This window comes from Bubalus kerabau, chromosome 4 (genome assembly GCF_029407905.1).
Source record: "Bubalus kerabau isolate K-KA32 ecotype Philippines breed swamp buffalo chromosome 4, PCC_UOA_SB_1v2, whole genome shotgun sequence".
In the NCBI taxonomy this organism is placed as follows: domain Eukaryota; kingdom Metazoa; phylum Chordata; class Mammalia; order Artiodactyla; family Bovidae; genus Bubalus; species Bubalus kerabau.
The window spans coordinates 19,763,219-19,835,053 of record NC_073627.1 but is presented as its reverse complement, the minus strand read 5'-3'; the positions used below and the strand labels follow the sequence as shown (position 1 = coordinate 19,835,053).

General features: G+C 41.2%; 2 protein-coding genes across 6 annotated transcripts; one reads left to right on the top strand and one right to left on the bottom strand.

The window, feature by feature from the left end:
• Nucleotides 1-39,499: 39,499 nt before the first annotated feature.
• MEIOC (meiosis specific with coiled-coil domain) lies at nt 39,500-53,334 on the top strand. 2 transcript variants are annotated; one of them, XM_055575693.1, is made up of 8 exons: nt 39,500-39,947; nt 40,499-40,633; nt 43,989-44,146; nt 46,102-46,206; nt 47,100-48,972; nt 49,465-49,599; nt 52,439-52,619; nt 53,105-53,334. In XM_055575693.1, exons 1-8 carry the CDS (start codon nt 39,882-39,884, stop codon nt 53,332-53,334), a joined length of 2,883 nt encoding a protein of 960 aa, XP_055431668.1. In that variant the 5' UTR covers nt 39,500-39,881. The 2 variants fall into 2 exon arrangements, with proteins under 2 accessions (XP_055431668.1, XP_055431669.1); XM_055575694.1 differs by having other exon boundaries at nt 39,502-39,887.
• Nucleotides 53,335-56,161: 2,827 nt separating this feature from the next.
• Nucleotides 56,162-66,221, bottom strand: CCDC43 (coiled-coil domain containing 43). 4 transcript variants are annotated; one of them, XM_055575698.1, is made up of 6 exons: nt 66,141-66,221; nt 65,248-65,304; nt 61,895-61,982; nt 60,603-60,738; nt 59,116-59,174; nt 56,162-57,874 (listed from the first exon to the last, which is right to left on the bottom strand). In XM_055575698.1, exons 1-6 carry the CDS (start codon nt 66,204-66,206, stop codon nt 57,687-57,689), a joined length of 594 nt encoding a protein of 197 aa, XP_055431673.1. In that variant the 5' UTR covers nt 66,207-66,221; the 3' UTR covers nt 56,162-57,686. The 4 variants fall into 4 exon arrangements, with proteins under 4 accessions (XP_055431673.1, XP_055431674.1, XP_055431672.1 ...); XM_055575699.1 differs by lacking the exon at nt 66,141-66,221 and adding an exon at nt 65,490-65,543; XM_055575697.1 differs by lacking the exon at nt 66,141-66,221 and having other exon boundaries at nt 59,063-59,174; nt 65,248-65,483.
• Between the last annotated feature and the right edge of the window lie 5,614 nt (nt 66,222-71,835).

The window sequence follows — 71,835 nt, the reverse complement described above, 5'->3', positions numbered from 1 at the left end:
CCCTGTAAGAGAGTGGCTCAAAATGGAATTCCGCGCCCCCACCCCAGTCAGAAGACCAGCTCCTTAGGACATTAAAGACACTGGTTTGGGGATGGGGCGCCTATCTCCAGACATTCTGTATTACCACATCTTGGGGGAACCACAAATTAGGCTCCCTGTGGGAGAGTCCACAGGGCAGGGCGTTCACCTGTGGTCAGCCAAGTTCTTAACTGGGGCCCCTGTAAAGACCTAGCTCTTGGCTCACAAGTGTGTGCAGAATGCAGGAGATTCAGACCCAGAGACTTTGCCGTTGTCCAGCAGCAGCAGCAGCAGCAGCAGCATGACGGGGATCCTAGTCCACTCCTAGTCTTACCTCCACCCCTCCCAGACTGGGATCCCATTTTTAGCATGTGATTGTGATGGTAAAGAATTTGTCCAATGTGGGGGTGAGGGGGTGGGGGGTGGGGGGGCGGGGGATCGTGTGTGAGGGTGGGGTGGTGGTGGTGGTGGTGGCTAAAGGTGACCATTGGTGCACTCAAGATAGATCCTTTTGAGACAGCAGAGAGGAAGTTAAGAAGGCAAGAAAGGCATAGCCTGGGTTGATGAAAGGAGAAAAAAACAGAAGTCAATGAGGTGGTGGAGGGAGAGTAGACAGGTTAAGGAGGGTATGGAGATGCCTCTGGCTCTTTGGAACTCCCTAGGAAGAAGATATTTGACTCAGAGAGGGCTGTCCTTGTAGCTCATGGTTTTAAATTCTTTTTAATAGAGGTAGTTTTTTTATTTTTTTTTTTTTGCTACGAAAACATCTTACTTCTCTCTCTCTTTTTCCTGTGGGATGTGGGATCTTAGGTCCCCAACTGAGGATTGATCCCAAGCCCTCCAAAGTGAGAGCTCAGAACCCTAACCATTGGACCTGCCAGGGAATGCCCCTGGTTGGAAACTTTTATGTTCAACAACTGCTTACCAAACACCGGCCCTCTTACCATCTGTCCTCTTCTCTTCCTCTCTCTCTCTCTTCTTTGTTCATACTCTAGCGAACAGCTAAGGCCTGGAGTTGGCTTCCTCTTCACTCGGTGCAGATTTTCTCGCAGGGCAAGTCCTTGGAGTTCTACCTCTCTCCCAGCCACCAGCCTTGCATCCTTTGCTATCAGCTTCCCTGAAGGCAGCGCCTCCATCCACCACCCAGACAGAGCATCCCTCTTCTCTGTGTGCACACACCATGCCAGGCACTGGAGAATGGACCCCAGGAAGGAGGGGTCCTACAGAAGTAAGGAAGGTGCAGATTCCAGAGCCAAATGGAGCCAAGAGTCAGTCAAAATGCTGAGCACATGTTCAACCAATCAGATTAAAAGAAAAATCAGAGAGATTCTTTAGAAGATGGCAAGGAGGTGTACAGGGAGCTGGGGTCCAGGCCCAGGCCCAGAAGGACTAAGACGGGGAGGCGCAGGGTGGAGAACCACTGGCTTGGAGAGAGTCTGGGTCCTGAGGTGAGGGCAGGGCTGGGATGGGGGTTGTGGGAGGTGGCATAGACTTGACCCCTAGAAGGCCAGACTCAAATGTCTGACATAAATTTGAAGGGAATGGAGGCTTCTCTGTGGGGCCCTAGGCAGGTGAGAAGGCAGCTTGCCTTTGTGCTCTCCCCAGGCAGGGGCAGGCAGGCGTACAGGGGGATAGCGTCTGGGGAACAGTTGTCGTGAACACTGTCCAGTAGCCCTCCACCCAGGCCAACCTGCTGTCTCTATAATCAAGAGCCCCAGCAACCCCTCCTGTGCCACCCCACACAGCCAGTAACAGAAGAACCATCTCTGAAATAAACACCATATAAGAACAACAACCCCCAGAAACTCCAAAGGGGCTTTGATGTTGGGGCCAAGGGTTTTGACTAAACAAACTGGAAGCGATTTAGGCCAGAGAATGCTGGGCAGCTCTGAGGCAGCACTAGGGTATTGAGTCAGGTCGCCAGGAGCTAGTAGAGGACTCTACCCTCCCCACCCCCAACCAGCCACCCTGGAACCTCAGAGACCAGTGCAGAAAGGCGAGGGTGTGTGCTGTCTCCCATCTTCCCTACTTCCTACTGCCTGAGGGGCTGGACCTTTTAAGAACATCATCTCCACCCAGCGAATGCTGCGCTGTGAAGCTGACCCTGTGAAGTCCTCCCCTCCTCCCCCTCCAGCCCCAGCACACACAGTCACTGCCCTCCACTTCCCCGGTATCCTCTCCTCCTCAGCCAGTCCTTATCTTAAATGTCTTTATAAGGAACAACTGATTCCAGGAACAAATCTTGTCCCAGTCTGAAAAGTCCCTGATTCCATAACAGCCACGTGGCTCTGGCACTGAGGGGGGTCAAATCCCAAAGAGTTGGCAGTTCAATCCTTGGACAATCAGCAATCCCCTGGAGGGCATAAACTGCATCTGGTTCATCTCTGTGTCCCCCATGCCTAAGAAAAGAGAGGGGTTCAGTCCCTGTTTGTTGAATGAACAAATGAACAATCCCTTGGGGGAACCACAGAGGGTTAAAGTCCTGGTTCTATCATACGCTTCAGCGTCCTCTGCCAAGAGGTATTACCCAGCTCATAAGTGGTTTTATGAAACCATACATGCACACACACACATCCATATACATACATACAGACATACTACTGATACAAGAACTATGTAGAATGTGCAGCCCAGAGTCCAACATGCAGCAGGTACACAATGGCGGGGTGTAAACGGTTCATGATTTAGGTTACTTCCCTACCGGTCTGTGTCTCATTTGTAGCCAAAAGAACCTACGTTTGTGAATCTGCGCAGAAGGGCTCAGAAGACTGGGGCTGAAAATCTTTCCAGGGTGGTGATTCCAGCAGGAAGGCAATGGTAGTTCCCTCCCCTCCCCAACCGTGGAGAAAGCTGAACCTTTCTGGACTTGTGTGGTGACTTTCTCTATTAGAGACGTGAGGGGGAGGGGCTGGGGTTTCATCTGTGCCCCTTAAATGAGACCCTCTGCTCTGTAAGATGGTCTCCCTCTGGTCTCCTCTCTGACTCTACTCTGGCTGTTTCTCTCCCTCATATCCTCTCCCTGAAGGCCATCTGCCTTCCTGCCTTTTTTTTTTTTTTAAATCTTAATTATTGTTTTACATTTAATCACGAAGTCTTGAGTAATAGGATCCTAAAGAGCCAGTGAGATATCCCCAGGCTGGATTGACTCTCACAAAGGAACATAACAAAACAAGGGAGCCACTCACAGAGAGCCAGACACGTGCTTACACACTTTCTCTCTCTCTCACACACATACACAGAGTCCTATACACGAAAACAAAAAAGTACAGGGAACATGAGCATGCCACACAAATACACAGACACACACACTTAGATATGTACACACAGTGTCTCAAGCACACGCCTACACACATACATTCACTACTAACAAAGAATCTCCAAAAAGCAGCGCATACACATGCACACACACACACACACACACACACAGACTTACAGGAGGCCCGATGACTGTACTTCAAGCTTCACCTCCCAACCCAAGCCCAAAAATCTGTCTCCAATTATCTGGCCCGTGTTGGGAGCAACAGGAAATCCAGAGCTGCCTCTGTCTTCTGGGGGAGATGCCGGGATTTCAGCCATTTCTCCATCTTTGGAAAACAAAAGCCTTCTGGTCTTGCCTCCTTCTCCCTGCTTCCAAGGCAGCTGGGGCTAGAAGGGTGTGCATGTGGGTGGGAGGGAGGGTGTAAAACTGAGACTAAGAACCTCTTGGGAAAGAACAGCCTGGGAGAGTGGCCAGGGATCTCTGAGCTCTGAACATGACCCTTTCCAACTTCCCCCGAAACACTGAACAGGAAAGTTGCTTGGGTCAAGGATAAGGGTCTACAGTGAGGATCTCCGAATCAGCAATGACCCCAGGCACTAGCCTCATGGAGTGACCAGCACAAGAGTGCAACAACCAGCAGACTTCCAATCAGAAGACCTGGGCTCGAGTCCCAGATCTGCAGCGAGCCAGCTGCCAGTGACTTCACGCCTCAGAATCTCACTTAGAAAATGGGGGTAAGACAGCGGCATGCCTTACGGGGTGGTTGTGAACAATCAGTGAGCTGGTCCAAGTGCTTGTGTAGCTGTTGGCTATGAGATGATGCCCCAACCTATGTGAGTGGCATCTCCTCCCCAAATAGAAAGCTGTCCATAGAAAGCTGTCCTTGTCTCCTCCAGATACATTTGGCTATTCCCACAGAAGAGAAAATATGGTTTCAAGAAACCAAAGATTGAGACTTCCCTGGTGGTCCAGTGGCTAAGACTCTGTGCTCCCAATGCAGGGGCCCAAGTTCTATCCCTGTTGGGGGAACTAGATCCCACATGCTGCAACTAAGAGTTTGCATGCTGCAGCGAAAGATCCCGAATGCTACAACAAAAATCTAAGATCCCACTTGCTGTAGTCAAATAGATAAGATCAAATATTAAAAAAAAACCTGGATCAGCTTCTTTATCTCTCTTCCCTTATTAGTCTCCCCATCTTGCAACTTTCTTACTTGACTGCACAGCCCACCCCACTGGATTTGGATATCTTGTTTTTAAAGACACCTAATCTAGGGGCCCATGGAGGAGGGCATGGCAACCCACTCCAGTGTTCTTACCTGGAGAATCCCCATGGACAGAGGAGGTTGGCAGGCTACAGTCCATGGAGTTGCAAAGATTTGGACAAGACTGAGCACAATCCAGCAGTGCCTTCGCCTATTTCAGCCCAGGGTTAATTTCCTCAAATAATGGACACTCTACCTGGCTTTGCTTAGGGGAGGGTTAGAAATCATGACTACATAAAGGTAATAGCTCCCTCAATGGCTTTAAGGAAGGAACTTCTGAAAGTATTTGTTTATCTGGTTGTGCCAGGTCTTAGTTGCAGTGTACGGGATCTTTTGTTTTGGCATGCAAACTCTTAGTTTCAGCATGTGGGATCTAGTTGCCTGCCCAGGGATCGAACCCAGGCCCCCCGCATAGAGAGCACAGAGTCTTAACCACTGGACCACCAGGGAAGTCCCAGTAAGGAACTTTTGAAGGACTCTTGCCACCATCCAACCCACTCTCTGGAACTTCAGGGCTTTGTTGGATTTATACTGCTTTGTAGGATTTAAACATGCAATGGCACCCCGCTCCAGTACTCTTGCCTGGAAAATCCCATGGACGGAGGGGCCTGGTAGGCTGCAGTCCATGGGGTTGCTAAGAGTTGGACACGACTGAGTGACTTTACTTTCACTTTTCACTTTCATGCATTAGAGAAGGAAATGGCAACCCACTCCAGTGTTCTTGCCTGGAGAATCCCAGGGACGAGGGGGCCTGGTAGGCTGCCATCTATGGGGTCGCAGAGTTCAACGTGACTGAAATGACTTAGCAGCAGCAGCAGCTCTGGGAAATACGATTTCATTGTTTTCATCTAAGTTTCTCCACCAGGCAGGGAGTTCTGGGTCACCTTCTCAACACTCCAAGCATGCCAGGATAGTGGATGTGTGATATGCTAGACTTGCAGAGGGAAATGTTTCCTCGGCCCCTCCCCGGGCCCCTGGGATGGGACAATCTTGTTAGAGAGCCAGACTCCAACGGGTGCTCAAATAGAGGGAATTGAAACCAATAGAGTAAAGTATAGAAGGAAGACTTTTCTCACCTCTCTTCTTTATATCGTGAACAATCTTCCCTGGTAGCTCAGCTGGTAAAGAATCCACCTGAAATGTAGGAGACCCTGGTTTGATACCTGGGTTGGGAAGATCCCTTGGCAAAAGGATAGGCTACCCACCCACTCCAGTATTCTTGGGCTTCCCTTGTGGCTCAGCAGTTAAAGAATCTGCCCACAGTGTGGGAGACCTGAGTTTGATCTCTGGGTTGGGAAGATCCCCTGGAGGAGGGCATGGCAACCCACTCCAGTATTCTTACCTGAAGAATCTCATGGACAGAGGAGCCTGGTGGGCTACAGTCCACGGGGTCACAAAGAGTCAGACATGACTGAGTGACTTTCACTTTCTTTCTCCTCTCTCTTCTGTATATCGTGAACAATCTAATGGGCTGATTTAGTGTTTAAGAAACAGTCGGATGATGGGAAAGAGAATGTGGGGGGAAAAGAGAGGAGTGAGAAGAAAGGTATGTGAGCACCACAAGGTCAAGGAACAGTCTTGAACATGGAGAAGAAAATGATGAGAGCGTCCCTGGGGGGTTGGGGCGGAGCTGCTTGATTCTCACTAACTCCAGAGCTGGGGTTTGGGTCCCCCGAGCCAGGCAACAGAGCCCAAATCTTTGGGGGAGGAGGGGTCGGGAGCTCAGATACTTCCCCCTCCGCTCCTGAAAAGCACAGAGAGGACACCTTTCCTCGCCTCCTGCAGGCTCCCAGCAAGTGACCTTTGAACATGTAGGGTCAAGGGGCATGAAATAGTCCAGCTCAGGAATGAGGAGATCCCAACCCTGCCGGCCCAGCCTGGCCCTCCGAGGCTGGCTCAGGGGGTCCACCCACAGTCCGAGCGGCCCTCCTTTGAAGGCTGGGCCGAGAGGTTCAGCTTTCCAGACTCTGGCGGCGGGAGTGAGTCACGGTCTAACAATGTGATCTGTCAAGTGCTGCAGCTCCCTGGGCTGCTTGTACCCACAGCCTCCCACCGCCCGGATCCTCCCTGGGCGTTCCTCAGTCTGAAAAACTCAGAGATCGTGCCTTGGCTTTTCTGTGCCCCCCACCCTCCCCCATCCCAGCTCCAGTTATTACTTTCCAGAGAGCCCATCTGACGGGGACACCAGCCAAAGAGATGGGTCAGAGGTGGAAAATGCTGGAAATATGGGGCAACTTTTCCAGAATTTGAGTCCAGACTCTTAGGGAGTTAAGAATTAGGATGATGGACCTAGAGTCTGTCATGCAGAGTGAAGTAAGTCAGAAAGAGAAAAATCAACATCATAGATTAATGCCTATATATGGAATCTAGAAAAATGGTGCCTGCCCATGAACCTGTTTGAAGGGCAGGAATAGAGATGCAGATGTAGACAATGGACTTGGGGACACAGAGGGGCGCGCGGAGGGTGGGGCAAATTGGGAGACTGGAATTGACGTATACACTACCATGTGTGAAATGATACACATTTTCTCTTAAGGCTAGAGGGAAGCTGCTGTATAGCACAGGGAGCTCAGCCCAGTGCGGGTGGGATGCAGTGAGGAGGCCGGTCTAAGAGCGAGGGGATCAATGTGTACGTATAGCTGATTCACATTGCTGGGTAGCAGAAACTGACAACATTGTAGAGCAATCATACTCAAAAAAAAACAAAAGAAGAAGAATAAGGGTGAGGGGAGTGCAAAGGAAAAGGAACGGAGTTAGTCTGGGTGGCAAAGAAGGCCCAATGAGAGGTTGAGTGTTTTGTATACCAAAGCCCACTGAACGTACACTTGAAAAGGGTGAGCTCATGGTATGTATCAATATATTACATACATCAACAAAGCTGGTTTGTTGTTGTTTCCGGAGTGTCTGAGTGGGAGGCAGGTGAGTCTGTCTCCAGAAGGAGGTAATTCTGTCTGTGCAGGGTAGGTGGTGGTGGGGGAAATGGACAAGAAGGTTAGGAGGACGTGGCTGCCTCCAGCTTCAAGTGGATCTGGGCTGGACGGAAACAGTAGCATCTATGCCGAGGGGATAGTTGGGACCAGTCCCTGCCCACAGGGATCCAGGGCCCATGCAGAATGTGTCAGCCCTGCTATGGGCCTTCAGTCTTCATGCCAAACACCCTGAAACACCACCACCTCAGGGACCCCTTCCACAGACTCAGATAACACTTTATTTTCCCAGCAAACCTTGAGATCCACCTGTAGCAAACAAGGGGTGCCTTTTACCTTGTTTGGGGCTCATTATGTTATTACTTTTTTTCCTTCTGCTTTATTCTCACTTTTAATTGATGCTAGCTTACATCTTCTGTATCATTAAAAAAAATTATTTATTTTTGACAGCACCGCATGCTGGTGGGAGTTTTAGTTCCCTGACCAGGTATGGAACCCAGGCCCTGAGAGCACAGAGTTCCAAGCACTAGGCCACCAGGGAAGTCCCCTCTGTATCTCTTAAGCCTCTTGGAAATCCATTACCCCCACAAGGCAGAGCATACATAACATTTTTAAAAGTACAATTTGCAAAATACCCTCAGGTACATTTTCTGCTTTAGGGTTGAGAATAGCCTAGGTGGAAGGCATTAATAGAGAAAGTGAAGCTATTTCTATTTTTAGGTTGAGAGAAACAAAGAGACTTGGTCAGGGGCATCTGGCTATTGGATGTGGAGTGAAAGCTAAAACTGGGGTCTTGGACCTCCAAGGTACCACTCTTTCTTCTGTGGAAGGTACCAGAAGCAAGCCCAGGAGAAGACCCAGGTTGTCTTCCTCCAGCCGGGCCAAGGCACGCACCTCCTCCCAGGCACGCTGACAGGACTTTTAACAGAAAAGTGCCCCAGCCCATCTGCTCGGTAGGGGAGGCCAGGGCTGAAGGGAAAGGGGAAGATGACTTTCCAGTTCCTTTTCCTGGCCTCATCCCTTCCACGGACTTGAAGTGAATAGATGCTCCTCCTTTCGGTCACTTACACATGTAACCACGGTACGTCCCTCAGGACAAGGGCAGACAGGACAGTTTTTTCCCCAAGTCCCAGGCATAGGTGCCCACTGTTCTGTCTGGAGTTCATTTCAGAAGATATAGTATGACATTATCTCCTGACACCAGTGAGGCAACTCTGAGCCAAGAGGAGACCACTCCTATTGAAAAAAAATTTTTTTTTTATTTTTGACATAGCAGCCTTTATTTATTATTCATTTATTTATTTAAATATTTATTTGGCTGTGGTGTGTCTTTGTTTGGAGGGGAAGCTTGCATATTAAAATACTGACTTATTTACTTTTCACTGTGCTGGGTCTCCCTGTGGCACATGGGATTTCTCCAGCTGGTGCACTGGCTTAGTTGCCTCAGGGCATGTGGGATCTCAGTTCCCAGACTTGGGCTTGAACCCTTGACCCTCACATTAGCAGGCAGATTCTTAATCCACTGGGCCACCAGGGAAGTCTTGAGTGGAGTCTTTTAGTTTAGACATGCTGGATCTCCCATCCTTGGGGCATCCTAGATCTTTAGATGTGGCATGTGGGATCTAGTTTCCTGACCAGGGGTTGAACCCAGGCACCCTGCATTGGGAGCACAGAATCTTAGCCATTGGACCACCAGGGAAGTCCTGAGACCCCTTTTAGAGGAGGGGCTGAAGGAATGACTGTGAAGATCACCGGGACAGGAGCCAAACTCTTCCCATACTCAAAAGTGGAAAAGAGAACCCGCAGCCTCAAGAAGGGACTCCTCCTATTTCAGCGAGACTCAACATACTTGGTGGTTCACAAAAGGGCCACACCCAGCTCTGCTTTCCAGCACTTGCTCTGAGGTGGGGTGGGAATGAGGGTGCAAGATAGAGCATCATCAGAGACACATAATCAGTCTGACTGGGGAGCTAAGGGAAGGAGCGAGTAGCTTATTATGGATTTGAACAGGCGTCTTTGTGGGCAATTACATCTGAGAGGGAACTGGGTGGTTATGTAAGCTTTATTTTCTTTCAGCTTTTTAAAACTTGATAACTCCTACTTTTTGTTTGTTCATTTAAGTTTTAAAATATTCTTTCTTTTTATTTTATCGAGGTAAAATTGACATGTAACCTTATACAAGCTTCAGGTGTGAAAGTGAAAGTTGCTCAGTTGTGTCCAACTCTTTGTGACCCCATGGACTGTAATCCACCAAGTTCCTCTGTAGGCAAGAATATTGGAGTGGGTTGCCATTCCCTTCTCCAGGGGATCCTCCCAATGCAAGGAGCAAACACACTGGTTTTCCTCATTGCAGGCAGATTCTTTACTGTCTGAGCCACCAGGGAAGCCCCATTCAGGTGTGCAGCACACGCAATTTGCCATCAGTATGTACTACAAAGCAATCAAGGCCAAAGGTCCAGCTATCCCTCCCCACATCGCCATCATACAGTTGATCTGCTTCACTCATTTCATCCTCCCCCAGCTCCATTCCCCTTGGGCAACTACCAATCTACTTTTGTATCTCTGAGTTTGATGTTTTTGTTTTTTTGTGCATTTGGGTTTTTGTTTGTTTGGTTTTTGGGTTTTGCTTTGGCCACACTGCAGCACATGGGATCTTAGTTCCCCAACCAATGATTGAACACCTGCCCTTTGGGTTGGAAGAGTGGAGTCCTAACCTCTGGACCACCAGAGAATTTCCTGTTCATTTGTTTTGTTTTTTCAGATTCCTTGTAGGAGTGAAATCATATTGAATTTGTCTCTCTTCGTCTGACATGCCTCACTTAACATAATACCCTCAAGGTCCATCCATGTTTTCACAAGTGGCAGGATTTTGTTCTTTTTTATGGCCAAGTAGTATTCCATTGTGTGTGTATATGTGTGACAACCTCTTTATCTATTCATCCATCCATAGACACTTTGGTTGTTTCCATATCTTGGCTATTGTAAATAGTGCTACAATGGACATAGGGGTACATATGTCTTTTCAAATTAGTGTTTTTGTGCTCTTTGGATGAATACCCAGAAGTGGAATACTAGATCATATAGTAGTTCTATCTCTAATTATAATTTTTTAAGGAATCTCCATTGGAGAAGGCAATGGCACCCCACTCCAGTATTCTTGCCTGGAAAATCCCATGGACGGAGGGGCCTGGTGGGCTGCAGCCCATGGGGTTGCTAGGAGTCGGACACGACTGAGCGACTTCACTTTCACTTCTCTCTTTCATGCATTGGAGAAGAAAACGGCAACCCACTCCAGTGTTCTTGCCTGGAGAATCCCAGGGACGGGGGAGCCTGGTGGGCTTCCGTCTATGGGGTCGCACAGAGTTGGACACGACTGAAGCGACTTAGCAGCAGCAGTAGCAGCAAGGAATCTCCATGCTGTTTTCCATAGTTGCTGCACCAATTTATAATTCAACCAACAGTGCCTAAAGGTTCTCTTTTCTCTACATCCTCGCAAAAACATGTCATTTCTTGTCTTTTTAAAATAACAGTCATTCTGACAAGTGTGAGGTGATATCTCACTATGGTTTTGATTTGCATTTCTCTAATAATTAATAATTAAGGATGTTTTCATGCATTTTGTTGGCTATCTATATTTCTTCTTTGGAAAAATGTTTATTCAGATCCTCTGCCCATTTTTTAAATCAGGTTGTTTGGGTTTCTTTCCTTTTTTTTGCTATTGTTGAGATGTATGAGTTCTTTATATATTTTGAATAGTAATCCTTTATCAGATATATGATTTGCAAATATATTCTACCATTCAGTAGGCTTCCTTCTGTTTTTTTGATGATTTCCTTTACTGCACAGTTTTTTTTTTTTTAAACTTTACATAATTGTATTAGTTTTGCCAAATATCAAAATGAATCCACCACAGGTATACATGTGTTCCCCATCCTGAACCCTCCTCCCTCCTCCCTCCCCATTCCATCCCTCTGGGTCGTCCCAGTGCACTAGCCCCAAGTATCCAGTATTGTGCATCGAACCTGGACTGGCAACTCGTTTCATACATAATATTTTACCTCAATGTAGTCCAGTTATTTAACTTCGTTTGTTTTCCCTTGCCTTGGTAGTCAGATCCATGAATATATTGCTAAGGTCAACATCAAGAAGCTCCACTTCTGTTTTCTTCTAGGAATTTTATGGTTTCAGGTCTTACATTCAAGTTTTTAATCCATGTTGAGTTGATTTTTGTGTATGGTGTAAGATAGTGGTCTAGTTTTATTCTTTTGCATATGTCTGTCCAGTTTCCCCAACAACATTAATTAAAGAGACTGTCCTTTCTCAATAGTACAGTCTTCGCTCTTTCATTATAAATTCATTGATCATATATGCATGGGTTTCCTTCTGGGCTCTCTGTTCATTTCCATTGATCTATATGTCTATTTTTAATGCCAGTACTATACTATTTTGATGACTATAGCTTTGTAGTATAGTTTGAAATCAGGGAGTGATACCTCCAGCTTTCTTCTTCTTTCTCAAGATTACCATGGCCATTTGGGATCCTTTGTGGTTCCATACAAATCTGAGAATTATTTGTTCTAGTTCTGTAAAAAATGCCATTGGAATTTTGATAATGATGACTTATAATTTTTAAACAAAGGGTGGAGTGCGAAGAGAGAGAGAGAAGAGGGCATCAGTGATGGAAGGAAAACAAAGAGGAGAGTGTTCCAGGCAGAGGAAGACTGCCAAGGGCACAGGCAATGCTGTGGAATGTGGGCACACTTGAGAAACATTGAGTAATTCCGCTTGATTGGAGCATGAGGTAGTGGAAAAAAGGACTGGAAAGGTAGACTGGAGCCGTATCAAAACAGAGGCCCTTAAATTCCAAGCTAAGGAATTTGCATTTCATTTAGTAGGCCATAGGGAACTGCTGGAAGTGACTGGCTTAGAGAATGGTTTGGGAGGAAAACTCTGGCAGCTGAACGTCTCTGGAGGTCTCTCTCGTTAAGTTACTAGAGAATGATTCAGGTTTTTGTGAGGTTGTTGTTCTTGGGAACTGGAAGGCCAGAAGATATTCATTTTAAATGCCTATGTGATGATTCTGCCTTTATTCTAATGAGAGATACAAAGATGAACAAAGACACAGACTCTAGTTGATTCCTAGCCTTGTGGAGAAAGCCAGCAAAGGAGCAGTTACCCTGCGATGAGGTCAAGTGTGCTGGGACCCCAATAGAAGAAGGATGTGGGAAACAGTTCAGAGGTTTCTCTCCAAGAAGAGAACAGTGATCCTAATGTCTTATCTTCCCACTTTAATCTAAATAGTCCTATTCCTGGGCTTCCCTGGTGACTCAATGGTAAAGAATCCGCTTGTCAGTACAGGAGACACGGGTTCTGTCCTTGGTCCAAGAAGATCTCACATGCTGTGGAGCAACTCAGCCTGTGAGACACAACCACTGAGCCTGTGCTCTGGACCCCGGAAGCCCAACTACTAAGCCCATGTGCCGAAACTATTGAAGCCCACGGGCTCTAGAGCCCGAGCTCGGCAACAAGAGAAGCCACCACAATGAGAAGCCTGTGCACTACAACTAGAGAGTAGCCCCGCTTGCCACAACAAGAGAAACCCATGTGCAGCAATAAAGACCCAGCATGGCCAAAAATAAATAAATAAAATTATAAAAATAAGTAACTAAATGGTCCTGCTCCTAAACATATTTTACATTTAAGGGGCACCTAGTCTGAGTCTGGAGAAGGCAATGGCATCCTCTCCAGTACTCTTGCCTGGAAAATCCCATGGACGGAGGAGCCTGGTATGCTGCAGTCCATGGGGTCGCTAAGAGTCGGACACGACTGAGCGACTTCACTTTCACTTTTCACTTTTATGCACTGGGGAAGGAAATGGCAACCCACTCCAGTGTTCTTGCCTGGAGAATCCCAGGGACGGGGGAGCCTGGTGTGCTGCCATCTATGGGGTCGCACAGAGTTGGACACGACTAAAGCGACTTAGCAGCAGCAGCTGTAGTCTGAGTCATGAAGCAAATAACATCTGCTGAACGAACACAGACAAGTGTCCAGAACACAGACAAGTGTCCAGGTACCTGCTCTCTGTCTTCCTTTCTAACACCCCAAAGTGTTAGGCATTGACTAACCCCCTAGACTGGGTGGGTCTGAGAAGCCCAAGGACTCAGGGTTAACTTTGACCTCAAGACACATGTCCCCCACCTCTCAGCTTTGCTTAATTGGGTTACAGGAATTAGTCTTGAGAAACAGAGAAACTACATTCTCCTCACTCCTAAGCCTCTAAAGAAGAGGTCAAGTGAGGTCGCCCCTGCTTGACCTGGTGAGGATGGCCAAGCAAGGAAAATAGCTTCTTGGAGGATATGGTAAGGCAGGCCAGTGCAGGGCAGGCAGGAGAATACAGTGGAAGTCGGACCAGGGAGAGCTGGAGGAGGATGCTCCAACCTCGGTACCTACCACACAGGAGGCTGATTATTTATGGATTGCATGAACAAATCTCAGAAGTCAGAAGGCACTCATTTTCAGAGAAATGCAATTAAATTGCAGTGAGAAACCATCTTTCACCTATGGGACAGGCAAAGATCAGAAAGCTTGAGAAGATCCTGTGTTAGTAAGAGTGTAGGAAACAGACCTTCGCATGGCCCGCCCATGCAGCTGTAAATGGGTAGTTACTGTGCGGGGTGAGCTAACAATATAGATCAACATCACAAATGTGTGTAATTTGCAAGCAAGCAATTTCACTTCTGGAGATTTATCCTGCAGACATACAAAGTGTACAAAGTGATCTGTGTACAGTTGCTTCTAATTGCAGAAGATAAAAAATAATAAAGAGCTGATAAAACTGATGATGGCTTACCTATCCAATTAAATACTGTGACTTATGATATGGACTGATTTGCAAGATAAATTACTGCAGAAAACTAGAGGATGAATAGCAGATGTAGTAGGGTAACATTTGTGTGAACAATAAAAAAACAATGTGTGTATATTTGTATGCTCTCATTTGTGTGGAAAGAAAAATACATATTTGGTTATATAAATATAGAATACTTTGAAAAAGGAACAGGAGAAAACTTCCTGGGTTTGCCTCCAGCCTGGTGATCTGGGTAGCAGGGGAGCAGATACATCGTACACATACTCATTTGTACCTTTAAAATTTTATTCTATGTGCAAGTAGTACTTACGAAACCATTTTTAATACAAACAAATTAAAAAGAAGAGAGGGAGGCTTGTGGCTGTTTCCTTCAACAGGGTCTCCCCGGGCAGCACCGTCCCTGTGAGTTGGTCTACAGCGCCCCCTGCTGCTGTTTGTAAATAATGCAAAGTGGGTGTGGGGATGCCCCGCAGGGAATTCTGAGGGAACATTGAGACCTCTTTCAGTCAGTCAGTCAGTTAGTTCAGTCGCTCAGTCGTGTCCGACTCATTGCGATCCCGTGAATCGCAGCACGCCAGGCCTCCCTGTCTATCACCAACTCCCGGAGTTTACTCAAACTCATGTCCATCGAGTCGGTGATACCATCCAGCCATCTCACCCTCTGTCGTCCCCTTCTCCTCCTGCCCCCAATCCCTCCCAGCATCAGGGTCTTTTCCAATGAGTCAACTCTTCGCATCACGTGGCCAAAGTATTGGAGTTTCAGCTTTTAGCATCAGGCCTTCCAATGAACACCCAGGACTGATCTCCTTTAGGACAGACTGGTTGGACCTCCTTGCAGTCCAAGGGACTCTCAAGAGTCTTCTCCAACACCACAGTTCAAAAGCATCAATTCTTCGGCGCTCAGCTTTCTTCACAGTCCAACTCTCACATCCATACATGACCACCGGAAAAACCATTAGCTTTGACTAGACGAACCTTTGTTGGCAAAGTAATGTCTCTGTGTTTTAATATGCTATCTAGGTTGGTCATAACTTTCCTTCCAAGGAGCAAATGTCTTTTAATTTCATGGCTGCAATCACCATCTGCAGTGATTTTGGAGCCCAAAAACATAAAGTCTGACACTGTTTCCACTGTTTCCCCATCTATTTGCCATGAAGTGATGGAACCAGATGCCATGAACTTAGTCTTCTGAATGTTGAGCTTTAAGCCAACTTTTTCACTCTCCTCTTTCACTTTCATCAAGAGGCTTTTTATTTCCTCTTCACTTTCTGCCGTAAGAGTGGTGTCATCTGCATATCTGAGGTTATTGATATTTCCCGTGGCAATCTTGATTCCAGCTTGTGCTTCTTTCAGCCCAGCATTTCTCATGATGTACTCTGCATATAAGTTAAATAAGCAGGGTGACAATATATAGCCTTGATGTACTCCTTTTCCTATTTGGAACAAGTCTGTTGTTCCATGTCCAATTCTAACTGTTGCTTCCTGACCTGCATACAGGTTTCTCAAGAGACCTCTTTAGAGAAACACAAAGAAGAAAGAATCGAGTACGATGTTGAAGCTGCAGGAGGTGAGAAAGGACAGGCTATGCCCTTTGGCATCTGATGTATAATAGGAGGAGCAGTGGGAATGAGCAATACTGGGATCTAGTCCTGAATCTGCCCTCGCTGGCTGTGTGCCCTGGGACACGCGACCTTTTTAAGAAGTCTTAGCTCTTGCCCCATAAATTGGGCTAATAATGTCTACCCCTAGGGTCATTGTGAAGATCAAATAGGTACGGAATGTGAGCAGAGGTTTAGAATTGGAGAAGTGCTATAAAAATGCTAAGGGATTATATTTAATTAGCCCTATTCGTTTTATGAGAAAATAGAGGCAGTTTAGGCCAGTGGTCAAGACAAAGGACTCTGGAGCTAGAACTGCCTGAGTTGTAAGCCCAGCTCCAGCATCCCCCAACTGGGATGATGTAGGATAAATTACTAACTTTGAAGACCTCCTGTTTTTCCATCTGTGAAATAGTGTTAAAATAACATTTTCGGATGGTTATTGTGACAATTAAGTGAACAGGTGTTTCATTTGGTATCTTGCCTGGCACACAGCAAGTGCTAGTTAAGCATCCGCTGTTACTGATTTCTCATAATATATACAGTGCTTATATGCTTTCAGTTGTTGTTTATAGTCGCTAAGTTGTGTTCGACTCCTTTGTGACCCCATGGACTCTAGCCCACCAGTATCCTCTGTCCATGACATTTTCAGGCAAGAATACTGGAGTGGGTTGCCATTTCCTCCTCCAGGGGAATCTTCCCCACCCAGGAATCGAGCCTGTGTCTCCTGCATTGGCAGGCAGATTCTTTACCATTGAGCCACCAGGGAAGCCCATGTACTTTATGTAGGTGCTTTATAAATGTTAGCTAGTCTTACCATTTCTTTTGCGAAGAGCCTGAGGCTTGGAGAGGGGACGTGACTTGCCCAAGCCGCTCAACTAATGAATAGTAATGATTCCAGAACCTTCCAGCCATAAGTACTCTAGTTTAGAGGGCATTTTTAGGTGGGGCTGTATTTAATCCCAGCAACCTGAGTTAGAGCCAGACTGGAGAGGGGATGGAGGTTGGGGGGGACAGTGAAGAAGAGAAGCTTTAGTGGGAGGAAAATGTGGAAGAGGGGAGGACTTGTGGGGAGACCCAGGGACATGTTGTGGCAGGGTCGGTAAGAATTCAGCAAAGAGACGTAGCACTAATAGGAAACCGAGTGGAATCAGGAGTACAGAACTGGAAGGACTTCAGAGGAGAGGATCAAGGATGAGGGATTTTAAGCTAAGTTCCTGGGGGTTGGGTGGGGACTGAGAACATGATGATAATCATCCTTACTGGGAATAAGTATTTCAGAGAAAGGCAACACGATGTAGTAGAAAGAGCACTAACAAGTATTTGTTCTTCATCTACTCTGCCATGCTATCAACCAGAGAGAAAAAAGACTGCTGTTTGCTAACTGGGTGCCCTTAGGCAGATTATTAAGCTTTCTGAGCCTCTGTTCTCACAACAGGCATCATGACTTGACTGGCAGGATTCTCATGAAAAATGAAGCTGACAAAAAATAGAGTTCTATATGATCCAGCAGTCCCACTCCTGGGCACATATCCAGACAAAATTATAACTCAAAAAATTACTTGCACCCCTATGTTCATAGCAGCACTATTCACAAAAGCCAAGGCATGGAAACACCTAAATGTCCATCAACAGATGAAGGGATAAAGAAAATGTGGTACATATATAATACAATGGAATACTACTCAGTCATAAAAAGGACGAGATAGTACCATTTGCAACAACATAAATGGACCTAAAGATTATCATACTAACTGAAGTAAGTCAGAAAGAGAAAGATAAATAGCATATGATATCACTCATGTGGAATTTAAAATACGACACAAGTGAACTTATCACGAAACGGAAACAGACTCATAGACATAGAGAGCAGACTTGTGGTTGCCAAAGTGGACAGGAGGTGAGGGAGGGATGGATTGGGAGTTTGGAATAAGCAGATGCAAACTATTACATATCAGTGGATTCACAACAAGGTCCTACTGTATAGGAAGAAAGGCGTGCTGCAGCTCCTGGGGTTGCAAAGAGTCAGACATGACTTAGCTACTGAACAACAACAACAACAACAACTGTATAGGAACTCTATTCAATATCCTGAGATAGACCAGAATGGAAAAGATTATGAAAAAGAATGCATATATACATATAGCTGAATCACTGTGCTGTACAGCAGAAATTAACACACCATTGTAAATCAACTATACCTCAACAAAATTAATTTTTTTAAATATTAAATCAGGCAATAATGAACATGAAAGCCACTCACAGTGTCTGGTAGCCTGTGGGTACTCACAGGTGTTAGCTGTATTCGAGTTGAGCAACTCTATGCAGGAGACTGAGCCAGGCGCTGTGACGTGCGTGCGCAAGAAGCCTGAGGTAGGAACTTTTCGGCCAAAGAGCTTAGAGTCCAGTTGGAGAAACAGGACAGATGCATAAAAGATTTTAAAACAAAACAGAAAAACTGTCAGCATTGTACATTTCAAAGACTGGAAAGGAGCAGCCTCCTCCACAGGCGGGGCTGCTGAAGGGGGCTCCCTGAAGACATGTAAGGGAGACCTTGAGGGACCTAGACAAGTGGAGAAGGAGGCGGGACGACCCAGAGGGAGGAGAGCAGGGTAAGGTGAGGGACAAGCGAGCAATGAGCGGAAGTAAGTGTTTCCTGAGCATCTGCTCCATGTCAGTTGCCACGCCAGGGGCTTTCCTGGATCTAATCGTGCTGGATTCTCACAGCAACTTGTGAGGTACTCATCTGTCTTGTTTCATAAATGAGAAATGCTGAGAATCAACAATAACATCACTTGCTAATGGTCACCCTTAGTATATGGAAGAATCAACACTCAAAGTCAGAACCCTGACCACAAAATCCACATAAAGAGATAAAAGTTAGAAAATATCAAGGGACTTCCCAGTGGTCCAGTGGCTACGACTCCACTCTCCCAATGCAGGGGGGCCTGTCTTTGATCCCTGGTCAGAGAACTAAAGATCTTGCATGCCACAACTAAAAAAGATCTTACATGCTCCAACTAAGACCTCGTGCAGCCAAATAAATATTTTTATTGTTAATTTTTTGAAAAAGAATCAAAGATTGGTGTATGTATGAGGGAGACAGAGTCTTGAGCAAGGGCGGGGAGGGGGCATTCCAGGTAAAACTGAAAGCACCCAGGCCCTAAGGAAGAAACGTAAGATCATGTGAGGGAGCCAGAGGGTGTCAAGATGAGGTTGGAGAAGCAGAACAACCCTGCCATCACACCCTTGTATATCACGTTCAGAACTGGAGCTTGATCCTAACTTAAGGAGAAGCCAGTTTAAGCAGGGGAGTTATATGATTCAGCTGATTTCTCAGAAAATTCATTCTGGGATGTTGTATGGAACAGGGTTAAAGTGACCAGGATGGAGCAAATTGCAATTGTCTTAGAAGGCTAGTGACGATTTGGATGGGGCTGGAAGTGTGCCTTCCCTGGAGGAGGGCATGACAGCCCATTCCACTATTTCTGTATGGAGAATCCACATGGACAGAGGAGCTGGGCGGGCTGCAGTCCATGGGGTTGCACAGAATCAGACACAACCAAATCGACTTAGCACGAAAGCACACAGAATTGTTTCTTAGGAGTAGCAGCGTGAAGTCAGTCTTGATGACGAATTGGCTATGTGAAGGGTAAGGAGAACATGTTGTCAAGGTTGACAGGAAATGTCATTTCTGAGATGGAAGAAGACTGAAGGAGGAGGAGATTTGGGGCAGCAGGGGATAGATTGGGGTTTACAGAAATGTGGGCCAAGAGAAGGCTATAATGTCAATTTACTTTGAGACTGTTCAATCCTGTTATGAAAGATAAGTGTGTAGTGTGTAAAATACGAGTGAAATATCTTAAGATGTTTTAAGGATAGATAACTAGCTAGTAAGCAAAATGTTTGTTAGAGGGATGTAGACATCATCATTAGCACATAGTTAAACAGCAAGTAACAGAGAAGGTGATGGCACCCCACTCCAGTACTCTTACCTGGAAAATCCCATGGATGGAGGAGCCTGGTAGGCTGCAGTCCATGGGTTCGCAAAGAGTCGGACACCACTGAGTGACTTCACTTTCACTTTTCACTTTCATGCACTGGAGAAGGAAATGGCAACCCACTCCAGTGTTCTTGCCTGGAGAATCCCAGGGACGGGGGAGCCTGGTGGGCTAAAGTCTATGGGGTCGCACAGAGTCGGACACGACTGAAGCAACTTAGCAGCAGCAGCATCAAACAGCAAGTAAAAGGTGTGTGTGTGTATGCGTGTGCGTGTGAAATGTAGATAGGAATTAGTTCATATTCATTTATTCTTTCTTTGAATTACTAGACTATAAGAACCTGAGGGCAGAACCATGTCCCTTTAGAGTGTCAGTTTTTTAGACTTTTGAAAACCATAACCAGGACTTCCCTGACAGTCCAGTGGTTAAGACTCCATGCTTCCATTGCAGGGGGTGTGGGTTCAATTGCTGGTTGGAGAACTAAGATCCCACATGCTGCATGGCAAGGCAAAAAATAAATAAATAAAATGGATAAACAAAAGCTGTAACCCACAGCAAGAAATATATCTTTTGTATGTCTCAGGTAACATATATTTATAAAAATATATAAGTGCATTGGGCTTCCCTGGTGGCTGAGACAGTTTTTACTGTTTATATAAGTGCGTCAAAAGTTTCTCAAGGCAATATGTACTTACTCTTCCTACTGGTTATGCACTCTGATCTTTCCTATTTGATTCTCTTCTATTTTTTTTCCCAACAAAAGATCTCACATATTTATTACTGAGCCAAAGCACTAGTGCAGAAATACTAACACAAAGAGAAAAATCATTTTCCCAATAAAACATGTCCAGCTGTTCAGAAAGTAGTGATGTTCTCAGAGTAGTATGGTAAGATCTAAGTGACCCTGTGTGCGTGCTCAGACACTCAGTCGTGTCCGACTCTTTGCAGCCCTATGGACTGTAGCCCACCAGGCTCCTCTGTCCATGGGATTTCCCAGGCAAGAATACTGGAGAGGGTTCCCATGTCCTCCTCCAGGGGATCTTCCCAACCCAGGGATCAAACCCACATCTCTTACCTCTCCTGCATAGGCAGGCAGGTTCTTTACCACTAGTGCCACCTGGGAAGCCCCAAGTGACCTTGACACAAGCATAAATATGTGTGCCACCTCATGTGCAAGGCTCCTTAGAGACACAGCTTGGTTCTTCTCCAATGTCTTCCCTTGGAGTTGTACCTGATTCTGTTACCAGTTTTGATTCCAATTCATTAGGCAAAGCGACGACTCTGCTTTTATTTCTTGGCCAGGAATCACTTGATGCTGAACGTCTTGTGAGAAGACATGGTGAGGCAAATTCAACCACACGTAGAATGGCAAGGAAGAGAGGAGGAAGCAGGTAGGAGGACGTGTGTAGAACCTATTCTTTTTCAGCGCTGATTACACCTCTAACTGATTCTACAACTCACTAATGGGTTGTAACTTGCGGTTTGGGAAACTGCTAACAAGTGTATGGGGCTTCCCTCATGGCTCGGTGGTAAAGAATCTGCCTGCCAATGCAGGAGATGAAGGTTTGATCCCTGGGTTGGGAAAGTCCCCTGGAGAAGGAAAGGACAACCCACTCCAGTATTCTTGCCTGGGAAATCCCAGGGTCAGAGGTGTCTGGCAGGCTATAGTCCATGGGGTCGAAAAAGAGTCAGATGCAACTTAGCAACTGAACAATAACAAGTGTGCGAAAAGAATGAAAAGCTGAGTCTGAACCCTACTCCAGCCATTTGCTGTGTGACCTCAGGCAAATTACTTTGTCTCTCTGGGCTTCATTTTTCTGACCTGGAAAATAAGAAAATTGGACTTAATGGTTTTTTATCTTCCTTCCAGTATTAAGATCTTTTAGCTCATTACTACTCCCAATACTACACACATACTCCCACCCACCAAATACACTCATACATAGCCCCCAGGATTGGGTTCCTGTTATTATTGACAGAGTATGTCACCTAGGAGGCCAGTATGATGAAGGGTAATCTAATAAAAATAGTTATTGAAATTAGTGTTTATCTAAATTCTTCATGAAGGAAAAATCTTATAGCCATTTTACAAATTGTCAGCACATTTTTTTCTAATTTTTTTTGCCATGCTGCTTCCCTAACTAGGGATTGAATCCCTGCTTTCTGCAGTGGAAGCGTGATCGGTGTCTTAACCAATGGACCATCAGGGAAGCCTCAAACTGTCAGCGCATTTGACCAAATTTGGTCATTATCATTACTCATTATCTCTCCAAAGTCTTTATCATGCAGCTAAATAATAATGACAATAATTTACAGCAAACTGTAACCTTTGCTGACAAAGATCCATCTAGTCAAAGCTATGGTTTTTCCAGTGGTCATGTATGGATGTGAGAGTTGGACTATAAAGAAAGCTGAGCGCTGAAGAATTGATGTTTTTGAACTGTAGTGTTGGAGAAGTCTCTTGAGAGTCCCTGGGACTGCAAGAAGATCAAACCAGTCAATCCTAAAGGAAATCAGTTGGAAGGACTGATGCTGAAGCTGAAACTCCAATACTTTGGCCACCTGATTCAAACAACTGACTCACTGGAGTAGACCCTGATCCTGGGAAAGACTGAGGCAGAAAGAGAAGGGGATGACAGAGGATGAGATGGCTGGATGGCATCACCGATGCAATGGACATGAGTTTGAGCAAGCTCCAGGATTTGGTGATGGACAGGGAAGCCTGGTGTGCTGCAGTCCATGGGGTGGCACGACTGAGCCACTAAGCTCTGAGCAACTGACATGACTGAGCTCTGACACGGCTGAGCAACTAAACGGAACTAAACTGCAACCATGATGTCATAAAAAACTTCATCAGGTAAGAAAGATCCTATCATCATAAACCTCCTCTTTGTTTAACAGACAAGGAAATGTACTAGGATCAGGTGTATTGCAGGTCACAAAGGTCACATGGGGTGCTAAGTGGTGTTGCTGCACCATGAACCCACGCCTCCTGCTTTCACATCTGGAGCCTCTGTCTCCTGAGAACACAGACCCAGGACCATACCAGCCCAGAGGTGGGCTGTCTTTCTGCACCTGTCGGGGTGGGGGGCCGGGGCTGTGTGATTAGGATTTGCTGATGTACTATAACCCTGCCTTGCAATATTCCAAGCCCAGCTGATTGTTGTCTCATTTATTTTTCTTTCCACTTTAAAATGTGAATTTCTTCTGAGGGAAGCCAGTCCACATGTTTCTGATTTGTTTACACTTAATGTCTCCAAATCGGAGAAGGCAATGGCACCCCGCTCCAGTACTCTTGCCTGGAAAATCCCACGGATGGAGGAGCCTGGTAGGCTGCAGTCCATGGGTTCGCAAAGAGTCGGACACCACTGAGTGACTTCACTTTCACTTTTCACTTTCATGCATTGGAGACGGAAATGGCAACCCACTCCAGTGTTCTTGCCTGGAGAATCCCAGGGATGGCGGAGGCTGGTGGGCTGCCATCTATGGGATCACACAGAGTCGGACACGACTGAAGCGACTTAGCAGTAGCAGTAGCAATGTCTCCAAATAGTGCTCTCTGACATCCCTGAGCTTCACACCTTTCCTAGAGAATGCTGGGTGAGCAGATTGAGAAGAGATGGTACTCAAAACGTCCCCTTAGGCTAATGATGTCTCCCAGGCTTGCAGTTGAGGCTTCAGCTGCAGATAGCAGCTTCAGCTCTAGCCAAGGAGACAGTTAAAACAGCTGGGCCAGGGACTTTCCAGTGGTGCAGTGGCTAAGACTCTGTGCTCCCAATGCAGGGGCCTGAGTTCCAACCCTGGTGAGGGAAGTAGATCCCACATGCTGTACCCAAGGTCCCCCATGCCACAACCAAGACCCAGCACAGCCAAATAAATAGAAAACAAAGCAAGCAAACAAAAAACAGCTGGGTCAGCCAGCATGGGACTCCATTCAGAACACAGAATATTACGAAGCAAGGGTGACATTGATCCCTGATAGCTTAGCCAGGGCATGAAGTAAAGTGCTGTATGAGGAAGGGGGTGTTTCTTTGCTACTCCTTGGCTGTCCTAATCATATACCTCAGGAGGAGTGCTTAGATGTTTCCTCTAAGAAAACTTGACTGTAACAGTGGAAGTGAACTGGGATGGGTAGCCATTGGCCCGAAGGAGGGTTGATCTGTGGGGACAACACAGCATGCTAGAAAGTGCTAGATAGTCAGGGGAACCTGACATCCAAGCTTGAATCTGACATTCAGCTCAGGGTCTTTAGGTAAGTTACTTTACCTCTGTGGATATATATCATCAGTAAACCCCCACTGCACATTGTTGTAAGGATTAAAAGAGACAATGTGTATGACAGGAGAGTAAATAGGCACTTATATATGGCAGCTGATGGTTTCATATTATCTGAAAATAAAAGACTGTATGTTTAATTCCCTCTTAATTCTCATTTAAATCATGCTCCGGACTGGAGAAGAGAAAAAAAGTGTGTTTACAAGGTTATTGAGGAGTGGCTTGAGAAAGATGTCACAGATGCTTTAGAAAAATCACAAAGCAGTTTAATAGATCAACAGAATCTAAGTCGAGTTTGGGAGGCTGGGGATGAAGAAGCAAGCTGGGGGAATGCAGAGGCATGCTGGAGTAAGGCCTTAATCAGGGAAGTCTTCTCCATTATCCTGAACTTGGGCTTAAATTTTAAGCTTCCTTAATACACAGTAGCGGAGAAGGCAATGGCACCCCACTCCAGTACTCTTGCCTGGAAAATCCCATGGACGGAGGGGCCTGGTAGGCTGTAGTCCATGGGGTCGCTAAGAGTCGGACACGACTGAGCGACTTCACTTTCACTTTTCACTTGCACGCATTGGAGAAGGAAATGGCAACCCACTCCAGTGTTCTTGCCTGGAGAATCCCAGGGACGGGGGAGCCTGGTGGGCTGCCGTCTATGGGGTCGCACAGAGTTGGACACGACTGTAGTGACTTAGCAACAGCAGCAATATACAGTAGACAGGAAATCTGAGGTTGTATAATCAACGATCAATTTTTTGTGTTAAGAATTTATGGATGGGGGAAGGAGGGAAAACTGCTTAGTAGGATGGGGTTTCCTTTTAGGGTGATGAAAATGTTTGGGAACTATTTAGAAGTGTTGTTTACTCAACAATGGGACTCTACTAATGCCACTGAATTTTTCACTTTAAATTGGTTAATTTTATGTCATATGAATTTCACTTCAATTTAAAACTTATGGAGTTATAACCTAAATGAGAAAAGAATTTGAAGAATAGATGCATGTGTGTGTATATATATATATGTATATAGCTGAATCACTCTGCTGTACATCTAAAACTAATACAACATTGTTAATCAACTATACTCCAACATAGAATAAATTTTTAAAAGCTTGTGTAAATAAAAACTAGTATTTTTAAAGGAGTAGCCCTACCAGATGCTGGATTTTTTTTTTTTTTTTTTTTTTTTGCCATACCACATAGCTTGTGACAACTTATTCCCCCTACCAAGGACTGAATCTATGCTCCTGGAAGTGGAAGCCTGGAGACCTAACCACTGGACTGCCTGGAAATCCCCTAGAAAATATTTTTAAGCTACAGAAATTAAAACAGTGTGTTACTGGCACAGGAATTAAACAGTAGATAAAACAGGGGAACAGAACGGAGTCCAAAGTAAACTCAAATGGCTCCCCTGTCCATGCAATTCTCCACTCAATAATACTGGAGTGGGTTGCCATTTCCTTCTCCAGGGGATCTTCCCAACCCAGGGATCAAAACTGGGTCTCCTATTTTGCAGGAAGATTCTTTACTATTTAAGCCACCAGCAAGGCCTATTTGGGAAATTAGTATTTGCTAAATAAGACAATAAAAATCAGGGCAGAAAATATGGATTATTCAACTGTTCAATAAATGTTGTCAGGACAAGTGCTAACCATTTGGGAAAAAAATTAAAGCTAGACTCATACCTCACAGTTTATAGCAAAATGAATTCCAGATGGATTAAAAGAGTAAATGCAGAAGAATGGAAGTGTGAAAGTTCTGGAAGGAAAATATGGTAGCACTTTGTATAATCCTGGGGTAAGGGGTCTCTTTTTATAGGCTTGACATGAAACCCTGGAACAACAACAAAAAAACGATTGATCAATTTGACCAAACACAAAAAAAACACAGAAATGAAGGCAATTTCTGTATGTTCTATATGGCAAAAATTACTATAAACAAGTTTGAAAGACAAATGACAAATTGGAAGAACATTTGCAGCTCATATGATAGGTAACTAATTTCTCTGATATAGAAAAAACTTTTACAAGTTAATAAGATAAAGCCAATCATTTCTATTGAAATGAGTGTAAGAAAAACTGAATGGTCACGACATATGAGAATATGTTTAACCTTATTAGTAATCACAGAAATAGAAATAAAATCAATAAGGAAAGTATATTTATTGCTGACTAAATTGATGAAGATTATTCCCAGACAATAGATCCTCTGCATTTTTGTAAAGATGTGAAATAGTATATAGAACTTTCCTGGAGGGCATTTTGGCTTGTTTATCAGTATATTAAATGAACTTGCTCTTCAACCCAGAAATTCCACTATTATGACTTTATCATTGAGTTAATAAGTCAAGTGAACAAAAATAAAATGTGAAAATTGGAGGGAAAACCTAAATGTTAAATCAATAGAAGGCTGACCCATACTACTGGAATACTACGAAGTCATTTAAAAAGACTATGTACCCTGATATAAGTTGTACCATGATATTGGCTGGAAAAAGTAAGCTGCAGAATCATCCTACACCTTACAATGGCCTTATTTTTGTAAAAATAAATTAAAAACTGTGTATTGCTTGCTTTTTTTTTTTTGTATCAGAAGTAAAAAAGTCTAGAAGGATACATACCAAACTATTAACAGTGGATACTCCTGGAAGGGAGTGGGGAAGACTGGGGGAAGAAACTTACCTTGTATATTTCTGTAGTGTCTCAAAATGTTTTACTTTTATAATCAAACAAATTTGAGGGTTAATTATAAATTATAGAACATTTGTGTAAGGGAATGCTTCAAAGGACTATAGATCTCTACAGGTAGCTAGATAGAGACATAGGAAGATAGATATCCTTCTAAGTCTATAGATAGAAAGATATCCATAAATTATTGTCTGGTGAAAGTGGGATGCATGCTCAGTCACTAAGTCGTGTCTGACTCTTTGTGATCCTACGGATTATAGCCCACCAGGCTCCTCTGTCCATGAGATTTTCCAGGCAAGAATACTGAAGTGGGTTGTCATTTAGATCATAGTGTGTCCCGATCTTCTATATTTTTCGAAGAAACAATGTAGTAACCAAAATCCCCAAAGGGAGGATAAAATTTTTATAAATTCTGAATCTAATAAAACACATGTACACAAAGATGTACATGAATGTGATAGCATATGAACTCGCCTACATAAATTGCGATTGTAATTTCACAATTGTCAGAACAGAAACTAAAAATAATCTTTAAGCACCATCTCATGGAGATAGTACCACTACCATTTTCAAATATGCCCCAGTGTTTCTATTTTTGTGATCTGGGGAAGAAAATTAGCATACATGCTTGTGTATGTGTGTGTGTGTGTGTATGTGTACACATATGCATAGAAGAGAGAGATTGACGGCTTTGATAGTGTGATGGAATTTCTAGGGATATTTTTCCTTTTTCTTTAACCTATTTGTCTAACTTCTTTACACCAAAAAGTGTTATCTTTGTAAACCAAAAATAAACATTTTTAAGAAAGAAGTGAAAATTAAGGTAAAATGTATATATTTCTTCAGTTTTTTTAGTAACTACTCCCAGCATGGGTAATTCCTGAAAATGTTTTCTAGTAGTGCACTGGTCAAACAATACATCAAGGTCATGATCCATACAACTCTCTTCTCCCTGCCCAGTGTTTGATATTTCCCTAGAGCCAAAAAGAAAGCTCAACAAACAAAAATAAATAATCAAGATGGGGGGTATGTGAGGCTGGGAGTACTGGGTAAACAAAAGCAGTTGAACTCTCCAGGCGCAGTTTGATCTTAATATCCAGTGGGGGTGACCTGCAAACCACATCACCACAATCCCCTTAATTCCCTTTGAAGATCATTGAGCAGCGCTCACTAGTACAGAAAATAGCTTCCCACCGGGGCTAACCACCAGGAGCCCTCCTTTCTCCTAAATCAGAACAGATGACCAGACAAAACCACATCATACGTGGGCAAGTCCCACCCAAGTACTGTTTATTTGAGGATTTTATCTGTACACCAAAACTGCTCCAAAATTGGTGGAATTTATTCCACTCACAAAAATAAAGTTAGTTAGGCGTAAAGTTAGTAAGTAAAATATCAAGATGATCCATTTCCATGGGAAATTTTCAGGAATAATGGAGAGAGGGAAAGAGAGAATTTTTTTTTAATTTAACATTTATTTGGCCGTGTCGAGTCTTAGCTGTGGCACGCAGGGTCTTCTTTTGCTTCTTGCAGCGCATTGACCCTAGTTGTGGCACACAGGCTTAGCTGCTCTGAGGCATGTGGGATCTTAGTTCTCGGACCAGGGATTGAACTTGTGTTTCCTGCATTGCAAAACAGATTCTTAACCACTTGACCACTAAGGAAGTCCCTAAGGTAGAAATTTATTTTACCATAGTCTTGATTTTTTTTTTTTAAGATGGAAAAAATTTTTAAGGTGGAAATCTTTTATACCAGAGTCTTGATTTACTCTACATAATACCAAATAATTGACTTTATTTTCAGTTCAAGAGATCATTACTTCTCTTTTCTTCTAGTAACTGTAACTAGGTTTCCTAAATCAATCAGCTGTTTTTATATTGTATGCACATTAATTTAGTGGGCAAAAAAGCTCCCCCAAAATATAGTTTGCAGGAAAAATTATTGTCTCAGAGTCATACTTATGTTAGCAATTGCAACTGGCTCTTGTGAGCATTGATGTAAAATCCCCACCATTGATCTGTACCACATTAAAAATTATGATCTTCAGCAAATCTTTTTTTTTAAATAATTTATTCATTTATCTGGGGCTTCCCAGGTGGTACTAGTGGTAAAGAATCTGCCTGCCAAAGCAGAAGATGCATGAGACATGGGTTCGATCTCTGTGTTGGGAAGATCCCCTGGAGGAGGTCATGGCAATCCACTCCAGTATTCTTGCCTGGAGAATCCCATGGACGGAGGAGCCTGATGGGCTACAGTCCAGAGGGTCGAAAACAGTCAGACACAACTGAAGTGACTTTACACTCACACTTTCCCTCACGTATCTTAGGTAGCTGTTCATGGGCCCTCTCCAGCTGGGGCTAGAGGGGGCTCCTCTTCGCTGCAGTGCACAGGTTTCTCACTGTGGTCTTTGGTGTAAAGAAGTTAGACAAATAGGTTAAAGAAAAAGGAAAAATATCCCTAGAAATTCCATCACACTATCAAAGCGTCTCCTGGTGTGGAGCACAGGCTCCAGGGAGTACTGGGCTCAGCAGTTACCTCCCAGGGATTCACTAATTTTGGCTCGCAGGCCCTAGAGCACAGGCTCAGCAGTTGTGGCCCATGGACTTTAGTTGCCTGCAGCATGTGGAATCCTCTTGGATCAGGAACCAAACTCGTGTCCTCCATCTTAGTAGGCAGACTCTTATCCTTGGTACCACCAGGGAAGTCCAAACATTTTTTTTTAATTATTTTTATTTGTTTATTTGGCTGTACCAGGTCTTAGTTGCAGTTGTGGCAAGTGGGATCTAGTTCCCCGATCATGGATCGAACGCAGGCCCCCTGCACTGGGAGCAAGGAGTCATAATCACTGGACCACCAGTGATTTGGAAGTCCCTACAGCAAATCTTTAAGGAAAAAAAAAACTCATGGAAGATTTCATTCTTAACCACATTGTCTCCACATATGAAGTCTTTACTTTCCATCCTTATTCCACACCCAGTTTCATGCAGCCTCAAAGCTATGCCATCTCTTTGCAGGAGTGGAGAAATTTCAGAAAGGGCTGCTAATACATTTATTTCACAGCACAGTTATTATGAGTTAGTTAAGTTTCTGTTTATATAGTTACCATGACTACTGTGAGAATGGCCATGATCTCTCCCTCTTACTTGAAAGGTTGCAGGAAGCCAGGCTTGTCTGTCTTTAAGATGCAGAAGCTAAGAAGTATGGGGTTTTATTTCCAATTAAGAATCCTGCAAAACTGAAGTGAAATCTGTGGTGGGATCAAAGTCATAATTATCTCAACTATTAGGTGAGCAACTTCCATCAGGATATTTCCTAGTTTTTCATCCTTAGACCAGAAGAGGTAAAATTGCATAATGGTTAGCCTTTTGTATATGATGATAGTATTTAGTGCAATAGACACTTGTTTTCTAAAAGTGTAGATAGACATTCTCTCATCTACTAACACTTCGAATATATTTGAAAAACAGCTGGCTGGCATTAAGAGGACACGTTGTGGTTGAAGAGCAGTGACGTTAAGGGAAAGCTCTAGTCCTCTCAGCCAAATGAACACTGAAGAATATCCATCGTTTGAAATCAAGCAGACTTTTGCTGAGAAGATTGTTCTAAGAGCAAGAAGGATACAGTCACTAGCAAATCATGTTGATTTCATTGTCATGGAAAGCATTGGGAGGCTGGAGGTCAAAGTTCTGGATCTGGGACTGCTGTTAACAGCTATGTGGTCATGGACAAAGCAAATCACCTCTCTGAGCCTTGGAATAAGAGGAGAATAATATCTTTTCTGATCTCAAAATTCCCTGTCCAAAGCTCTGGGAAGCCCTGTTCTCAGCTGAGGTAGTGTTTACTGTGATAATAGAATGGCGAAATTCTTCTTGATCTGGCTTACAGGGAACAAAAATAACAGCAATCAAATACATCCCATCTGTAGAAAAAACGAACTCTTTTACACTGTTGGTGGGAATGTAAGTTGGTGCAGCCACTATGGAAAACAGTATGGCAGCTTCTCAGAAAACTAAAAAAAGAACTACCATATGATCCAGCAATCCCACTCCTGAGCATATATCCAGGGGTGGGGGGAAATGTACCCCTATGTTCATAGCAGCACTATTCACAATAGCCAAGTTGTAGAAACAACCCAAATGTCCATCAACAGATGAATGGATAAAGAGGATGTGGTGCATATGTACAATGAAATATTTCTCAGCCATAAAAGAGAACAAAATAATGCCATTTGCAGCAACATGGATGGACCTAGAGATTATCACACTAAGGGAAGTAAGTCAAAAAGAGAAAAACAAATACCATATGATATCATTTATATGCGAAATCTAAAATATTACCCAGGGACTTCCCTGGCAGTCCAGTGGTTAAGACTCCATGCTTCCACTGCAGAGGGCACAGGTTCCATCTCTGGGCGGGGAACTTAGATCCTGTACGCTATCAGTGTGGCTAATAAATAAATAAATAATAAAGAAAATAAATAAACAAAATATGACACAAATGAACTTATCTATGATACAGAAACAGACTTTTGATTTTGGGAGAATGGTAGGCATGGACTGGGAATTTGAGGTTAATAGATGCAAACTTTTGCATATAGAGTGAATAAACAATAAAGTCCTACTACATAGCATGGGGAACTATATTCAATATCCTGGGATAAACCATAATGGAAAGGGATCTACATGATGCTAAAACATCTAGGTAAAAGATGAAATTGTATGCAAATGAAATATTTGTACTATATATGTTTTAAAATTTTGGTTTCAAAAACTTAAAATTTATATCTTAAAAAAAAGTACTGTGAATTCCCTGGTGGTCTAGTGATTAAGGTTCCAGGCTTTCACTCCCGTGGCCTGGATTCAACTTCTGTCTGGTCAGGGGACTGAGATCTTGCAATCCTTGAGCCACAGTCAAATAAATAAATACATTTCAAAAAATAAAAATAACGACAACAAAAAAAACTGTACTAATGTAGTCCCATCTGACCCACATTTTACAGATCACTTCCAAAAAGATAGCAGCACTCTGCTTCATCAGTTCAGTTCAGTAGCTCTCTGCGACCCCAGGGATTGCAGCACGCCAGGCCTCCCTGTCCATCACCAACTCCCAGAGTTTACTCAAACTCATGTCCATTGAGTCGGTGATGCCATCTAGCCATCTCATCCTCTGTCATTCACTTCTCCTCCCCTCTTCAATCTTTGCCAGTATCAGGGTCTTTTCAAATGAGTCAGTTCTTTGCATCAGGTGACCAAAGTATTGGAGTCTCAGCTTCAACATCAGTCCTTCCAGTGAATATTCAGGACTGATTTCCTTTAGAGGAAAACTACGCTGCATAGTAGGAAATTATCTCAGGGATCGATGATGATGATTACATGAATAGATAATTATGAGATTATTAAGAGGCTTAACTACAGACTGAGAGTTAAAAACAAAGTGACTGTGATCTTATAAACATCCCTTTCTCCAGGAGGCAATCTTTGTGGGAAACATGAGTTTTGTCTTTTGGGTTTTTTTTTGTCCCCCTCCACCCTACACCCACCACACATGTGGGATTTTACCCTGACCAAGGATCAAATGCATGCCTCTGCTGCAGAAGTGTGGCGTCTTAACTGGTATACCACCAGGGAAGTTCAAATAAACGTGAGCTCTAGAGGCAGCTCTGGTACCACTCGCTCTGTGATTTGGACTTCTCACCCATACATTTGCTGCTGGAGAAGACTCTTGAGAGTCCCCTGAACTGCAAGGATATCAAACCAGTAAATTCTAAAGGAAATCAACCCTGAATATTCATTGGAAGGACTGATGCTGAAGCTGAAGCTCCAATACTTTGGCCACCTGATGTGAAGAGCCAACTTATTGGAAAAGACCCTGATGTTGGGAAAGTTTGAAGGCAGGAGTAGAAGGGGAAGACAGAGGACGAGATGGTTGGTTGACATCACTGACTCAATGGACATGAATTTGTGCAGGCTCCCGGAGTTGGTGATGGACGGGGAAGCCTGGTGTGCTGCAGTCCATGGGGTGGCAAAGAGTTGGACACGGCTGAGTGACTGAACAACCTGTACATTTGAGGATTTAGTGAAATGATCTTCAAGGGCCCTTACAGATCTAAAATTCTATGATTCTATGGTTCTAGTAACTTGAATTGTTCCGTATTCTAATTTTATGAAAAATAAAAATTGTTAACAAAGCTTTCAAGAAGTAATTTTAATTATATATTCTTAACTCTCCCCAGTCTTATCTATAACTCCAGTGTTGTACAATGATTATAGGAATTTGGAATCTATTCTGAAGGCATTATAAGAGGGCAAACCAAAACCTTATTTTATGGTTATCATAATTCCATTGTTGGGCATTCTAATTGCATAAATATTTGCTAATGCATAAATGGTATATAACTATTTCCATTTAACTCCCATATGGAAAATTAGTGTAATACTCCATTACCTACTCGCTCTGATTAAATGAATCTCTCCTGGGGAATTCAACAAGTTTTTATTTCTGGCAGTTCATTAACATTACTCAATCTTTGAATGACAAGGACAGAGATTATTGTTTCTAGGTTAAAGAGGGGGATGTGGAGTCAGGATAACTCAAGAGTTGGAAGGAAGTTTAAAGGTTATCTAACTAGATCCTTTATTTTATAGATGAGAAAAGTGAAACCAAGAAAAGGTAAAAACCAGAAATTTGGTGATCATCTTGGACAACAGCTGGAATAAAACACTAGACTAGGAACTTCCCTGGTGATCTGGTAGTTAAGAATCCACTTTGCCATGCAGGGGATGTGGGTTCCATCCTTTGTCAGGGAACTAACATCCCACATGTTGTGGAGCAACTAAGTCCAAGCACCACAACTAAAGAATCCATGCACCACAACGAAAGATCCCAAGTCCCACACCTAAGACCAGACACAGCCAGATAAATAATAAATAAATAGATAAAATCAAACACTAGACCACTTGATCCCCCAGCTTATTTTCCAACAGAAACCCTTGATAGATTTCCCTCTTCGTGCCCAATATTTAAGATGAGTTAGATAAGAAAAGCCAGGTTTTTTTAGGGTTTATCTCACACGCTAGTAAAATAATGCTCAAAATTCTTCAAGCCAGGCTTCAGCAATACGTGAACCGTGAACTTCCAGATGTTCAAGCTAGTTTTAGAAAAGGCAGAGGAACCAGAGATCAAATTGCCAACATCCACTGGATCATAGAGAAAGCAAGAGAGTTCCAGAAAAACATCTATTTCTGCTTTATTGACTATGCCAACACAATAAACTGTGGAAAATTCTGAAAGAGATGGGAATACCAGACCACCTGACCTGCCTCTTGAGAAACCTGTATACAGGTCAGGAAGCAACAGTTAGAACTGGACATGAAACAACAGACTGGTTCCAAATAGGAAAAGGAGTACGTCAAGGCTGTATATTGTCACCCTGCTTATTTAACTTACATGCAGAGTACATCATGAGAAATGCTGGGCTGGAAGAAGCACAAGCTGGAATCAAGATTGCCGGGAGAAATATCAATAACCACAGATATGCAGATGACACCACCCTGATGGCAGAAAGTGAAGAACTAAAGAGCGTCTTGAGGAAAGTGAAAGAGGAGAGTGAAAAAGTTGGCTTAAAGCTCAACATTCAGATAACTAAGATCATGGCATCCGGTCCCATCACTTCATGGCAAATAGATGGGGAAACAGTGGAAACAGTGGCTGATTTTATTTTTCTGGGCTCCAAAATCACTGCAGATGGTGACTGCAGCCATGAAATTAAAAGACGCTTGCTCCTTGGAAGGAAAGCTATGACCAACCTCGATAGCATATTCAAAAGCAGAGACATTACTTTGCCAGCAAAGTTTCGTCTAGTCAAGGCTATGGTTTTTCCAGTGGTCATGTATGGATGTGAGAGTTGGACTATAAAGAAAGCTGAGCTCAGAAGAATTGGTGCTTTTGAACTGTGGTGTTGGAGAAGACTCTTGAGAGTCCCTTGGACTGCAAGGAGATCCAATCAGTCCATCCTAAAGGAGATCAGTCCTGGGTGTTCATTGGAAGAACTGATGTTGGAGTTGAAACTCCAGTACTTTGGCCACCTGATGTGAACAGCTGACTCATTTGAAAAGACCCTGATGCTGGGAGGGATTGGGGGCAGGAGGAGAAGGGGACGACAGACGATGAGATGGTTGGATGGCATCACTGACACAATGGACATGGGTTTGGGTGGACTCTGGGAGTTGGTGATGGACAGGGAGGCCTGGTGTACTGTGGTTCATGCGGTCACAAAGAGTCAGACACAACTGAGTGACTGAACTGAACTGAACTGAATATGGGAAATGATTCCTACCTCTTGTTATCCACATCCAAGGGCCTCAATTCAGCTCAACTACAGAATCTAAGACACTTGTCTAGAAGAGAGAGTTCTTTTTTTTTTCCTTAAAATATTTTTTTAGATGTGGACCATTTTTTTAAAAGTCTTTATTAAATTTATTATGATATTGCTTCTGATTTATATTTTGTTTCTTTTTTTCCCCCAAGGCACATGGAATCTTAGCTCCTTGACCAGGGATAAACCTGCATCCCCTGCACTGGAAGGCAAAGTCTTAATCATTGAACCACCACAGAAGTCCTGAGAGAGTTCTTAACTGAACAAAGGATACAAGACCCCTTCTTAACTTTGACAATGACCTGTGGTTGAAATGGGGAGCAATACCTCTCAGTGAGGCCCCTTTTAGTCATTGATATTCACTTCATTACAATGTCCAGGGAGCTTACTTACAAACTAGCTCATACTGGAAAGTTAAACAGTTGTAGGTGTAATCTGTAGAGCAAAGAAAAAAGGAATGAAGGACGAGTGAGAAAGAGACATACACAGAAAGAGGGAGATACATGGCATTATACTTTTGTCAAAACCCATAGGATGCACAACACCAAGGATGAACCCTCATGTAAACTGTGGACTTTGGTTGACAATGATGTGTCCAGTGTAGGCTCATTGATTGTAACAAATGTTCCACTTTGGTATGGATGCTGATAGGGAGAACATTGTGCATGTATGGGGGCAGGGAATATTTGGGAACTCTCTATACTTTACATGCAATTTTGCTGTGAACCTCAAACCGTTTTTTAAAAAATAATGTCTAGGGCCTCCCTGGTGGTCCAGTGGTTAAGAATCTGCCTGTCAGTGCAGGGGGCACAGGTTTGATCTCCAGTCCCAGAAGATCCCACATGCAGCAGGGCAACTAAGCCCAGGCACCACAGCTACTGAATCCAAGGGCCCTAGAGCAACAAGAGAAGCTTCCATGAGAAGCCAGAGTACTGCAAAACTAGAGAATGCCCCCCACTTGCCGCACATAGAGAAAAGCCTGTGTGCAGCAATGAAAACCCAGCACAGCCAATAAATAAATAAAAAAAACTTTAAAAAATAATGTCTATATTTAATGTCTATTAAAAAGAGAGAGGAAGAGAGAGAATCAAATCATCAAGCCAGACAAGCAGTGGGACTCCAGATCAGAGGTAAAATCCTTGAAACAGAGGTAGAGCCTTACAAGTGGGGAACCTCCCTTACTCCGCCCTCCAAAGCAGGAGTCAAGGAAGTAGCTTTTCTAGGTTTTAATTTTGTAGGTGCCCTAGGAAAGGACAGGCTGGAGAACTGTACCTACTTAGGGATCAGTTCAGAACCTGAGCAGAATTTAAAAGCTTTTGCAATAAAACAACTATTGAATATTTCCAGGCTCTGACAGATTTTGATAAGGACCCTCAACTTCGTTATTTAATACAATGGTTCACAAAACATCCAGCTTTCAGGTTGACCTGTCAGTAAGTATGTCCTCTCATGGTATTTTAGACTGCACAAATAGAAAGCAAGACAGATAAAATAATATAGGAAATTCAGCTCCTGAAAAATTGCAACAAGGAGGTGGGCTGTGTGTTTTCAGGAATATTCTATATATTCAGAATCTATTTCCCACCTCAACGGTACATAATCATCCAATTTGAAAACCACGTCTTTCAGGAATGTTCTTTAATTTTTTACCTTTTGGAAGGAAGCTTGCTGGCAGCAGTATACCACAACACAAAGCTTTAATGGATCTTTAAATGCCCAGATTAAGAGATAATGACCTGGAACCCTATTTAACTGAAAGGGAAAAGGCAGAAACAACGAATCTTTTTAAAGTTCTCAAACTCTGTGGTCTAAATTAAAACTGCGGATCTCAATTAAAAAAAGAAAAAGAAGCAGCTGTTTTCCAGTCCATTGGTGTCAAGAGATCCTTCATTCTGTATCTGGGGATCCCTCAAATTTGGGATTTTCCATGTTCCAGAAAAACATCTATATCTGCTGTATTGACTACACCAAAGCCTTTGACTGTGTGGACCACAACAAACTGTGAAAGCAGAGAAGTCATAAAACAATTATTTGAGTATTTCTAACTTCTTACTGTAGTCTGAGGTTTATATCTATCTTTAGGCAGTTGTGAAAACAATCCCATCTACCTCTCAACATACCCATTCAGAATGAGATCTTCCAAAAAAGAAATGCAAGAGATGAAAGAAAGAACTAATTATACTAAATACTTGTTTTTACTCCATAACCAAAATGATCCCTTTTTCTAATGTATTCACTTGAGTTCAATGGGGTGTTCCATTTTCCTGTAACCTTCATTTCCAAAATAAACCATATCAATACTAAACAAGACAATACAATCTCAAAAAAATTAGCAAAGGATTTAAATAAATATTATCCGAAAGAATATACACAAATGGTCAATAAGCACATGCAAAGATGCTTAACATCATTAGTCATAAGGGAAATGAAAATCAAAATCACAGTGATATACCATATCACAACTTCTTGAAAGGCTATTTAAAAAAAAAAAGGAAAGAAAAATAACAACTGTTGGCAAGGATGTGAATAAACTGGAACCCTGGTGTATTGCTGTGGGGATGCAAAATGGTGCAGCTTCAGTGGGATAGTTTGGTGTAGAAAATGTTGAACAGAATTACTATATGACAGCAATTCCACTCTTAAACATATATCCAAAAGAATTGAAAAGGGAAATCAAATAGACATTTGTACACTAATGCTCATTACACCATTCTTCATTACAAAGAAAAGGTGAACACAAGCCAAGTGTCCATCAACTGATTAATATTATTCAGCCATAAAATGGAGTGAAGTTCTGACATGCACAACATGAATCTTGACATTATGCTAATGAATGAGTCATGAAAGGACCAATATTGTATGATTCCACTTATATGAAGTACCTAGAATAGGTGAGTTCACAGTAACATGAAGTAGAATAGAGGTTCCCAGAGAGTGGAAGGAAGGGGAAATGGGAGTTATTTCTTTTATTGGGTAAAAAATTTCTGTTTGGGATAATGAAATATTTCTAGATATGGATAGTGGTGATGGTTGCATAACACTTGAGTATAATGTCATTGAATTATACATTCTAAGATGCTTAAAATGGCAAATCTTATGTATATCTTATTACAATAAAAAAGATACATAAGAGGATTCATAGTTTTGCAAAATCATTCTGGGTGTTATGGGAGAGAGACAAAACACTATGTTCTAAGTGTAAGGAGGGAGTAAACTCCAGGTTAGCAACTTTAAGGGTGAGGTGAAGTGAAGTGAAGTCGCTCAGTAGTGTCCGACTCTTGGCGACCCCATGGACTGTAGCCTAATCAGGCTCCTCCGTCCATGGGATTTTCCAGGCAAGAGTACTGGAGTGGATTACCATTTCCTTCTCCAGGGGATCTTCCCGACCCAGGAATCGAACCCAGGTCTCCCGCATTGCATTGTGAGGTAGGGAAATAAATATAATGAATTGGTACAGCCAGGTCAACTAACAAGCTTTCTTAACTCAAAGCAGAGTTGGGATCCAAAATAAGCATCAGAGCAATATAGGCCAAAAAGATATGTCCCCCTATCCTATTTCCATTTATGCTTGAGTTAAAAAAACACCTCCCACTTTATTGCTTCTCAAATTTTGATATTAAATATACATGCCCTAAAGGTGGTAACTGTGCTTACTTTGATCGTCTTCAATATTTCAATGCACACAAAACTGTTCAGCATTTTCTGGGGACAAAATCTTGAGATATCACATCCTCGAATGGGACCATCTATGTGAATGGCCTATTTGGTATAGGTCAGAGTGAAATTTGTTCAGGGGTTCCATAAGCACCAAAATGCCTTCAACCCCACCGAAGCGTGAGGCCTAGGACCGAGAACAGCTCTCTTCCTTCTCGGAAGAGACTTTCCCAACAACCCCCAACTCCTTAACGGGTTCCTCACGCTCCGTAAGCGAGCCCAAGTCTATCATTCTCTGAGGCAGCCCTAAAGGATTCTGGGAGTTAGGGGCAGGACCAGGGGCAAAATGAAATGTTTGGAGCAAGAAGAACAGCCGGTAAATTTAGGATTATCCGCCGGTTGCTGAGCGACTTCTCAAATCTTCCTGACCACTTCCATCTCTTCTCCCACCTGGTAGGCCCGAGCTCCAACTCCTCCTTCCACGCCCCGCCCCTCAGCTGCTCTACTAGCCAATCATCAGGCGGGTGCTTGACGGACTGGGCCAATCCCGAACACGTTCACTTTGAGCGGGAAAGGCTCAGAAACGCAGAGAGAGCGAGGTCGCCTTAACGGCTGGTTCTTGGCCTTGTCTCTAGTGGGTTACAGGCCTTGGAGGCCGCCGCCCATTGGCCGGGCAGCGGGCCAATGAGGGGTGCGAAGCCGGAGACAGGCCTCCCAGGAGGGGGCGTGGCGGGCCCGTGCCGGGTCGCGTGCGGGGTCGCGAGCCCCTGGTGGGCAATGTAACGGCTTCTCCCCAGCCTCTCCCTCCCGGCTCCTGCCCCCGCACCCACAGACCGGCTCCAGGCAGCGCCCGGGGCGGAGGCGGCAGTGGCGGGGTGCGGGTTGAGGGAGCTGGGCCTCGACGCCCCCCCTTATCCCCGTACCCCAGGAGCTGTGCCTAGTCCAGGAGGGGCTGGGAGGCCCATGGAGGTGAGCTGCGTAGACCCCCGTCCGCCCTCTCACCCCCCGGGCCTGAGGGAGGGACTTGAGGTAACCGGCGGGGACTGTCAGGGGTCTGGGTGGCGGCCGGGCTAGGAGGACGGCGACCGTGAGGAGAGACAGAATGGGCGCGTCCCCAGACGCGGGTCTCTGAAGCGGCCGGGCGGGAGAGGCCGGGTCGCTGGCAAGGAGCCCCAACGTGGCGACCGGGCTGCGCCGCGGGGGTGAGCCTGCGGCTCGGCGGCCGGTGTGGTGGGGGCCTGGGGACGCGCCGCGGGCTGACAGAACTGGCGGCGAGGCGGAGCAGGTGACTGGCAGCGACGCGCAGGCTGCCGCTGCCTCCCCAACGTCGGGCCATGGCGGCGCTGAGGCGGAGGCCGTCAGGGAGGGCCCGTCGGGCGCACCTCGGGGCCCGGCCGGTAAAGGGAGAGGGAACCCCGGGGACGGAGGCGCGGGGTCCCCAAATGAGTGTTCTGGGAACGGATTCCGGGTGGAGCTAGGCGCACAGCCAACGTAGAACCGTAGAAGCCGTCGTCCGGCCGTATCGGTCCGGCTCTGCCCTGCGTGACGTGTCTCCTGTTTCCTATCCCCGTTTCGTGCAGCCGAAAGTCGCGTTCCGTGGAGGTGCGAATCGCTGCTGGAACCTCAGTGCGGACGCCAGCAGTCGACTAACAGATGTCTTCAACAGCGTGGTGCTGACGGGCTCCCCTTCCTTCTATGATTGCTACAAATCGCAGGTCCGTTTCTCCGCTCTGCCCTTTGTTAGAGGATTTCTTCTCCTTCAAATCCGACCCTACCCCCAGCACCCAGCCCATTCACGTTGGCGTTTAAATTGCTCCACGTTTAGGACCAGACAATTTTAAATACAGAGTTTGTAAAATACAAACTGGTTTTCAAAGCAAGTTAAGGAATACGATTTTTCATTGATTCTTGCTTTTGCTTTGTCCTCAGCGTTACATGATGCCAGAAATGTAAGAAAATCGTATTTGCTTATACCGTAAGATAATTTTCCCTTCCGGCATTTATTGGAAGTCGGTGCAAACATACGTTTGATCATTTAAAAGGGAAGTTTTTCTATACATTTTTATTCTCTGGCTCTAACAATGTCTTAGATGACGTGGTACCTTTTACCTCACCTAAAACATTTAGTTTGGTTAATCGTGTTAAATTAGCTTAGGATAATATGTCATTTTCATTTGAAATTATTTAACCAGCACATGGCTGTTGATATTGTTATATTTTGAATTATAACAGTGTCCTGAAATAAATAATTTTATTTAATTCACATGACAGCCTTGTATAGTATTATACCCGTTGTACAGATAGAGAAACTGAGGCCCAAATAATTTGACTTATGCTGTAAGTGACAAAACCCAAGTTGACTCCAGGTCTTTTCACTGCCAAGACCAGCATTCCACTGCTGTCTATAATGTTTGCTGCTGCTAAGTCGCTTCAGTCGTATCCAACTCTGCTGCTGCTGCTGCTGCTAAGTCGCTTCAGTCGTGTAGGACTCTGTGCGACCCCATAGACTGGCAACCCACCAGGCTCCCCGGTCCCTGGGATTCTCCAGGCAAGAACACTGGAGTGGGTTGCCATTTCCTTCTCCCTATAATGTTTACCTGACTACTAAAATTTACTTGGATTTAATTTCAGTTGATTAAGCATAGCAAGAATAAAGTGAGACATTTTGCAATTATCTAGACTAATTAGTGTACCAACCCTAAGCATTCACATATTTAACTTCCAGAAATGTTTTGACTGAAAAGGATCTAGATAGCCACCACATTAGTTGCTTGTTTTATCCTAGAGTATTAAATTTAAATCAGTCTTTTAAAAGGATTTAATTTTTCTAATACTCAAATCTTTAAAATATAAAGTATACTTGAAAATAAAAAAAGAAAAAGTATAAAGTATACTTGAAATAATACTTATATATTTTGTTTGAAATACTGTTTACCTCATTTGATATTATATAATCTGAAAATGCTCATTTTGTTTAAGCAACTCTTTCAAAACGATGAACAATTATTTGTATCACTTTGGATACTTCACACCTAAAAGAGAGTTAGGTTGGGCCTGTCATATAAACTTAAGAACTAAAGGAATAAAATTATGAAAGGTTCTAACCATAACAGCCTTTGTAAAAGTTACTGCTAACTAACAGAAATTTTGGAAAGACAGTTTTTAGTGGCACTTTTAGCAAAATCTCTTGTGTGCCTCAGTTTCTCCAACTTCAGAATAGTCAACAAAATAATAAGCTATAAACAAGAAAATTTAGGTTTCAAATAGTATTCATAACTATAATTTAACTAAATGGCTATAAAATGTTTGAGATTTGTAAAGATTTGTGATTAGATTAATTTTCATATATTATTGGTATAAACTCAGTGAATGTTTAAAATGTTATTTTTCAGTTATGTCCATGAAGAACAAAAATTTAGAGTGTTTTGATCTAAACATGTTTTATCTCTTTTCACATCAATTTTGATTGAGAATAAAAGCAATTAGAAAATATTTTTAACCAGGATTATATACCTTCTATATTTATAAGAAAATACCCTTTCTACTCTGTTTATGTCTGGATATTTATAGCTATTACATCTCAGGTTTTAGTAGCTCCTTATTTGGAGAGTTAAAAATTGTGAATCTATGTATTCAGACTATTTTAAGTATTTAAAATTTGAGGTGCAGTATTTTCATTGTACTTCATTCCCTTTTTTGGAAGGAGCCAGAACTTCAAATAATTCATTAAAATCTTAAAACTCAAACCTTTTACCTTATTTACTCAAAATTCATTATAGAAGTATAAAGAAAAAAATGAACTCGTTTTTTCTTATAACTATAATATCTTTAAATTTCTTAAGCTAAAATATGTTATGTATTGTCTCATTTTTATATTTCCTCTTGGAAATAAACTAAGCTGAAAATTAAAGATACTGTTTTAAAAGGCCCTAGTGTAGGAGTGGAGAAGGCAATGGCAACCCATGATGTTTATGAGATTTATCCACATTGTTGTTTTGCCAGTAGTTTATACCTTTTTATTGCTGCGTATGATCCCACTGTTGGAATATATGACAGTTTGGCCACCTGTTGATGGACATTTGCGTTGTTTCCAGGTTTGGACAGAGAAGGCAATAGCACCTCACTCCAGTACTCTTGCCTGGAAAATCCCATGGAAGCAGGAGTCTGGTGGGCTGTAGTTCATGGGGTCACTAAGAGTCATACACGACTGAGCGACTTCACTTTCACCTTTCACTTTCATGCATTGGAGAAGGAAATGGCAACCCACTCCAGTGTTGTTGCCTGGAGAATCCCAGGGATGGGGGAGCCTCGTGGGCTGCCGTTTATGGGGTCGCACAGAGTTGGACACGACTGAAGCAACTTAGCAGCAGCAGCAGTGTAGGAGTAAGACGGCCTTGAGTTTGGGTTTTAGTTTTGTCATCTCTTAGCTCAATAATTTGTAGCCTCATTTTTAAACCCATTATAAAACACCCATTTCCTCATTTTTAAAATACAGAGAATATCCATGTCATAAGGTGACTGAATACAGTGTGTGGAATTTCTTTGAAAATTTGATGTAAATGTACATTTACTTGTTTTTCACAGATTGGGGGCATTAAGACTGAATTTTGTAAATGATTTATTAAAAATAATACTAAAAATAACACAGCTATGGTCCACATAGTGCTCATCTGTTCAAAAAATTAAAACAGCAATAATTGTAGGTGTTCGTGTCCTATCTCAGGGATAAGCAACAGCTATTGGACAGGGGCAAATCTGCTGAGTGGCTGTTTTTGTAAACAGAATTTTATTGGAATAGCCACAGCCTCTAATTTACACATTGTCTATAGTTGCTTTGGTGTTAGGAGTTTCAACAGAGACCTTAACACAGCAAACCATAAAATATTTATTATCTGACCCTTTATAGAAAACAATTGCCATCTCCTACTGTTAAAGTAAGCTTAAGTGGCTAAGTCTAGATTTGTCTCCCAACTTTTACACATGTGTTATTTCCTCAAATTTCTTAATATTTCACTAATATTCTGTAGTTTTTATTGTATCTGATATACAAACATGTCTTTAAAATTTCAGAATGAAGATAGTGTTGACCTAAGGCAGACCTATGCTCCACTTTCTTCATCAACGGAATATGCAAGTTCTGTAGATTCTTCACTTTTCTATGCACCATGGTCTACATATGGAGATGATATTAAACAGCCCTGTAATTCTCAGATCAATGTAAAGAACAGGTAAATTAATACATTAGATTTCTCAGGCTAAACAAAGTGTTCTTAAGTTTGATTACGTGGGAACCTAGTTGTTTTAGCTCTTTGTTCCCTATATCAGTATTTTTATGACATTGCAATTTTATTTATCAAACTTCTAGGAAATAAAGTTATGTGTCTATAATTTTTTTCTTGCTACTTTCTTTCATTAATTAGAGGCAACTCTAAGTGAGTACATCTTAAGTTCCTCTTTCTAAAGATACCATATAAATGAGTTACAATTTTTCAATCTATTTTTTAATCCAGTTCTAAGTTTTTAGTAATTCTTCCCTTTACAAGTATACAACAAACAGGATTTTATCAAATGTAAGATACTTATTTTCTATTCAGTTCCACTAATAATGGGGGCTAACTCTATGTCAGATTCTCTCCTATTGGGGATATTAGAATTAACATGGCAAATATTATCTCTGCCTTTATAGATCTTACAGTAATGGTGATGATTATAACTTGCCAGGTGCTGCAAGTGCCTGGTGTACTGCAAGGTAAGGTCTAAGGAAGAAGTATAAAATATTATGGGAGCTTATTGCAAAGAGAAGCTTAAGGGAGTGACACTACCTTTATGTTAATTATAATGAGGGAACAGTTAAAAGAGGCTGATGTGTCTTTAGTTTACCAGGAAATAATTATTTTTAAAATCTACTAATTAAATAATTGTTAAAAATTTAGAAATTAGTTTTAAGTTCTCTAAAGTAGATTTTATTAGGTAGACTATATAATATATAACTCTACACAAAAAAAGTATTTTTTTAGTTAATACATGTTCATTGAAAAACTTCAGACTTTATAGAAATATGTAAAGGCAAGCAGAAGTTTACCTTTACCCTGCCTTTCCACCTCCCAGTAACAACTATTAACAGTTTGGTATATATTACATCGAATATTTTTCTAGATATATACTAACATATTATTATACAAAAAGTTTATATCAAATCTTTTTGAAATAAGTATTAGACTTGTAAGTAGACCATTTATTCAACAAGCATGGCAAATGATAAACCTTTGCAAAATTCAAGTTTTTTAATATCATGATCATTTATTCAGTTTAATGATTACTAATACCTACCTTTCCTATGTTATGAAGATCAATGAAATGTTTGAATGTTATGCAAGTATAAGGTATTTTCATTTCTAAAATGTCCTAACACTATGAAATGTTAGACCTAAAATATTAAAAACCAAGAAGTTACAATTTTAAAACAACATATTACTTCTAGGAACAAATTACCCAAAATCCATAAGAGGTAAAAAGGGTCCAGTATATTCCATCTCATTGTTGTTTTTTACATTTTGTATTGTTTAGATAGTCTTGGTCACTAGGTAGGATTTCATCTACATGGAGAACCAGTCACTTCTTTGGCAAAGACTTAGGGATAGCCCCCAAATATTTTACATTTAAGGGACAACTGCTACATTCTTGTGATATTTAGGATGACCATATCACTGTACTTTTTAATCTAACTTTTAGTATAAGAGTCACAAAAAGAGAGTAACAGGTTCATATGGTTTTCAAATCACAGATGAAAAAACTTAGCAAGTGTGATGTAATGATGTATAATAGGACTAGACATGCTTTCAGAAGCAGCCATGGTACCAATCATGTCTATAACATCATAGATTAGAGATTTATATCTTGGTCATCTAAAATGAATAGCATGTGTTTTGGAGAAATAAGAGGTAAGCATTCATTGAGAACTAGACATAAGATTTGGAATGAAGGAGAAATACTTATGTAGGATAAATAGTATGCCAAAGTGGAAAATATTCTTGAGTTCCTATTCCCTCTTTAGTTGAAATGAAGGTATAGAGTTAATCCAAATATTTTATAGAAAAATAAGTCAGAATAAGTCTGGAAAAAGAAATATATTATGTTTCAATATGAGCAAAAGAATTTACATGTGATATTCGTTTATTTTTAGGATTCAAACAGAAAGAAATGACTATGGTAGTGAAACAGACTTATATGGACTTGTGTCTAACATTTTGGAAGAACAAGATAAATCACAGCCATACTTTGCTGAGGGGTTAGTATATTACATAACCTATATAGTATGTAATAAACTTTTAAATTCCCAGGTACTAGATCATTAACTTTTATTTTTACTTAATAGAGGATCATCTGACATTCGACATCGTAATTCAGATATTTGTTTCTAGGAGCCTAGATTTTCCTGAGGTGCTTGCCATACAGTTGAAAGTTTAATTTGCTATTAAGAACTTTCATTTGAAAAATCATTCTTCCATAACTCAAAGCTGTTTTCCTTGAGTTCATGAGCTAAAATTTGGCTTAAAGAGTATAAATTTCAACGACTTTTATACTTATACCTCCAAAAATAAAACTATCATCGCTTCTGAGTAGAAATATGTATGGATTTTATTCATATAGTAAAAACTTTTAAAGTATGCATTAATTGTTTTACTTGGGTATAGAAGCCATATTATCCAGATTCCCTATTTCATAAATAGGGAAATATGTAGCATACATATAACCAATGAAAATGTTTTCATTTCAATGAGAGTACATCTTTTTTAATTAAAAAAATTGTAGTCAACAGCACTTTTGTATTGATCTTATATAATAATGTAAGAAAAACCTTATCTGGTTTCTACTTACTATATGTAAACAGTTCATGTAAGACCGTGCAATCACCAGCCTCAGGCTTTAGTTTATGTCGCCTCGAAAAGTATACTGAAGACATATTAAGACTAAAATGCATATTTATGCAGCATATAGCACATTTTAATTGGCAAAAAGTTATTTGGATGTAATGGCAGCTTATAAGGCAAAGTTGGAAAGGATTAGAGAATGGTGAAATGGGGCAATATAAATGTTTTGAAAGCCTTTCCTCCCTTCTCCACTAAGAAAATAAAGACTTTAAAAATCTAAATTGTAATTAAATATATTTGCTTGTTCTAGGACCTGTTCCTCCAATTTAAAGTCAGTTTGGCCAATGAACACAAGCAGATTTGCAGATCACCATGACCTCTTAACAGAAACCAAAAGGCCAGTAGATACAGCCATCTCTCAGCAAGCTTTTTATACTGGTGAATCTGTGTCAGCAGTGGAAAAGCAGTACCTACATAACAGTAATCTCATACCACAACAAAAAATAGATGAACTTTATCATGGATTTACTGGTTTAGACCTTGAAGAACAATGGATGTACCCCTCACGAAATGATCATTCTAACTGTTACAATATTCAGCCAAATGATACAGCTAAGATAGCATTTCAAGAATATCCATTTATCAAAAATTGTTTTACACCACAGACTGGTCTGTCTGACATCATGAAAGAATCAGGAGTTGATACTTACTCTTACGGAAGAGAGAAAATATGTGCTAAAGGTCTTGAGGCACCATTACAGCAAAAGAGGGCAGAGATATTTCTTTCCCAATTTAATAGGTACAGTGAAAATCCAGATTATTGTAGATACCCAGAATATGCTCATCCTAATAAGGCTAAGCTGAGTAAGTGTTCGAATTTTAGTGTCCAAGATAGTAAAAAATTAGCTAGTGCCACACCTGAAACACCAACTGTAGAAGCAGACACCTACACAAAGTTATTTCAGGTAAAACCAGCAAATCAGAAAAAAATGGAGGAGACAATACCTGACCAGCAGAATTTCACATTTCCAAAAACTACACCACATCTGACAGAAAAACAGTTTGGAAAGGAAGCAGCATTTACTGCTGATTTTGGCTTAAAATCAGAATATGGACTAAAACCTCATACAACTTGTTCAGCTAATAATGATTTTGCTAATGTCACAGAAAAACAACAGTTTACAAAACCTGACCCCCCAAATTCTGAGTATTTTAAATCAGTGAATTTACTAGCAAATTCAGCAACATCTTCAGGAGGTATCAACTTAAACAGACCAACATGGATGAATGTCCAAACAAAAAATAACACTCCTATTCTTTATCGAAACCAAGGTAACTTGATGAAATTAAATTCTCATTTAAGTGCAGCTTCAAAAGGTTCTAACCATTCTTCGGATTTCCCCCAACTATCATCTACAAATTTAACCCCAAATAGCAATTTATTTCAGAAGTATTGCCAAGAAAACCCTTCAGCATTTTCTAGTTTTGATTTTGGTTACAATGGTGCAGAAAGAATTCAATCTATCAATCACATGGAAGGACTGACAAAGACTGGAGAAGAAAATCTCTTTGAATCTGTTACCGATAAAAAAATAAAGCAGCCAAATGGATTTTGTGATAACTATTCAGCTCAACAGTATGGGATCATTGAAAGTGTAAACAAACATAATTTTCAAGCTAAGCCCCAAAGTGGACATTATGATCCTGAGGAAGGGCCAAAGCATTTAGATGGCTTATCTCAAAATACATATCAAGATCTGTTGGAGTCACAGGGTCATTTTAATAGCCACAGACAAGGAAGTGGAGACAACAATATTAATAGCCGTGTGAATCGCACACAGGCATCATGCTTTTCAAATAATTATATGATGGGAAATTTAAGGCATAATCAGAGTTTTCAACAACTTGGTTCAAGTGGGTTTCCACTAAGATCCACTCATCCATTTGGCCATTCAGTTGTTCCACTGTTGGATTCGTATGATTTGTTTTCTTATGATGACTTAAGCCATTTATACCCATATTTTAATGATATGATGTATGGTGATAATTCCTTTTCTGGTTTCGTGCCAACTTTTGGATTTCAAAGACCAATTAAAACCCGCAGTGGACCAGCCAGTGAACTTCATGTTCGTCTAGAAGAGTGCTATGAGCAATGGAGAGCATTAGAAAAGGAGAGAAAAAAGGTAATACAAAACTATCCATTTAGGCATAACTTAATATATCCCCTTTGCCTATTTTCATTTTGTTTACCCTAGTGTAGTTTAAGAAAGAGTACTTACTTTTAAGTTGAATTCTTCTATAATGTGTAGTATTTGTTAAGTCCATGACTACGGAATTAATTAGGTGACTTAAGAGACTAAAAATGCTTGGGGCTTAAAATTTTTTTTAAGTTTATTTTGCCTGTTAGGTAGACTTTTTCCTTAATGGGTTGAAAGTTTATTTATTTGAATTTTCTAAGTATTAAACTATTGGAGTGTTCAGGTATTTTATGCAGTAAGTGTGACAGAAAAGTACATGGTACTATGGTTTGTATTTATTGCCTTTTGATTCCAAAACAGAATTTTTATCTAAAGGAGTAATTTTCGATTTTCTTTTTAGGCCTATGAGAAATATTATTCATGATTGAATCATATTTAGAAAATTTAGTATCTAAAAGTTACGTATTTTTTTTACAGACTGAATTGGCCCTTGCAAAGAATTATCCAGGGAAAAAAGTATCCAGTACTAATAATACTCCAATTCCACGGCTAACCTCCAATCCATCTAGAGTTGATCGGTTAATTGTGGATGAACTTCGAGAACAAGCCAGAGTAAGCTGTGAAAATATCTAATAGCAGATTTTTTTAACTGGTTGATAAAATTTTTAAATGCCTCAGCAAGTTAGAGTTCTGAAGGATTCTTAAATCACATTTATGTGTAACTCTCTGAAATGTATTCTTTCCCATGTTTGGACCTAGAACTATTAGTTATTTAGGAAAGGGAAAATAGCCCCACTCAGTCATTAAAATATTAAGTTTAGTAATCTTAAGAGATTCCTCTTCAAGAAATCCAGATTAGCAATGGAACTAATCCACAAAAGAAGGAAAAAATTTTAAAGCAAAACCATTTAAAATATTTATAGGGAAAGTCCCATTTCTTATTCACAAACATTTGTTTTCTAGCTTCACGAAAAAGCTTTGCTTATATTATACAAGGTAGTAAATTAATAGGAAAATTACCTTATTTCGTTTTCTTGACCCTGTTCTCTTGAGTTATTTAACAAACATTAAGTATATCTAGCAATGTATTAATTACTAATAAACTGAAGTATGTAGGTATATGCATAATTTTATAAAATAGCCTTATTTTGGAAAAGTAGTATATCACTTCAGATCAAATGTAAAGAATCTTGATGTTAATTAAAAATTATTTTCCTATTATCTCCTTTGTAATTTCAGAATTTTCCAAGCAACTGTAATAGAATAGGGTAGTTTTTTCTTTCTGACCTTCCTCTTTTAAAAACTTCTGTTTCCTGGGACTTCCCTGTGGTCCAGTGGCTAAGACTCCATGTTCCCAATGTAGGGGCTCCTGGTTCCATCCCTGGTCAGGGAACTAGATCCCACAGGCTGCAACTAAGAGTTCTTATGCTGCTATGTAGATTCACTATGCCGAGTGCTGCAACTATGACCTGGTGCAGCCAAATAAATAAAATAATTTTTAAAAACTTCTGTTTTCCAAATAAAATTTGATAATGATTCCTAGGAAAAGGTATGCAGTGAAACAGATTGCATCTATGATTGAATAAAAGCCATTTAAGGAATTATAAAAAATCAGCACAACAGAGTCTTTTTTTATTGATCATTATTTTCTTACCTATACCATGCTGTCTTTAAAATACAGATATGAAATACTTCAATGGAAAAATATTGATTTTTACTTAGCTTTCAGCCTTGATCAGTTGTAATTTTTAATCAAATTCGTAAATTTGTACAATGGAATTTATCAGTGGTGTGGTCAGATATAGCCAAATGTTATAAAAACTTAAGTCTTTTTTTTTTTAAACTTCCAAGTTAAAATTTTTCTCAGTAATGCATTTCTAGGCAATAAATCAAAGAATTGCTAATGTGAGTATTAAGAAATGTACTTAATACTTTCCAGCCTTACATAGGCTTCACCTTAGTTTAGCATATTTATAGCTGTTATAATAATTTTGTTTCTGTTTAGCAACATTAGCCTAATAATATACAAAGGGCAAAAATATTTTTATGTGTACTACTTCTAGTTTGCTGGTTTTATAGAATTCTGAAAAAAATCTTTTAAAAGTTTATTAAAAATCACTTGTATAAATTTTTACACTTATTCAAAATGACTATCTTATTTTAAAAATATATAATTTGTAGTTCACTGGAGTTTTTACTATGGTATTTTTTCCTTGTGTTGTCTTATTTTCTCCCTCAAGAATCTGGCTGGTTGTACAGTTGGGAGGAAAATATTTAATACCTGTACACTTGTGTTTTCTCCATGGGCTTGAACTGGCATGGACTTACGCCAAAGAAATTTGGTAGGAGTGTAAGGTTAGAGGCATTCATTCAGGTGCTTATTAATTGAGAGGTATTTTTCTGTTCTTTCCAGTCACTGAATTATATGAGTTTTAAATCATTTGGCTCCCAAAGGCAGTTACTGTATTTATTAGATGTTCAAATCCTAGCTACTCAAAAGTTCTCCTTCCTTACTCTTTCCAAGTTTAGAATTTGAAATTTTAGGCATATACAATATGAAACATACTCCCCTTACTATATATCTAAGATATATAGTGTTCTTTTTTAGGCTTAATTAACCAGAAGATTCTTCTACCACCAGAAGATTAAGACCTCCTAATTTTCCCTAGCAATTTTGACACTTAATAGGATTTATTTTGTTACTTAAGCTAAACTTAAGTCAGTATTTTCTGGATTATGGACTCCTTAAAACTAACACTAGCCAATATTATTTCTGACTTCCAAAAGGGAGAACATTGAAGGCCCAGAAAGGAATTGCTGAGGTCAAGATTAATCAGATCTAGAGACTGATTGACCCTTTTTAGCTCAATTTTTTTCTTTTAACTACAGTAACTCCTAATAATGCTCTTTTGGCAGGCTATTCTCTTATTTACCAAAAAGAATGTCAGATTTTATATTTGCACTTACTGTTAATCATATGGATATATTTAAATGTTTGGCTTTTTCACTGTTGCTTATTCTCAGAAACTGACTTTTAAACTGTCTACAATTAACATATGTACAAAAGACGGACTTTCCATCTTTGTTTCCCTCATCATGGTGTCAGGATATAGTAAGCTAGTGAAGTGAAAGTTGCTCAGTCGCGTCTGACTCTTTGCAACCCTATGGACTGTACAGTCCATGGGATTTTCCAAGCCAGAAGAATGGGTTGGGTAGCCTTTCCCTTCTCCAGGGGATCTTCCCAACCCAGGGATGGAACAGGGGTCTCCTGCACATTGTAGGCAGATTATTTACCAAATGAGCTATGAGGGAAGCCTAAACATTTACTTATTACTGAATGAACATTATTCCTGTCATCTCTATTCTGCTTCATTGAAGATTTGTTTTAAATTAATGACAGGGCAATGTTAAATTTTAAATGCCTCATCAAAATTTAAAATGTTTCTCTCAGGTTGTGACTCTACTGGGCAAAATGGAACGTCTTCGAAGCTCTCCCCTTCATGCCAATATCTCTACAGCTCTTGATAGACACTTGGAGTCCATTCACATTGTACAGTCACGTAGAAAGGATGAAATTGTTAATGCTTCAAATCGGCAAAGGCAAGGAGTTCCTAGATGCCAAGATGACAGAGGTACAAACATTAATGCATATCCTTTTGATAAGGCAGTTAATTTGAATGTTAATAAAATCAGATTCTGAAGTTAAAAAGGTTGGATTTCTAACACTTACACTTATCTAAAAAATAAATTGTTAAATGGTGCCTACATAATTTACTCCAAAAGTGAAAGTGAAGTTATTATCTATTTTGCTAATTTTACTCATTTAATTGTAATAACTCTGTCAAAGTCTGTGTTCTACCCAAAGTATAGTCATGGTCATACAAGTCAGAAATAAAATACAAGTGTAACACTTTTTTTTACATTAGTATTTATATTTAAGGTATAACACTTTTAAATATTAAGTCAAGTACTTTGATTAGCTCAGTCAGTAGCCATCTTTCTTTTATAAAAAATAATGATGTTTGATCATTTAGTAGCACAGACTGGGTTTTATAAAGAGTTAAGGAGTACTTAAATGATATTTAATTTGAACTGACCACAAATGTTTCTTTTACAGATGTTTTTGCGCTTGCTTCAGCAATTAAAGAGATGTGTGTAGCTACTCGGAAAGCGCGTACTACCCTGTGGTGTGCACTGCAGATGACCTTGCCAAAAACAGCCAGTACAGCTGGCCAAACAGATGTAGAAAAGGCTTTACAAGATATAGTAAACTGTGAAGATAAAGTCCATGAAAGCCTAAATAGTAGCAATCCAATGAACCAGAGAGGTGAAGCAAACAAACATTAAGGAAATGGCAGCAGAAAGAAGAATAAAAAGCTGATAAGTAAATGTATCAAGACATGCTAAAAAATTTTAATGAACTTGTCAGGCTTGAAAATTTCATTACATTAATTGTCTTTCAGATTTAAAGTTAATAATACCTTAATGAAGTCTAACTTCTATTTAAAAATCTATTTGGAATGAATCAGATGTAGTTGAAAGTGAGTCAGACGTAAGTAAAGTTGACTATTCTAGGGCAACTAGAAATGCCCAGGTAGTCAAAGGTAACAAGTTTAAATTAAATTTTTCCTAACAGCTGAAATATTGCTGAAACTCATTCTGCAGTGCAGGGAAATGCAAATATGAAATTCTTCTAGAAGATAAGTTTCATTTAGGTCTGCCTTAGTAAGTATAATTCCAAATAATGAATCTTAAGTGACTGTAACACAATTATGGCTACAGTCTAGTAACCAAAACAAGTTTTGATTGTGATATAAGAATGTTTTCCTTACAAAACTGGATAATACCTAGGGAACAAAGGAAAGAGGGATGAGCCCAATATTCATGTAAAAATTTAATATTTAAAATACTACCATATTTATAAATTTGAAATCTTAGTGCCTAAGTATTTGGAGGGAAGTGCATCTGATTCTCCTAAATTAGTGATAAAAGTGCCAGTGTAAAAACCATGCAAGTTACTGAATATAAAACCTGTTCAAATCATTTGTGTATATTATTTAAATTTTAATTACACTATCAATTATTAAATATTTCCAGTTTTAAAGTATTTTAATTGAATCAAAAAAACAAAACATTTCCTTTACCTGGATCTTTTAGACTTGATGCATCTAAAATAATGACTATTGTCTTAATACCCTTAGTTTGCTGCCTTTTTGAGGGTATCACGAAGTTCTAAAATGTATTTTTTTAAGGTTAATCTTTTACTAGTTTAGTTTGCAATTGGTTAGTGTATATTTTGTGTAGTTATGTTCATTAGTTTGCTTCTGAATTTTTTAAGAGCTCTTGAAAGCTTGGCTTTTTCTGTTTCTCATCTTAATATCTTTGTATGGAACCCAAGTAATTTATTCAGTAATATGAAATGTTGGTATTATGTGACTCAGAAGATCTTGGGTTTTAACATTTCTAGCATGAGTTAAACTATAATATAATGTACTGATGAAATTTAATTGAACTACCCTAGACTAGAAACACTAATGTTTTAAATGTTGGTGTTTTTCTTAGTTTTAGAAATCCTGGTATTAAAAAAAAAAAAAAGTGTAATCACACCACGTAAATTTTCTTTAGATGATGTGCAGAAGAAACTGATTGAGAATGCAGGAGTAACTGTAGGGAGAAACATTTTGATCACTGAAATGCCTTAAAACTACCCAAATGAATTACATTGAGGGTAGTCAAATAAAATAGATCATCCCACCACAGTCACTGCATAGAAAGTGGTTAAGTTTGATATAAGACATGTTGGATGTTATGGAAACAAATATTGTACTGAATTTAGTCTCTCAAGAAAAGTAAATAAATTGCTTTGTTGAAAATAGCTTTTTTTTTTTGAGTTTGTGTTAGTTTGTAACATTGAGTCACTCATCAGAAAACCAATTAAATTTCATTTAACTGATAAGAACTGGTGCTAAGTTTTAAACTTCATTATTAACACATAAATAATGTTGGCAGATAATAAACCAACACCATTCTGATTTCCTTGGATTTAACCTGACCTTGTTCAAATATGAAATTTTTGTTCTGCCTTTGTGCTAATCCAGGAGAACCATAGTAAAACTACTAGGGAAACTTTTACATACAGTAGTCAGAAATGAAACACTATTAACAAAAAACAAAAATTATTTCAAATTTTGTTAATCAAGTTACACTGCAGATAACTCTCAAATTAGTTGGTTGTCCCTTTCTATTGAATACCCTCTAATGGATGGTTCTTATGTATTATACTTCTGAATTACAACTTATGAAAGTGTTATAAAAGTTATGACAAGATTTACAGTCTGATCAAACTGATGGTTCCATCATTTCTAATCCAAAAGAATTTGGAATACTCAGTTTTTTTTTTTTTAATAGAAAAAGCAGTTTTTTATAAAGGTGGTTGAAAATTAGGTACCTTGAATTATATCAATATCTTTCCCACTTGAATAGTCTGGTACTGTAGGGTTTAGAAGGTTGGGGAATTAATGACTGAAATTCCAAATTTGGCCTAAAATGTCCATCATAGAGTAGAAAACATAGTTGTTTTAAAATTTGCCTTTTCCAATATTGAATATTTTAGACATAAAAGGTTTATTAGCACCTGAGTTACGTGGATAACCTTACTCAAAGCCTAATAAGTTGATCCTTTTCTTCTGTTTAAACATTAGTTCAGGTGTACATTTAACTGTGACCTAGCTAACAGAGTCCTGGAAAAATGAATTGAGTACTCTTAAAACAGATTGAAACTACTATCCTTCAGGGGTCTATGGATATAAACTGACTCTGCTTCAGAGACCAAAATTAAGGTGAAAACAAACCAAAAATTCAAAATAAGGGTTATTAAAACAGGCTCTCTCACATGCCAACTGTAGCCACAGCCACATATAAAACTAAAATACCAGCAGGACTCGAGAGACTTCAAAGCCAACCTACTGTCCAAAAAAGAAGGTAATCTTTCTGATCTCCTAATATCCAACCTCACAGAAAGGAAAACTGAGGCAGAGAACTTATCCAGGAAGAGGGTCTAATAGCAGAGGAGATTATTGGACTAATCAAAACATAAGTAAAATTCAAACACATTCCTGAGGGACTATCCACACAGAACTCACTTCCAGCTGGAAGGAATCAGAATAAATCAAGATACTGATTTAAATAGTTTATTTTTTAAAAAGGTGGTTATTTTTTTAAAAAATTTTACAATGACATGGCTATAGGAGTGTATACAGGTGACACATCATTTCCTTAACCATGTTTTTTACCTTCTGTGGAGCGGTAAACATTTTTTTGTTAATCTCATAATTAATGGTATAAAACAGAGGTCAGCAGACATTTTCTCTGAAGGGCCAGGTAGTAAGTATTTTACGCTTTATAGGTCACATAAGGTCTCTGTCACATGTTCTTTCTTTTACAACCCTTTAAAAATGTACAATCCATTGTTAGCTCGAACCATACAAAAACAAATGACCGAATTTGGCAGTAGTTTGCCCGCCCCTGGTATAATGTATCTACTTTCTGTCTTGACAGAGAAAGTGCTCTCTCTTCAGGCTTCTTGACGGTCTGCTTCCTGAAGTAGAGAAAGGGCTACTTATAACCAAATGTGGTTTGTCACAAAAGTGGAAATGGAGGAGAGTTCCTACTCACTTCAACTCTCTCAAGCAGTTTCTCCACTCACTCACTCATTCAATAAATTTGTTGAGCACCTACTATGTACACTCTTAAATATCTCTGTGTTAGCAGAGATTTTCAGTGTTTTTCCTTAAAAGGGTTTCTCTAAACCTGTAATTATCAGGTCCTTGTATGTTTTAGGGCAGATCAGGGTTAAAATCTCTACTAGCACTCAAGAGAGTTCATGATTATAAAAAAAGAATCTAGCTAATGATGATTCCCTGCACTCAATACTGACACATCCTTCTTAAAATCACAGCCTAGATGAGGAAAAATATATAACTATCTCTTACTAAAAGAAACTTTGTTTCCTATCATAGGCTGAAACTTAAAAAAAAAAAAATCTCAAATGCAGAACATCCACCAAATAACCTTTTCTTATTTTCCTATTTTGTCACCATGTAACATAAAAGTCTGGATCCGGGTAGGGGTCTTCATTAGCTTCCTAGTTCAGCCCTAAAACCATTTATTTAGATGTGAATAATACTTCTGAAGCAATTGACACTCCTACAATTCATCTGGAGAGTCCCATGGATGGAGGGGCCTGGTGGGCTGCCATCTATGGGGTTGCAAAGAGTCGGACACGACTAAGCAACTAACACACACACATAATTCATCTCAGGGAAGGAGTGGTCATGATTCAGCTCCTTCAGGACAAAAATTCAGCTTTCTGAATATTCCTGCTGTTTATCCAAGGTAAGGGAAGACTTTTTAAAATGGTCAAAAGGAGTACAGGACTTCAGTATTAAAATATAAAGGCTGTCCCCATCCCAGATCTTTGGTTCAGACATTAGCTACAGTAATCCGATTACCCACACCACAGAGACATGGCACATTTTGTAATTAGAATTGTTTGCGATTTTCCTTGTGACCATGTAAACAAAAGGGGAAATGCCTTGGGAAACTACCTGGCAATGTTCTCTCATTTCTCTTAAATACACAAATGCACAACCAGGTCTCCCTTTGACCAAGTTCATTAGGAGAAATAGAGTGGACCAAGGTTATCGCTTTCGCTCCCCTCTTTGTGTCCTTTTCTTTTCCTTTTCCTTGCGTTCCTGCTTGGCTAGTTTGTCTCTCTCCCTCTGCAGCTTGTCCTGCTCCTTCTTCCTCTGGGACTCATCCCGAAGCGTGTCTCGCTCCAGTTTTCGGGCATTGAGGACATCTTCCACATTGGTGTTTCGGAACAGAGCTGCAGGTGAGTTAAGGGATAAGGGTCCAGGTCACACAGGTCTCAACTCCTGCTCTTCTCATTCAAGCCAAGTTTCAAATACTATCTATCCCTCATCTTTAAAAACCAACCAACCAACCAACTTTATGTTTATCTTTAGTCCAATGAAAAATCCTACAACTGCTATTAGTAAAAAAAAAAAAAAAAAAATTGAATAAAAATTTCATTCAGACTTGCCTAAATCTGAGTGCAAATATTTTATGAAAATGAAATCTCATTCTAGAATAAGTACTCATATCATTCACTGGCAGAATATTGTTGGAGCATCCAGGCTAGTTTTAGTGACTAGAGTATTCAAGTAACTGGCAAAATTTTCCTATACTCAGCACTATTAAAATGCTTGAAAAGAGTTTAAAAAGTTGTTTAACCTTACTAAACTTTATCAATTTGCTTCTTTTCCTAGACCACTAAAGTTTTAAGTGAAAATCATGTTCTAAAGAAATACTTTAACCACAGTTAGAAAATAGGTGCCGTCTATGGGGTCGCACAGAGTCGGATACGACTGAAGCGACTTAGCAGCAGCAGCCAAAAATTTACCCCTCATTTCTTATGACTTTAAAACATAACCTGTTACTATCAGACAAGCTCCTTTTTACTCTTTCCACATAATCTTTTTCTGCTTTAGTGCTTTAAAATGAATGTTTCCCTGAAATAACCCCCATTTCTCAGAAAATAACCTCCCTTTCAGAAAATCCACCTTACTCCTCACCTTTAAGAAGGTGGATTTCTAAATCCACCTTCTCTATAAGCTGCTCATAAGTGATTTTGTTGGTAGGGACTTTTTATACCACATATGTTTCAATTTGTCCATATTTTCACTTAAAGTATTCAGTGCTTTTATTCTCTTTCCAATGAGTTCCCCAGGTCTTTGAGGACAAGGACCAAAACTGCAATATTATTCTAATTGCTTCCACATTGCTGGGAAACCCAACACTATACACAAGGAGTACAGATTCTCATTTTCCCTCAGAAACCCTTTCTCTAAACTTACCCCTTCACAGTTCATGTCAACATATTTTTGGGGGGGGGGGAAATTCTTGCTAAATTGACTATTTAGCAGTCCAAGGACTGGGGCTCACAATGTTGACCTAACATGTGTTCTTGGAGGTAGAGGGAGCCCCCAGCAATGACAGTGAAACACAAACTGACCCACAAGAAGATCCTATGGAGCAACACCTGGAGATGCACACAGAGAAGGATACATTTGTCAGAACCAATGCTCATCGTGGTGGCGCCCGAGTCATCCTTCTCATCGGCTTCGGTGAGTGGTGTTAAGGAAAGTCACATGTAAAACAAAGGTTAGCACATCCCATCACAACATCAGAAAATAGTGATTAAGCTGATGGGAAGGAAAAGCAGGCTTCATGGAAGGACTCTGACAGGGATGTGATGGTAAATCCAGGAAAGTCACCTTTAGAAGTCTCAACTTGGGGAAGACTGCTCAGAGCTCCTATAGGATTCTTATCTGTTAGGGTCTGAAAAGAAACTGAAGCTGGTCTGGGTGGACTGCCACATTACCTGGGAGCCAGGGGATGGTCAGATGACCTCTGAAACAGTGGTTCTCTAAGTGTGGTTCCAGAACTCCCTAAGAGCTTTTGAGAAATGCACACCATTGGGCCCCTCTCTATATCTACAAAATCCCAAACTCTGGGGCTCAGGGCCCAGCAATTTGTGTTTTAACAAGTCCTCCAGGAGAACTAATGCTTAAAATGTTTTTTTCTAGCCCAGGAAATGAGACTTTTTTGTAATTGGAACCCCAGTTCTGCCAAACCTAACAAGAAAAATCATGAGAGAAAACAAGAAGTTGACCCCAAAGAGCCTAAGAATTCTTTCCTAACCTAGTGATTAGATAGCAAACATTTCTGATACAACAGTCACTCCATTCAAGCAGGCTCAGTAAGCTAAGTATTCCCTAAACAAATTTCAGATCCAGGTTTGGAACCAAACCTGTTCCTACCAGCAACACTTTCTTTTTACCTAGTCCTCACTCAAATTCCAGGTTTATTTTGGTGTCACTTTTATTAATTATGTAGTCACTGGAGTATCACTCATTCATCTCTTATTGCCTCCATTCCCTTATCAACTATGATAAAAATTACAAAGATGTATTATACACATAACACTATACTTCATAGAAAGGTATTATACAAATATGAAGAATCCTAATTGTAAATCAACTATTTCAATTTTTTAAGCTAGATCTTATTTTCTGAAAACACAATAAGAAGTGGTCCATTCAGGCATTATTTGTTTCACACAGAAGTTTTCAAGAACATATACATTGCAATAGTCCAGTATCAATCATTCCAGCATCATTCCTCATGCCCACAAAGGGCTACAATCTCTGCCATTTTAGAGGAGAATATTAAGCTCTGGTGGGGTGGGGGTGGAGGGTGTACTTCCCTGGTGGCCCAGTGGCTAACGTTCTGTGTTTCCAATGCAGGGGGCTGGGGTTCAATGCCTGGTCAGGGAACTAGATCCCACATGCTGTAACTAAGAGTTTGCAGTGCAACTAAACAAATCCCACATGCAGCAACTAATACCTGATGTAGCCAAAGAAATAAATAATTTTTTTTTTAAATAATAAAGCTATAGAGGGGGACTAGCAACTTCCCAGAGTTCAGTGAAAACCAGCAAAGGCTTTTGACTTGAGCCTTAGGGAATGGCGCTGAGACTCCAGAAAGGATATTCCTCTTCATCTGTCACATCAGCATACTGGGCCAGGAGGGCAGCTTTTCTCTGCTTCTCCTCTTCTGACACCATTCTGGGCTTCACCACGATCTGCGCCTGCTTCTCAATGAGGGTGGCAATGGCCTGGACTTCATCTGGGAGGTGGTGGGAGGGAAGTGGGGGACAACAAGGTTGTATGTGAGAGGAAAGATGCTTCCAAACCACCAGTCCACCCAGGCAGTGCTTGGAGCAAAGGCAACGGCAGCTGCTGACTCCTGAGAGCCCTGGGGTACAAAGGAGGTGCCTCAGGGGCCAATGAGAAAGGCAAGGAAAGGCCACGCAGGCCAGGCTTTAGGTCTCATATCCATCTTCAATCAGAGCAGCCCTGCTTTTACTTTTATTGTATGCTGAAGTTCTGCTGCTTTAAGGAAAAAAAAAAAAAAGTTGACAAGTACTGCATTAGAAGCAGAGAAAATCAAGCCTCCAAACATGCAACTTTCTCTTGTCTCAAACCAGAAGCCTAAGAAGGAATCTAGCATTAACTTAGGCTGGTCTATCCCATGTTGATAATTATGCCAGGTGAAACTTGGATTATTTTAAAAACAAAATTATTTTTTGACTTCTCCATACTCAAAGAAAGGAGGCAATGATGTCAAGCAGGCATCCTGCTTGTCAAGGAGGCAATGATGACTCTCATGCCTGGTTGCATACTAGAATCATCTGGGGGAGCTTTTGAAAAAATAACAATGCCTGGGTCCACACCCCAAAGAGGTTTATATAATTGGCTCATGGTGCAGCCTGGGCACTGGCACTTTCAAACATACAGCAAGCGCTTCCAGTGTACAGCCACAACTGAGAACCAGCATGTGAACAGCTCAGAATAGATTCTATTCAAGTTTGGATTTCTGTTTTGAGCTGTGTGTAGCTGATTTTTCATCCTAATGGGATCATCTCTTTCATTTGAAAGGATGGAGGGTTTAGCTGAATGAAGCAAAAGACCAATCACAGTCTGTGTTATGAAATGAGATTATGAAAAGGGTGGGAAAATATAGTTGACCCCATACCTGCAGAGCAAATATACACAGGGGAGTGTAAAAAGGAAAGAGAAAGAAAAAAGCAAGAACCACAGTGAAGACAGCCATGGTCAGCTGAAGTGGTAAAATGTAAAAGAAAACCAACCTTCAGTTAAAAAGTTAAAATAAGCTGCCAGGTGTTTACCGGTTTAGCACACCTGAGTGAGGAAAACTAAAGACTCTTAACAGCTGTACAGAAAAAGTGGTTGGAGGTTAGACATAAAAACTCCAACTCTACCTTCTTTTTTCACTTTGGTGACAACATTCTGAGTTTCTGACCATCGTTCCACAATCTCCTTGCAGATAATAAGGAGGGAATCTTCTTCCTGGTTGAAAAAGTAGACCAATTAATTTCCGGAGAGCCCTCAACCTAATGCAGAAGGAAATGGCAACTCATTCCAGTACCTTCGCCTGGAAAATCCCATGGACAGGGGAGCCTGGTAGGCTACAGCCTATGGGTTCTCAAAGACTCCGACACAACTGAGGGTCTTCACTTGCACTTTCTCAACCTTATCAAATCTACGCAAAGGGCAGAGCTCCCCCTGCTGTTGATGGGAAGAAATCACAAAGCAGGTTTGGGACCCACAGAATAGAAATGATGATTCTCTTCTGAGGGCTCCCAACACAGAGGGAATCCTATGTGAGTCACAGAAGCCACACCTGCTAGAGCACCCACTCCATCCTGCCAAGCTCCAAAGGAGAGGATTCTCACCAACTCAGGGCAGTCCTCCTCTTGGAGCAAAAACTTGTTGAGTCAAAATGCTCCTCTATGAAAATCTTCCTTGGCCAATATACTCAATTCAGTACATTCTCCAATGTACTCACTGATCCATAATAAAGAGAAGTTAAGTGAGTAGATGGTCTCCTATCCAGCCATCTCTCTGTCCATTTTACATAAGCAGACATATTCTGCACACCAACCGATCTTCCTCTTTAGCATGGTATGACCAAAAGGATGTTGGCTTTGGTGTCACACTTAAATTAAAATCCAGATCTACGAGAAAGTTTCTTTTCGTAGAAAAAGGCTGGTGTATGAACAGCTGCCACAAAATGTAATATCCTGCTCACTAAACTCATTGTGATAAAATTTCATGATGTATGTAAGTCAAATCATTATACCGTATACCTTAAACTTATGTAGTGCTGTATGTCAATTACATCTCAATACAACTAGAAGAAAAAAAATGTAACATCCTACTTAATGTAATGACCCTACTTAAAACTGCTCGCCCTCCATTCTACTCCCAGTTTTCTCACAATGCTTCTTTTTCTCCTAGCACTATCATTTTCAAATACCCTAGATAATTTACTGATTATGTTTTTCTTTACCGGAATATAACCCCTCAAGGACAGGGATTTCTGATTTCTGTCTGTGTTGTTTCCTGAAGAACCCCCAAGCACTTAGGGCAGTGCCTGGCAGAAGAGTAGTCCATCAATAAAAATTTGAAGACTCAATCAATCAGCATAAGTGGAATCAGAAGGAATAAACAGGATGACAGGAAGCTTTTGTTTACTGTCATTTTCCCCCAACCATATATATACTGTTCTTAAGTCTTACCTCAAATTGTTGCTGATAAGCTTCTAAATTCCTAGTAATGAATCCTAGCCCAATAGAGCAACTAATTTGGCTATCTTTTGTTTTTCCTAAAATGGGATTCAGTATAATAGTTGGGAGCTTTTATACCCAGCCCAGCTGACTAAGTAGTGCTATAAGTGATGTTTGGTGTCTGCCATATTCACTGGCCTTGCTGCTCTATAAGGTTGCTCCCAAGTTGTTTCATGGACAGGACCCTGCCTCACCATATTGTTCCTGGCAAATTTTTTTCAAAGTTATTTTCTACACAGAAGGGGCTGGAGAAATTACAAGAAAATTAAGTAGGGTTTGTGAACTGGGCAGGGGGAGGAAGGAAAGTCACCTTAAAAGTGAGTTTGTCTTGGAACTTCCCTGGTGGTCCAGTGGCTAAGACTGTGCTCCCAATGCAGGGGGCTTAGGTTCTGTCCCTGGTCAGAGAACTAGATCCCACAAGCTGCAACTAAGAGTTCACATGCCACAATTAAAATGATCCCCAAGCCTCAACTAAAGGTCCCACATGCTGCAATGAAGATCAAAGATTTTGTGTGCCCCAATTGAGACCCAGAGCAGCCAAATATATATATATTTTTTAAGACTCAATTATTTAAAAAAAAGTGAGTTTGTCTCTGCAGTTTATGCAAACAAGAGATACAAAAAATAATAATAATAATAATAAATCTGGTCTAGAAAACTCTTCTGGTAAGACTGTAAATAGTCTCGGGCAAAATTCAGGTCTACCTTTATCAGCAGACATACAGTTCTAAGTAATGATACAATGAAAAGAACAAGTCAAGGAGCTGTACCAGTGAGTACCCAAGTTACCTGAACTTCTTTTTCATGGACTTTTTAGGAACTTCCCAGTGGGAAATTTTTTTAAGGTAACTTAATTTGTTTGCCTCCTATTCTTTCCAATTACAACCTGCAATGTAAGGATTCAGGAAAAGAATTTATTCCTCTGTGTTGTAGTTCCAGCAAACTCATGAGCTGCATCACAAGCTGTGTTAAGGCTTTCCCATTTATAGGTCAATCTCACCAGAGCAGGTTCTGGAATTAAAAAGGGGGCCCTTGCCAGGAGGCCCTGGGACAGCTGCACTAGTGTTAGATTTCAACCATGTTGAAATCAATGAACTGCATTTTCACCAAATAAGAGTAAGCAGAGATGAAGGCGGAGAAGGAAATGGCAACCCACTCCAGTGTTCTTGCCTGGAGAATCCCAGGGAACGGGGAAGCCTGGTGGGCTGCCGTCTATGGGGTCGCACAGAGTCGGACACGACTGAAGTGATTTAGCAGCAGTAGCAGCAGAGATGAAGGCAGCAGAAACGGTCAGGTTGGAAAAGTGTGGACTTCTTGGTGACTTACTACTTAAACACAGTTTAAAGCACACATTTCTGAAAGCCTGGATCTGCTTCTAGGAGGCTAAGTATCATGTTTATTTCTCTTAAACTCTGATCTCTCTTATTCCTCCACCCACTCCCCCCAATGATTACTGCATTTCTAAATACAGTAAAGGATCGAGCCCAAATTTGCTTCCATTCTGCCTAGGCGTGAAAAGACCTCTACTGCCTAAACTGATCTTTTTGGGAATCCTACCTCCAAAATAGGAAACCAAGAGGGTACTTCCTGCGGGCTTTTGTCAGGGGCTCTGCCTCCTATGGGGCACAGGCACCCCAGAACACTTAATTTTCCCCTCTCATCACTGTCAACGGACGGGAATGAAATTGGTTGTTAGACGTTTATGATAAATCTAATTTCAATGCCTTTGGAAGAATACTCACCCAGCTGACCTACAGGCACCTAAGAGGGCAGAAATAAGAGAAAGCTTTTCCTCTCTCTGCACCTGCAACCCTCTGGCTCCCGAAACCCTGGATGAAAAGTAGCTCCCTGTCCCCGAGGCCAGGGCTCAGAAAATTATTTCTCTTCCAGGTGAGACCACTAATCCTCTGGGACACTAGGTAGGGGAAAGAAGTACTAACAGGAAATGGCTTAAGAGGCTAAAGGAATGTGTCTGGGCTTCTCACCAGGAAAGCAGAGAGAATACCCTGCAGAGCATCCAGCTTCTCTTCTTCCTCCTCCTCCTGCAAGACACCCAAGATGTAGGAGCCATAAACGGCTCGGTCCACTCCCAGCGCCTCCAACCGTCCATCTAGCCACGATTCAAAGCCGCTGCCCCCTCCATCTCTCTCGCTGGAGGTGGCAGCAGCCACTGCGCTGGGCGCCGCCATCTTGGGGCCAGGGACCTGCCAGCCTGCAGGGCGCCTACCGCAGTGCCTGACGGGCCGCACCGCGGCCCACTGCGCATGCTCAGCGAGGAAATCCACGCCCCCGGCGCGCTTGGCTTAGAGCCCAGTTGACCCCTAGTAACCTGCTGGTGCGTTTTGTACCTTCTAAATAGAGCGCATCCTGGCTTCTGCACGATCATGCGGTCTCTCTGGAATCCTGGCAGGTGAGTATTCTTAACAGACTCTTTTTTACAGTTGGGGAAGTTCAGTGACTTGGCCAAAGTCACGCGGCTACTAACTAAACAGGACTGGAACTCAGCTTCGATTCCAGCGCTTTGACAGGCCTCACCAAGCCGCCCTTTCTTGCCAGTCGTAGAAAGCTAAGCCACCCGCTCCCACACTTTCAAGGAGGAAACCGCCGGCTCTGTGGAATATGCACTATGGCTATCAACTGCCACCTGCGCCTTTCCAGGCTACCCCCGCCCCCGCGCCCCGCCCCCCATCAAAATTCAAGCTCCAGAAACCTTCCCTGATTCCCTGCAATCTGTGTTAAATTAAGGCCTCTCCAAAGTGCTGTGGTTGCTCCTCTGCACCTAGCATGCTTGCTTAACGCAGTACCGGACACATAGTGGGTGCTCAATAAATGAACTGGCAACCTCCAGTCGTTTTTCATTCACCCAGTCAACACTTACATAGAAATATCTTCGAAGAGCCTTCTTTACCCATTTCCAAGCGTTATCTAAGAGCTTTTGAGGCATTGCTGCTGCTGCTAAGTCACTTCAGTCGTCTCCGACTGTTTGCGACCCCATAGACGGCAGCCCACCAGGCTCCTCTGTCCCTGGGATTCTCCAGGCAAGAATACTGGAGTGGGTTGCCATTGCCTTCTCCAATGCGTGAAAGTGAAGTCGCTCAGTCGTGTCCGACTCTGTGTGACTCTATAGACAGCAGCCCACCAGGCTCCTCTGTCCACGGGATTCTCTAGGCAAGAATATTGGAGTGGGTTGCCTTTTCCTTCTCCATTTGAGGCATTAGCTCTTATAATCCTCCTAACAACCGTGTGAGGAGATGCTTTTATTGTCCACATAGTAAAAATAAGGAAAAAACACACTCACACATTTACAGGGAGCATAACCAGAAGCAAGTGCTCCTTTACATCAGGAAGAGTCTCAGCTGATTCTCAAAACACCTGGCTCTGGACTGAAATGAATTACCCAAGAACCCAGGTTGTCTTTCCCTGAACTGCAGAGGAGGCTGACAAGTCAGTAAATATTTATTGGCATTGCTGCTGGGCACTAAAAGACAAAAATTAATGTCACAAAATCTCTCCCTTCAAAGGATCTTCAGTGGGTTGAACAGACATGTTTAAACTAATAATGGCAATACAGTGAAAGAAATGTTTCAGTGTCTAATGGAAATTGCAGTAGGATGGCTGGAAGATTAGGTTAACCTTGCCTGTTGGATTAAAGTTGGAAACTGGAGATGAGAGATGGAGGAAAGCTTCCTAGTGGAGGTGAGGCTTTCTCTTTTTTGAAGACCAAGTGAGAGTCCTTTAGGCAAAAAGACTGAAAGAGAAAAGTCCTTTAGGCAAAAAGACTGAAAGAGAAAAGGAGCAGACCCAGATGCAGGGAGCTGTGGGGGGCCCTCCAGAGAATTATGGATGGCTTGAACCACAGAGTTCGGATAGAAGATATTCAGGGGGTGACAACAAAAGGAAAGGAAGGATCTGGTATAACTGGCAAAGGGCCTCTTGAGAGAATTCTCTACCTTTATTATCGTTGGGGTAATGTAAATGGATGGACATGGAACACTGTAAAGCTCAGTAGAAATACAGGATATGTGTCTGTTAGCCTCATGGCTTCTGTGTGCTCCCTGAGCTAGAATGTGACAATAATGGAGTCAGAGGCCAGAGTCAACCCCCAAAGACTTGTCCCAGTTTCGGGTTCTCAGATGTACATTTTAATCCAGTGGCTGTCTTGCAGGTGGAGTTTGTTAGGTAACAGACTTGGGAGCCGTCATGACTCAGGGATCACAGTTTGATGTCAGAGCCCCCACAATCAGAAAAGGACCACAACATTTTGTTCTTTCTGAACTTTTTAATTTGAAACTATTCCAGACTCACAGGGAGTTACATAAGTAGTACATAGAGACCTGTACACCTTTACTCAGGTTGCTCCCATGGTAACATCTTGCTTGTATAGCTATAGTATTAGTGTCAGGAAGCCAGTTTAGCACAATGCAACAAAGGCTTTTTGAAGACACATACAAGCTTCTCACAAAACTGAGGGAAGGCTCTACAGATTCTGCAATTAAAAGAATCCTCGCTGGCTATTTTATTACAAAAGTACTTAGCTCGTAGTTCAAAAAACCAATTCATACCACTGGACAAATGACAGAAAACTTATAGAAAAAAATCAAGATGGGTTTTTACACTATAAAAAATAGCATCACATTTATAATTTTTTAAATATGCAAACATATTCCCTGGTGGTCCAATGACTAAGCCTTGGAGTTCCCAATACAGGGGGCCCTGATTCGGTCCCTGGTCAGGGAACTAGATCGCACATGCCACAGCTGAGAATTGCGTGCCGCAACTAAAGAACCCACATGCTGCAACCAAAGAACTCTTACACCACAGTGAAGATTGAAGATCCCACATGCTGGCACTAAGACCTGGTGCAGCCAAGTAAACATCCTTTAAAAAATAAAATACGCAAATTAACCCGTAATGAGATACCATGTTTTCTTCTCAAAGCCTGATAATACACAGTGTTGGTCTATGACTGGGTGATATAGGCACTAGGAAATGTTGCTGCAGCAGATGAACTGGTAGAGTCTTGCTGGAGGGCAGTTTGAAAAAGACCCAACATTTCTCCTTCTGGGAATTGATTATAATACATGCATGTGTGCAGAATGACATTTATAATAGGATATGTGTTGCAGTGACGCATTGTAGTGAAAGAATAGAAATAGTTTACATTCTGTCCACAGAAGACTGACTCAAGCCACAGAAACAGGGATTGTGCAGCCATAAAGGTGGGGGAAGCTCTTGATGTACTTACTGACAACAAACTTCAGGATACATTGTTAAAGAAAAAAAGTGAGGCACAGAATAATATGTAACCTTTGCTACCATTTGTGTTTAAAAAGAGAAAGGATGGGGAGAAATACATATACATATGTGGCCTGGTATGTGCATAAAATATCTGGAAAGATACACAAGGGAATGTGAAGACAGTTGTCACTGAGGAGAACTCAGGGAGACTTGTTCTAAAAGTATGAGCTATCGGGATTTCCCTGGTGGCTCAGTGGTTAAGACTCTATGCTCCCAATGGGACACAGGTTTTATGTCTGGTCAGGGAACTACGAACCCACATGCTGCCCAATGTGGCTGAAAATAAATAAAAAATAAAGTAATATAAAAAATAATGTTATTTCTTACATTAATTTACCTTGCGTCTTTTGTTTTAAATCTCCTTTGCTTCCTTCCCTACCCAGAGGAAACTTTTGTTCCTGAACTTTGTATCTGTCTTCCTCTTGAATGTTTTTAAACGTAGTACCTATTACTGCATATGCATATGTAATATGTGTGTATCCATGGGTGTGAATCCATAAACAATATATCACATTGTTTTACATGTTGGACATTTCTTTCTGCAGCATGATTTTTTCATTTAAGATCTTGAAAATATTTTCCTGTGTTGATACATGTAGCTCTTATCCATTCATTTAAACCACTGTATAATATTCCATTGCTTGAATATAGCCCAGCTGATTCATTCCTCTGCTGATAGGCATTTAGATTATTTCCCAGTTCTTCAAACAGTGCTTCAAGTCCCATTCTTATATGTATCTCCTCGCCACCCTGTGAAAAAATTTCTCTGGGCCAATGAGCATCAAACGTTTTTGCTACATTTTGCAGAAAAAATATTTTTGCATACCTAGCATATTAATATGTATTTATGAATCACATAATAGTGTAAACCACTATACAAAATGTGTATGTCCATCATAAGATATATAAAAAGGTAACTTAGAAAGGGTGGTTAAGGGACTTCCCTAGCAGTCCAGTGATGAAGACTCCACGCTTCCAATGCAGGCGGCCTAGGTTAGATCCCTGGTCAGGGAACTAAGATCCCACATGCCACACGGCACACCCAAAAAATAAATAACAAAAGGTTGATTCAAAAGAAAAACAATATGGAGAAGGAAATGGCAACCCACTCCAATGTTCTTGCCTGGAGAATCCCAGGGACGGAGGAGCCTGGTGGGCTGCCCTCTATGGGGTCTCGCAGAGTCGGACACGACTGAAGCGACTTAGCAGCAGCAGCAGTAGAGATAATTAAACAGAACACGCAGCAAAAAAAAAAAAAAGAATATGTTATAAATATTTATTTGTTTGTAGTACCAAAATACTTAGTGAAAATAATGTGGATGAATATGCTTCATTCCTTTCCTACATTATTACTATTTAAAAATTTTTATTGTAAATGCTCATAGCATAAAATTTACCATCTGAACCACTTTCAAGTGTACAGTTGATTAGGGCAAAGGATTCATTACTGGCAAGAGTTCCTCTTGAACATCAGTGATTTTTCTCAATCATTGGCCAGCTGACTCCTCACTGAACCTCAGAGTTTGTACCTGGAGTGTTCACTTGTGTGTGTCATTCAGATTATTTGTAAACTTAACTTTGCTTCTTTGGACAAATCTTATTAAGCCTCTTGTTCACTTCTGGGAGTTAGGAAAATCCAGATAGCATAATCTGTAAATTTATCTGGGGATATGAAAATTGTGGAGAACAGTGTAAAACCACGCTGAACTCTGCAGAGAAAACACAGACAACCTGTCTAGATAGGAAGCTCCCTTACCCTTTACCCAGATAGCTCAGTTGCTTTACTATGTAAGCCAGGATCTCTGAGAAGAGCACGGGAAGGACACCAGCGTTAGCCTGCTTGCTAAAGATTGTTAAGCTTACTTGTTTTACTCTTAAATAAAAAAATATATTTAGGGTTTCCCTGGTGGTACAGTGGATAAGACTCCTCCTACCAACACAGGGGACACAACTTCGATCTCTGGTCCAGGTAGATTGCACATTTTTGTTGTGTAGTGGCTAGGTCGTGTCTGACTCTTGTGACCCCATGGACAGTAGCCCTCCAGGCTCCTCGGTCCATGGGATATCCCAGGCAAGAATACTGGAATGGGTAGCAGTTTCCTTCTTCAGGGGATCTTCCCAACCCAGGGCTCGAACCTGCATCTCCTCCTTTGCAGGCAGATTCTTTACCACTGAGCCAGCCGGGAAGCCCAGCTGCCACAGGCAACTAAAGCCTGAGAGCCACAACTACTGAGTCCATGCCCTAGGGCCCAAGAGCCGAAACTTCTGAAGCCTGAGTGCCTAGCCTGTGCTATGCAATGAGAGAGGCCACTGCAATGAGAAGCCCGTGCATAGCAACCGAGACCTAGCACAGCCAAAAGTAAATAAATATTTAAATACTAATGCTTTCTTTTGGCACTTCTGTGAATATCTTGTGTCTGAGGGGTGCGCACCTCTCTTCAGAGACCAGGATATATCAAGAAACAGAATTGCTGGGTTGAAGGGCATGAGCCTTGCTGGCTATCACCATATTGCTCTCCTAAGTGCTTGTTCCAGTTTACATTCCCTTGCCTTCCTGTTTTTACTAAAACTTGCTTTTAATATACTTTAATTTTTGCCAGTGAAAAGTGTGTGAAAGAGCTTCTAATTGTTTAATTTGCATTACTAGCTTGGGCTTAATTTGCATTCAATTACAATTGAGTCCGAGCACTTTTTATGTACTTATCAGCCATTAAAATTTCCTCATTTTTTTTTAAGTGTTTCTTTTGTTTATCTGTTTGTTTGTTGGCTGCACCAGGTAGCATTCGGGATCTTAGTGACCATGGATCAAACCTGTGTCCCCTGTGTTGGGAGCTCAGAGTCTTAACCACCGGACTACCAGGGAAGTCCAAAATTACCTCATCTTTGAATTGCCTGTTTATATCCCTTGTGGGTTTTTCTATTAGATTATTTTTCTTTGTCATGCTCATTTGTAGGAATCTACTTTTTCTTTCCTTTTTTCTTAATTTTTTCATTGGCCTTATTAATTTTTCTTAATTTCATTAATTTCTTTTATCATTTCTGACTCTCCATAATCTTTGGGTGTACTTTTCATTTTCTGACCTCTCAAGGTGAACACTTAGCTAATTCATTTTCAGTCTGTCTTATTTTCTAATATAGCATCTACATTTAAGTTCATACGTTCTCTCTAGTTACTTTAGCTGAATTTTACAGCTTTTAAAAAGGTATTTAACAGCTTTTGATCTAAAGTTTTTCGTTGGTGAGGTTCTAAATATACTGCAATTTCCATTGTTTTA

What these genes read in the sequence shown, in the direction of transcription:
- MEIOC (XM_055575693.1), top strand. Translation starts at nt 39,882, where the DNA reads ATGGAGGTGAGCTGCGTAGACCCCCGTCCGCCCTCTCACCCCCCGGGC. An exon ending in GCCTGAGGGAGGGACTTGAG is followed by an intron (nt 39,948 to 40,498) that starts GTAACCGGCGGG and finishes CGTTTCGTGCAG; the next exon opens with CCGAAAGTCGCGTTCCGTGG. An exon ending in TAGATGCCAAGATGACAGAG is followed by an intron (nt 52,620 to 53,104) that starts GTACAAACATTA and finishes TTTCTTTTACAG; the next exon opens with ATGTTTTTGCGCTTGCTTCA.
- CCDC43 (XM_055575696.1), bottom strand. Translation starts at nt 65,451, where the DNA reads ATGGCGGCGCCCAGCGCAGTGGCTGCTGCCACCTCCAGCGAGAGAGAT. An exon ending in GTATTCTCTCTGCTTTCCTG is followed by an intron (nt 61,983 to 65,247) that starts GTGAGAAGCCCA and finishes TTTTTCAACCAG; the next exon opens with GAAGAAGATTCCCTCCTTAT. An exon ending in CACCAAAGTGAAAAAAGAAG is followed by an intron (nt 60,739 to 61,894) that starts GTAGAGTTGGAG and finishes ACCACCTCCCAG; the next exon opens with ATGAAGTCCAGGCCATTGCC.